The following is a 62,150-nucleotide window of genomic DNA, read 5'->3' as shown; positions in this document are numbered from 1 at the left end:
AGAACTGAAATATTTTTTTAACTATCCAGAGCTTGACAAATTAAGGAATGCGCATGTTATTGCACAGATTTGCCGAAATTATTTTGGGGAAGTTTTGTAAAGTCAGAACGGTGATTTGTGATATTTTCTGGTTGATTAATCTGGTAATAATTTTTTTAGGATCAACGTTTTATTTCACGTAATTTTTTAAGTTGAATGTGTGCGACATATCATCATAATTAACTTAAATAATTTAATTTAATTTTTCCATTTAAAAAAAATATTTTTATATCGTGTAATCGAAAGATATACAAAATTATTATTTGATGTCGGCTTCAAAATACGACATTTTTTCTAGAATTTTCTGATTTTTAAAAGTATTTCTTTTGTTTTCAGTAATTTTAAATATAAAAATAATGCAAAATGAACCTTATAATTTTAATTATCGCAAATAAAATATAACTGATAGTTTAAAAAAATTAGATGCTTAATATTTTATGAGAAACATCGCTACTGGGTTTAAAAAGTAGTTGTTGCATGCCCCCTCCGCTTTCCCAAGGGTGGGGGTAGAAAAATGTAAAAATTGGTATTTGCAGTTTAAATAGTGTTTTTATGGTAATTTCCCCTGTTGGAGCTCGGAGCGTGACTCGGGCCCATTGGCTGGCCCGGCCCCGCGGCCCGTGCGACTGCCGCCGCGCCACTGGCGCTGCTCCCGACTCGTATGAGGACTGTGGGAAACTCTGCCAGCATTGTTCATGGCAGGGTACATGTAGCACATATCACATTACCTAGGCACATACACACATACCAAACAAAGTCGCATATACAGGCTACCTACTAATATTACCTGCCAAAGTTTAAACCGTATGTATTTAGGTAAGCGTTCGATTTCATGAATACCTATATATTTGTTTTTTTTTATTCAGAAAATACAGATATAGACAATTATTACTAAAACATTACCTGGAAAATTCAACCACATCCTAATTAATTCTCGCAGATAAAATGGCAGCGGATAAATAAACATGTGTAAAAAAAACAAATTTTATTTTTTTTATTTTGTAAACCGAATTGGTAACAGATAAATGAATATTAACCTTTACAAATATTTTTTGTAAAAAATTAAGGGAGAAAATAAAATTGTTACACATAGAATTTAGAAATGAGGATAAATATACAATGTTTAAAGAAAGTGCATCAAAGTTGTTTATTTTGATAAGAAAACAGCTTTAATAATAATAATAATATTAATTGGATGACTTGTATGGCGCCGTTTTTGTGCAAAATCACCTCAAGGGCGCTGTACAAACTTATAATATATTTCTACAGTGATCTATGTTATTACTTAACTATTTATGGAGATAATATATAGTACAATACTTACCTGATAGGTCACTTGAGATTAACACTTAATTAACATTATCTAATTGTTTATTAGCGAAATTTAGATAAAGGATTTAGGACATAATTGGAAAATTGAATATAACGGGACTTTCTCTCAGGCTTTTTAAAAGTATTGCGTGTATCTATTAACCCTTCAGAATTTGATTTCAACGCATCCCCTAAATGTTTCATGAAATAATTCTAATACATACTAATTCTAATACTGGACTATGACGGCTGGCATAGTCCAGTGGTAACGCATTGGACTGCCATTCCGAAGGTCGCGGGTTCGAACCCGGAGTGAGCAAATAAATTTTATTTGATTAATTTGTGTTATTTCACAATTAATTAATTAATATAATATATAGTATATTTGCGGCACGTTCCAGAGTGGAAGATACTACCAGTATCGCCCTGGTGTAAGACCACCATTCAGAATTGAAACGTTGCTCCAAATGGCTTTAGCCGTGTTTAGTGACTAGATCTGAATAGCCAGGTACTTCCCCACCTTCCTCTTTCCCTTCCCCACTTACCTTCAGCCTCACAACATCCCCCAATTGGGGATGCCATAGTCTCACTGGCTCCAGACGGGAGCAGTTGGGACTCTTGTGAGGTATTCACTATAAAAAAAAGGTCACAAGGCTACATACAGCCAAACTTATATACATCTTATATAAACAACTCTCAACGTAGGTAGTGTGTATTTAGGTATGAACAGTATGATTGTTTGATATGATTTGAGATTTTCACGCCAGTAGTGTTAGTGCTATAGTGATTTATTTTTGGAGTATTATTTATTGTACCGTTCTGTGTTACACTTCACCACAATCTTTACACATCTGCCCTGATGATGGACACCGTAATACTGTCCGAAACGTTGGCTAAAGAAGGAGGCAACGCAACACGACATAATAGCTCAATATACCCCGATATTTTTCAATGCATGGTTTAAGGTAGGTACCTGCTTGTGGCACATATCACATTAGTTACACACAGACACACGTGCCACAGATACAAGAGTGTATTCTCTCTTACAAAAGCTGACGCTTGTGGTAAGGAGAGGACAACTTATTAATAAGTTTACCAAATATAACATATTAAAACAAGAGTGTATATTCTCTTACAAAAGCTGACGCTTGTGGTAAGGAGAGAACAACTTATTAATAAGTTTACAAAATATAACATATTAAAACAAGAGTGTATACTCTTTTACAAAAGCTGACGCTTGTGATAAGGAGAGGACAACTTATTAATAAGTTTACCAAATATAACATATTAAAACAAGAGTGTATTCTCTCTTACAAAAGCTGGCGCTTGTGGTAAGGGGAGGACAACTTATTAATAAGTTTACAAAATATAATATATTAAAACACATTTTATACACTCTCTTACAAAATCTGACGCTTGTGGTAAGGAGAAGACAACTTATTAATAAGTTTTAAAAAAACTTAAGAATTTTACATAATTAGAGATTTAGACATTATATTTTTCAAGATTATAAAGGTACTCGTAATATAAACGAGAAATGTTTATGGGACGTATATAAAACATTAGGATAACAAATTCATCAAGAATATATCATAAGAGGAAGTTAAAATTATATGTTGGTACTAGAAAAATCTGATTTAATTTTTTTTTCAATTTGTCGAATTTTTTTTCTGTTCGCATTTCAGCCGGTAATTGGTTAAATAATTTTATTCCTTTATATACATAGTTATTCTGTGCTGTTGTGGTTTGTATGGGTGGTACAGTCAGTCCACCAACAATATTTATGGTAAGAGGGGACTATGGAAGAGTGTTCCAAACTAGTTTTTGATATGATTGTTCTGACTGTACCTACCTAGTTCAATTGAAAATAATTTTATAAAAATATGAAAATATAAATTCCGTTAAAATAAAGTAAAACGCTCGTAAATATTGTTCAATAAATAAAAATTATTATCACGGTAGGTACATTCAGATACTGAGTGCTGAGATGATGGTTGTAAAATATATATGTTTTTCAATAGTCAAACGAAATAGCCAAGCGAACTGTAAACTGTTTGCAGAAAGAAAAATATGTCTTCAAAATCTATTTACTAGTCGTGTTTTTTAAAAAAAACACCTCCTTATACAGATAGCACATATTTACATGAATTCAAATTAAACACCTAATTAAAATAATGATTTTACCACCAGGTACCACATTGATTATAAGGGGAGAGGTATGTGACCTACTAATCTAAACCAGCGGAGATTATTTTTAACGATAATTAATAATTTTAACGTACATATGAGCATCGTCACCTCAGTTGGACGGGGTTCTAGCATCAATTTACATTGCTCTGAATTTTTTTTACGTAACAGACCCAACTGCTCCCAATTGTCTCGATCCACTGAGATTATAGCATCCAATGGGGGTATATAATGGGGGTATATTGTGAGGCTAGTGGTAGTGGGAGGGGAAGGAGATGAATGTGGGGAAGTACCGAGCTATACAAATCTAGTCACCAAACACGGCCAGAGCCATTTCAAGTAATGTTTCAATTCTGAATGGTGGTCTTACACCTGGGCTATACTGAGAGTATCTTCTACTCTGGAACTATTTTTAGTAAGTAAGTTTGAAATAACACAAATTCATCGAATAAAATTTAGAATTTAGAACAGGGATTTGAACCCGCGACCTCCATTGCTAGTCTTTAGAGAGCTTTACCCTTGGAACACGGAGGTTGATATATATGTGGTGTCAATTTAGCAAATACAATTTCTCGCTATCTATTTACCAATTTCTGATTTTGAAGTTGAAGCTTGTGTAAATTATTTTTTTCTAACATATTTTAAAGGAAAATCTTTTTAAAAAATACGTATGTTTACCATTTTAGAACATAATTAATCTTGCAGATATAACCATATTTAACCAGCTACGGCATTATAATTCATTGCGTAAAGTTCTAACTGCAATTCCCTAATGCCATTCTAGGAAAAGGCGACATTCTAGTTAAATAGTTTCCTTTAAAATATGTTATACTAAGAGATTTACACTAGGTTAAGCCTTAAAATCAGAATTTTTAATTAAATAGATTTCGAGAATTAGTCATTGCAAACTTTGACACCTCATTGTCAGGCAAAGTTAGAACCCTATCCAACTAAAGTGACAACCCAACATAAATAAACCACTCCTTAGATCGAATTCTTCGGCTTTTTTTGTATGACACAAATTGGTCCTGAAAAACCATAGATATGCCAATATATAGACAGTAAAATTCTCATTCAAAGCTTACTTATTATACTATACACCAATGAAAAACTCTAAATGTTTATTCCATAGACTTTCAGAGTTTTTCATTGGTGGATAAATTAGGCAATCATATGACGTAACAATATATCGGTTCCAATTTTTGATCGGAGTTATACCCCCCTGTGACCTACACTGAACCTCGTAACAGCGATCAACTGTCAGATACAACAAAATCGGTTTGATTAAAATCGATTGCAAAAGGTTCAAAGTGATGTTAAAACTCTGTAAAATAAATGGAATTTTTAAAAGCTTGATGTTAGACCTTTTTCATTCAAGTATCTATGTAAATTCAACATTATTGGCTATGAAAATTATTTTTGTTATAGAAATTATAATTTTGCATTCAAATGTCATTTTTGAAAAATTATCTGCTAGAACCTTGTGCTACTGAGGTGACCGTTAGTAAAGTAGTTCTTTAATAAGAAGGAAAATTTGTAGCTACATCTCATTATATGTTAACAAACACCTATTAAAATATTCTCATTACGTTTTATAGATGCAAGTGTGTAGTGGCTAATTACAATATTATATCAGCCATCGATTTCCCAACTTGCTTGTTGTTATAATAATATAACAAATCACATGTTATTACGTATAAAATTATCGTTAAAATTAATCTCAATGATTGGAAACGTTAACTCAATATTACATTAGCGCGGGTTTCAAAAACTGTGATAAAATTATGTAGGTGCCAAGAAGTATCTAGAAAAGTAAAACATATAATATTGTCATTTTTTGTTTTAAATAAATTTCTAAGATATGTTTTTTTTCTGACTTAACTTTTAAAATTATTAATATAATTATAGACAGCCCTGATTTACTTAGTCTAATCACATTCAACATACTAACTGATTCTGTGAGAGGATATTGTTTCAGCGCTTTGTTAGCAGCAGACAAACACCTGGACGGACGACGAACCTCGTGCTGGCACTCTTGGTAGACGCGGTGGACTCTTTCGGTGCAGCAGCTCGACCAGTTTCCTCACCACCTAGGTTTCTTGCTGCAGAGTCTCCATCTTCTATCTTCGTGTCACCTTTTTTTTTTTTTTTTTTTACAGTATTACCGCACAAGAGTCCCAACTGCTCCCGTCTGGAGCCAGTGAGACTATGGCATCCCCAATTGGGGTATGATGTGAGGCTGAGGGTATTGGGGAGGGGAGGGAGATGGGGAAGAGGAAGGTGGGGAAGTACCTGGCTATTCAGATCTGGTCACCAAACACGGCTAAAGCCATTTCAAGCAACGTTTCAATTCTGAATGGTGGTCTTACACCAGGGCGATACTGACAGTATCTTCCACTCTGGAACGTGCCGCAAATATACTATATATTATTTTTAATTAATTAATTGTGAAATAACACAAATTAATCAAATAAAATTTATTTGCGCACGCCGGGTTCGAACCCGCGACCTTCGGATCTGTAGTCAAAAGCGTATACCACTAGACCACGCCGGCCGTCAAACCTGTTCCTGTACTTCATTTTACATAACTTAACTTCACTTTACTTTTGTAATATTTATATTTTTTGTAATAACTTTATCAACTGTAAAGCGCCCCTGAGGTGATATCTCACAAAAGCGGCGCTATACAAATTATCCAATAAATAAATAAACTAGAACTACTCGATCAAAAATTATTTTTAACGAGAGTTTATTTTTATTTCAGACGAACGAAATTTAAACTAAAATTACACCTACTTAAATTACTAAAATTAAACACGTCAAAAAACCTTTTTATTTATATTTAAAATATTTAGCACACAATTCAAATTTTTAATTTTACACATACTATTATATTTTCTCCTAGTGCTCTATACCCATACCCATACATAAGTGATATTATTTTGGTGTTTTTGTATCTTTATTACGAAATAGTTGCCGCAACTAGTCTTTCGTGCGCGCACTGAATTTGACGACGGCGACTGCGACTAAATAGTTGCCGAAACTAAAGTCTCTCGTTTGCGGGCTGCCTCAAACACTCTATAATTTAAACTGAATTTAAAACAAAAAAAAAGCGGATTACGTTGATAAATTTTGATAGTTATAATATTTTAGCTACTATTATATTTTCGGAATGGTAAAATTTTTAATGTAGAAACTTAAGTCTATGTTCCAGAAGTTCAAGATAGAATTTATAATGCATTTGAAATGATATTGAGACATAAAATAAATAATATCATTTTTTTATCTATTAAAGAAATAGAAATAACTGTATTTTGAAGGTTTTATTTTTCCTAGTATTGAGTCCATTGCTCAATTTGCTTTAGTTCTCCATCGTAAATTGTACTAATGGTCCCAAGTGAGTTACTTTGAAAGTTATTCCGATAAACTTTCAGTAAAAATTCTAATCAAATTTAATGGAGGTTTTTGGCTCTGAATCCATATCATCAGAATAAATCTGAATCAGCTGAACTGAAAATTTGGCTGAAATTCTTGCACTTCCGATCTTCCTGTGGAAAAATACACAGAAAATCGATAAACTGCTAGGTAGGTATATAAAACTTTATAAAGCGTAATTGCTTACGAAGAATCTATACAACACAATATGCAGAGGATTAACATAAAACAATAAAGAAAAAACAAAAAATTAATACCAACCGTCCAATAAAGTATTCAACAAAAAGTTTTAAAAAAATAAACGAGACACAATAAAATTTTGGTTAAGTGAAGTCAATTAGTGAAAACAATTCGATTCGATGTGTTCTTTAATATATGGTTATTTTTTTAAGACTGATTAAAATAATGACGAAATCATCAAAAAAATTAACATCATGTTAATTAAACAACTCTATTCTAAAAAAATACTCCATTATATGAATGAATACGAAACACAAAAAAGAACAACTAACACACACTAGATCTTAGGGTAAAAAAACATATCCAACAAGCAACTACAAATACAACATTTTGTCAAAAAAGGTTCATATACTATGGTCAAACAGCTCTATACAAAGCTCTACAACAAAATCCCACTCTTATTCAAAATTAACAACAATATTATAACATTTATATTTCAAATAAGAAGCCGGATACAAAACAGGGAGATAAGAAATAGAAAATATACTGACACCAAATATAGATTACAAACGAAACCACTCAACTTCACTAAAAAACACAATGTAATATATTAATAATTATTTCACAAACTGAAACACTACATAATAAATGTATAATTACTTCATATTATCCATACTTACCATAATTCGGGAGGCGGGTTTGGGTACCGCTGCCCCGGGAACCGTTTATCGGATAACCTCCACCTCAAGTGGTTCGCTACGTTTGGTGGTTCAGCAGGGGTGCCCGGGTTCATCGAGTGAGGTGTGCTCAGGATGTGCCTGTCCACCAGCTGTAGCATGCCAGATCGAGAGAGGCTGGTTTGGGACGACACTTTGACCTCTCCAACAAGTCTCTCGACCCATCGTCTTGCTCCGCATTGCTTGCGTTTATACATCCGTCAAACATGTCCTGGACACACTGATCCTTAGATTCCTACCCACCCCTCATACCTTTTTTTCCTTCCCAGAACTTTTTATCCTTCCTTTGTTTAACACAGACCCCCACACAGCATCCTAAAAGATGACACAGGCCCCGAGGGATATTATTTTCCTCAGGGCCTCCTGAGTGGGGTTAATGTAAAAAAACAATGCATAATTTATTAATATGTAAATTAAATCCTGAACACGGGAGATCCAGGGGAGGATATCATTTTTCTATTGGTTATAACTATAGAAAAATGATATCCTTATAATTTGACGGCCGGCATAGTCCAGTGGTAACGCATTGGACTGCCATTCCGAAGGTCGCGGGTTCGAACCCGGCGTGCGCAAATAAATTTTATTTGATTAATTTGTGTTATTTCACAATTAATTAATTAAAATAATATATAGTATATTTGCGGCACGTTCCAGAGTGGAAGATACTACCAGTATCGCCCTGGTGTAAGACCACCATTCAGAATTGAAACGTTGCTCCAAATGGCTTTAGCCGTGTTTAGTGACTAGATCTGAATAGCCAGGTACTTCCCCACCTTCCTCTTTCCCTTCCCCACTTACCTTCAGCCTCACAACACCCCCCAATTGGGGATGCCATAGTCTCACTGGCTCCAGACGGGAGCAGTTGGGACTCTTGTGAGGTATTCACTATAAAAAATAAAAATAAAAAAAATAAGACTCTAAATTTTTTTTTATATTTTTCATGGTTATTTTAGAAAAATAATAGTTTTTTGTTCAATTTATCTAGCTTCTTTGCTTTATTCAATCTTGTATGTACTTTTCACCTCGTACGTTTTATTTATTTTTCCAACTGTCGCCTGACTGTTGCCTGATTGTTTACCTGACTCAAGTATTAGATTCGATAAGAATTTTTTTAGCGTACCATATATTCTAGTCATCCATTAATTTTTCTTCCACCAACTTGTCATATGTTTTCTCGATCACTATCCGTCCATCTTTCCAAATCTACAAACCACCTCAAAGAACCTTTCTTATTCGTATTGATTATATTACGATAAAATACTAGTCCTCCTCTGCACGTATCCAATACGTGGTGTTGATCTGTTAAACAATTAATTCTGCTCTCAATTTTAAAAGCTATAATAATGGAATGTGCGCCAGAAAAGGCGGCTCCGTTGCAGATAAACCGATAATTTCCCCGAGCAATTGCCTAAACCCGCAATTAAAACGTTAACCTTATTATCAAGTTTCGATGATGTCTAGTCGGCATATAAACTAAAAGCAGGTCTGTGAAATACTTACTTTTTCTCCCAACTGCTCCCAAGCGTCTGGAGACAGTGAGACCATGGTATCTCCGATTGGAGTATGTTATGAGGCTCAAGGTAGTGGGGAGGGGAAGGAGTTGGGGAAGAGGGAGGCAGGGAAGGAGATTGAGAAAATGGAGGTGGGGAAGTCTCTGACTATTCAGATTGGGTCACCAAACACGGCCATCGCCGTTTCAAGCAACGTTTCAACTATGAGTGGTGGTCTTATACCAGGACAATACTGAAAGTATCTTCCACGCTGGATCGTGTCGCAAATATACGTAATATATTTTGAATGAGTACTCTACCTCTACTACAGAAACCGTCTCTTATTGTTAATTATTTTTTCATTGGGATAAGATTTCAGTTGGTATTACTCGGAATATCAACAAAAAAGAGTAAAAGATCAGCCTCTTTACTATCCATTTTTTTAAAGGGACTTATTTAATATTGAAACATTCTTAAATAATAACTCTAAATAAGCCACGTGTGGGCCGCCATTGACAAGGTTAAAGGAACCAACATCGGGAATTTGCTAAGAATGTAAGAATAAAAGAGAAAAGGTTTCCAATATTACATTTATTCCTACAACTTATAGAACAAGAGAACTCTATTTAAACATTATTAATTATAACTCAGGAGCGTGTGCGTCAGATCGAAGATCTTGTGCACAGACGGAATTTAAATTATATTGAAGTGTGACATTGGTGTGATGACATAAAATTGTCTGACCTGATTTAACGTGTGAAGGGCGCGAAACTACGCATAAAGCGTTGTTAAATTTATAAAATGATGCGATCCGATGACCAAGGTAGAAATTCTACTAGCTGACGGCGTCATCGCTACACGTAAGATTTGTCGACTGAAGTACTCGCTCGTATCTCCCCTGTAGTCACAATGTCTTCAGCTGGGTGCCCGAAAAGTACTGAAGTTGCCGAAGTTGGAGCTTCCGCAATTCTGTCTCGAGCTCTCTCTAGAAGTTGCCATACAACATGCGTCACATAAACAAGTGATAGGTCTTGACAGTTGTTAGGAACTCGGTAGCGGGGCAAAATTGAACTGCTACAATATGTGATAACAAAGGATATTAAACAGAAAGAAGGTGTGTGGAGGGTGAAAGAGTTTTTTTTTATATTTATTGTTTCTTATTGGTATCTTATTGGTTCTTTAAAAAAAGTCTATTTAAGGAATTTTTGTAAATACGGAGAAATATTTAAGATATATTGATATAGAGCAACCAAGTCTTGAAAAGAACTAATTTGTGTTATTACAATATGTAAGAGGGAGGATGAAACAAAAATAAACGCTGATCCGGTTAGTGAATTTGTAGTAAGTGTTACATACCGCACCTGTTCATCGTTTCAAGTCCAGCATGACTGTTTTATTGCGAAAAATATTAAAATTAAAATAAAAAAAACACAACAAACTAAGGCTGTCAACTGTCAACCATGCAGATTGATGAGATTTTCATCTAATATCACCCAAATACTTGAAAATCGACCCTTGACTTAGTTTAGAAACAGGTGGTCCATTTGATAGATTCCCCCATCTCAAGAAACGGACTTTCGTGCACAGGCGTCAGGTGATGGATTCCCTCGGTTCCGGTACATACTGATATTCCTAACACTTAATTTTTTTCCATTCGCAAACCTACATCTAGGCAATATCTACCGTATTATTGTGACAACTAGAATACGGAATCATAACTGTATATTTGGGTATTGTGTAAATAAAGTGGCTTGTACGGATTTTTAATGATGCATAGTTTTTATTGTGTTTCAATATTCTAATTTACAAAATACTTTTTTAATACTCGTTAACAATGATAAAGCCGGCTGTACAAAAACATTAAGAATTTAATTTGTATGCACTTATTGATGACTGAACTGTTACTGCATGATTTTAACAAGCGCACAGATTGCATGGAGGAGATGGCAGATTGCATGGAGCGGGTTGCGGGTTGCATGGTGGTGGTGGTAGTGGAGGAGGATTGCATGGAGCGGGCTGCGGGTTGCATGGTGGTGGAATATTGCATGGAGCGGGCTCCGGGTTGCATGGTGGTGGTGGTGGTAGAGGATCGCGTGGAGCGGGCTGCGGGTTGCATGGTGGTGGAATATTGCATGGAGCGGGCTGTGGGTTGCATTTTGGTGGTGGAATATTGCATGGAGCGGGCTGCGGGTTGCATGTTGGTGGTGGTGGTGGTGGAGGATTGCATGGATCGGGCTGCAGGTTGCATGGTGGTGGTGGTGGTGGAGGAGGATTGCATGGAGCGGGCTGAGGGTTGCATGGTGGTGGTGGAATATTGCATGGAGCGGGCTGTGGGTTGCATGTTGGTGGTGGAATATTGCATGGAGCGGGCTGCGGGTTGATTGCATGGAGCGGGCTGAGGGTTGCATGATGGTGGTGGTGGTGGTGGTGGAGGATTTCATGGAGTGGGCTGCGGGTTGCATGGTGGTCGAATATTGCATGGAGCGGGCTGCAGGTTGCATGGTGGTGGTGGTGGAGGATTGCATGGAACGGGCTGCGGGTTGCATGGTTGTGGTGGTGGTGGTGGAGGATTGCATGGAGTGGGCTGCGGGTTGCATGGTGGTGGTGGAGGATTGCATGGAGCGGGCTGCGGGTTGCATGGTGGTGGTGGAATATTGCATGGAGCGGGCTGCGGGTTGCATGGTGGTGGAGGATTGCATGGAGTGGGATGCGGGTTGCATGGTGGTGGTGGAATATTGCATGAAGCTGGCTGCGGGTTGCATGGTGGTGGTGAAATATTGCATGGAGCGGGCTGCGGGTTGCATGGTGGTGGTGGTGGTGGTGGAGGATTGCATGGAGCGGGCTGCGGATTGCATGGTGGTGGTGGTGGAATATTGCATGGAGCGGGCTGCGGGTTTTATGGTGGTGGAGGATTGCATGGAGTGGGATGCGGGTTGCATGGTGGTGGTGGAATATTGCATGGAGCGGGCTAAGGGTTGCATGGTGGTGGAGGATTGCATGGAGTGGGCTGCGGGTTGCATGGTGGTGGTGGTGGTAGAGGATCGCGTGGAGCGGGCTGCGGGTTGCATGGTGGTGGAATATTGCATGGAGCGGGCTGTGGGTTGCATTTTGGTGGTGGAATATTGCATGGAGCGGGCTGCGGGTTGCATGTTGGTGGTGGTGGTGGTGGAGGATTGCATGGATCGGGCTGCAGGTTGCATGGTGGTGGTGGTGGTGGAGGAGGATTGCATGGAGCGGGCTGAGGGTTGCATGGTGGTGGTGGAATATTGCATGGAGCGGGCTGTGGGTTGCATGTTGGTGGTGGAATATTGCATGGAGCGGGCTGCGGGTTGATTGCATGGAGCGGGCTGAGGGTTGCATGATGGTGGTGGTGGTGGTGGTGGAGGATTTCATGGAGTGGGCTGCGGGTTGCATGGTGGTCGAATATTGCATGGAGCGGGCTGCAGGTTGCATGGTGGTGGTGGTGGAGGATTGCATGGAACGGGCTGCGGGTTGCATGGTTGTGGTGGTGGTGGTGGAGGATTGCATGGAGTGGGCTGCGGGTTGCATGGTGGTGGTGGAGGATTGCATGGAGCGGGCTGCGGGTTGCATGGTGGTGGTGGAATATTGCATGGAGCGGGCTGCGGGTTGCATGGTGGTGGAGGATTGCATGGAGTGGGATGCGGGTTGCATGGTGGTGGTGGAATATTGCATGAAGCTGGCTGCGGGTTGCATGGTGGTGGTGAAATATTGCATGGAGCGGGCTGCGGGTTGCATGGTGGTGGTGGTGGTGGTGGAGGATTGCATGGAGCGGGCTGCGGATTGCATGGTGGTGGTGGTGGAATATTGCATGGAGCGGGCTGCGGGTTTTATGGTGGTGGAGGATTGCATGGAGTGGGATGCGGGTTGCATGGTGGTGGTGGAATATTGCATGGAGCGGGCTAAGGGTTGCATGGTGGTGGAGGATTGCATGGAGTGGGCTGCGGGTTGCATGGTGGTGGTGGAATATTGCATGAAGCGGGCTGCGGGTTGCATGGTGGTGGAGGATTGCATGGAGTGGGCTGCGGGTTGCATGGTGGTGGTGGTGGTGGTGAAGGATTGCATGGAGCGGGCTGCGGGTTGCATGGTGGTGGTGATGGTGGTGGTGGTGGTGGAATATTGCATGGAGCCTGCTGCGGGTTGTATGGTGGTGGTAGAGGATTGCATGTAGTGGGCTACGGGTTGCATGGTGGTGGTGGAATATTGCATGAAGCGGGCTGCGGGTTGCATGGTGGTGGAGAATTGCATGGAGTGGGCTGCGGGTTGCATGGTGGTGGTGGTGGTGGTGAAGGATAGAATGGAGCGGGCTGCGGGTTGCATGGTGGTGGTGGTGGTGGTGGAGGATTGCATGGAGTGGGCTGCGGGTTGCATGGTGGTGGTGGAATATTGCATGGAGCGGGCTGCGGGTTGCATGGTGGTGGTGGTGGTGGTGGAGGATTGCATGGAGCGGGCTGCGGGTTTCATGGTGATGGTGGAGGATTGCATGGAGCGGGCTGTGGGTTGCATGTTGGTCGAATATTGCATGGAGCGGGCTGCGGGTTGCATGGTGGTGGTGGTGATGGAGGAGGATTGCATGGAGCGGGCTGAGGGTGTCATGGTGGTGGTGGAATATTACATGGAGCGGGCTGCGGGTGGCATGGTGGTGGTGGTGGTGGTGGTGGTGGTGGTGGTGGTGGAGGATTGCATGGAGCGGGCTGCGGGTTGCATGGTGGTGGTGGAATATTGCATGGAGCGGGTTGCGGGTTGCATGGTGGTGGTGGTGGTGGTGGAGGATTGCATGAAGCCGGCTGCGGGTTGCATGGTTGTGGTGGAATATTGCATGGAGCGGGCTGAGGGTTGCATGGTAGTGGTGGAGGATTGCATGGAGCGGGCTGCGGGTTGCATGGTGGTGGTGGTGGTGGTGGAATATTGCATGGAGCGGGCTGAGGGTTGCATGGTGGTGGTGGAGGATTGCATGGAGCGGGCTGCGGGTTGCATGGTGGTGGTGGTGGTGGTGGTGGTGGTGGTGGAATATTGCATGGAGCGGGCTGCGGGTTGCATTGTGGTTGTGGTGGTGTTGGAGGATTGCATGAAGCCGGATGCGGGTTGCATGGTGGTGGAATATTGCATGGAGTGGGCTGCTTGTTGCATGGTGGTGGAATATTGCATGGAGCGGGCTGCAGGTTGCATGGTGATGGTGGTAGTGGAGGAGGATTGCATGGAGCGGGCTGAGGGTTGCATGATGGTGGTGGAATATTGCATGAAGTGGGCTGCGGGTTGTATGGTGGTGGTGGTGGAGGATTGCATGGAGCGGGCTGCGGGTTGCATGGTGGTGGTGAATGCTTTGGATGAAAGATATTGTGTTAAATATTTCCATGTTAAGACATAGAATAGCAGGATAAATTCCAAGAGTTAATCTTGCAATTAACAGACATTATATTTTTTCACTTTTTTGTAAAACCCACATCATCAGCAAAAAACAGAATGTGTAGTTTCGATAACAGCTGCCTATATCTATTTTCTACAAAAGAAACAATAGAGGTCTAAGATGTGATCCTTGTGGAACATTACAAAAGATCCTGATGGTACATTATAAAATCATGTGGTGAAACCTTTAGCTCTAAGTGCATGATTTCAGTTCGTAACATATGATTTGAATCATTTTATATCACAATATTCTAAGGAAGATCTTCATTAATCTAAATTTTTCACAGCGTCTTCATGAACCGTTCGATAAATGTAATCAAAGGATTTTGAACAAGTCCGTGTAAACCATTCCATGAGTTCATTTGATTTTAATAGTTCACACAATTTAATATGAATTCTAGCAGGTTTGTCTCAAACTATCAAAAAGTTGATCAAGAACTATATTTTATAATAAAAACACATAAATTTGTTTTTGACCACGATAGTTTTATTTTCACTCTACCGGTTTCGGAAGATCCCTTCCTTCGTCAGGAGAATATTTAAAACTGATCTACTACACAAAATATTGACACATAAATACAAAAATGTTAAGTGTTTGAGGGAGATGTGGACAAAGTGGAAGGGGTAATTACGGGAATTCCAGGAAGAACAGATCGGTTAACTGGAAATATGTCAAGAATAGGACTATAAGACAGATTAATTTGGTTATTTATTATACTGGAGTTATTATTGAGGGATTTTCTGATTTCAAGTGCTTCTAAATTATCTAATTTTTTGCCTTTATTACTACGGTGAAGAATTTTAACCCCTGTATCTTTACTAAAAGTATGATCGGTGGAAATGAGATGATTGGCAAACTCCGAAAAATTATTGTTATTTAAACATCTTAAATGTTCCGTGATTCTAATATTTATATTTCTAGTTGTCTTACCTATCTAGAACTATGGACAATCATTGCAACATAGTTGGTAAATGCCTGAGTGGCTAAATTTGTGATCTTTTACATTTTTATTTGGTACACCTGAAACTAATAAAAATGGGTGTGTCAAGCCTACGCAAGACAGAAGTGAAACTTCTAGTATTCTTCTCTCTCTCTCTTTTCATTTCATTCTCTCTTTTTTTCTGTCTATTGACATATTTATAAGTAGCATGTGATAAAAAAAATTAAAAGTTATAAAAAAAGAAAAAAAAAATTAGTTAAAGCGGGGATCGAACCTCGGTTCTTCACGACCACAGTCGTGCGCTCTGCCTGTAGACAGCGAAGATGAGTTAGGAGAGTGAGTTAAACTAGGTATATAATATTTACACCTTGCTAATGTTTTCAGTATTATTAGGGCTTTTTTATACTAATTTTCATATATTTATTGGCAGGTAGAGTAGAAATTAATATTGTTTAGCGTTTGCCAACGACCATACCATGTTGAACACACCGGTTCTCGTCCGATCACCGAAGTTAAGCAACATTGGGCGCGGTCAGTACTTGGATGGGTGACCGCTTGGGAACACCGCGTGCCGTTGGCCTATTTTTTATTTTAATTTCATGTTTTTTTTATTTTTTTATCATTACTATAATTAATAATATCATAAAATTCTTTAACTTTTCAAGTATGCTACAGGCCTAAAATATTACTTAGTGGATTGATATTATGGTCAACCATTGAAAAAAAAAATTCCTACAAACTTATTAATGTAATTACGATCTTTTTCAAGCGCGTATGTAATGATTATTTTTATCAACCTCGCACACACCTTGCTAATTTTTTCAATATTATTAGGGCTTTTTTATACTAATTTTCATATATTTATTGGCAGGTAGAATAGAAATTAATATTGTTTAACTTTTGCCAACGACCATACCATTTTGAACACACCGGTTCTCGTCCGATCACCGAAGTTAAGCAACATTGGGCGCGGTCAGTACTTGGATGGGTGACCGCTTGGGAACACCGCGTGCCGTTGGCCCATTTTTTATTTTAATTTTATGTTTTTTTTCATTTTTTTATCGTTAACATCATAAAAAATTTTATATCATTCTTTAACTTTTCAATTATGCTACAGGCCTAAAATATTACTTAGTGGATTGATATTATGGTCAACCATTAAAAAAAAAAAATTCCTTAAAAACAAAAAAATAATATTCCATGGCCGAGAATCGAACTCGGATCAACTGCTTCGAAAGCAACTATGCTGACCATTACACCACCAACGCCAGTTGTCGAGATGAGCTAAGAAGCATTTATATTTTACTTCAAAACTTTTACTACATCAAATGAACTTTAATCGGTCCCGCATTTTCGTTTCGGTCATGAGTTGGTTTTACTCCTCGAAATTGCATGACGCGCGTAAAGAAGTTTCACTTCAATAAAATCATAAATCCCTTTCAATGGCGTAAAATCTTATACATATCTAATTTTTCTTCACTTAGTACAAAAAATTTGCCTACCCACATTAAACCCGCGTTCTATACTGATAACAACTTGGGAAAATTACTTAAAAATACTAAAGATAAAGATCACAAATTTAGCCACTCAGGCATTTACCAACTATGTTGCAATGATTGTCCATTGTTCTAGATAGGTAAGACAACTAGAAATATAAATATTAGAATCACGGAACATTTAAGATGTTTAAATAACAATAATTTTTCGGAGTTTGCCAATCATCTCATTTCCACCGATCATACTTTTAGTAAAGATACAGGGGTTAAAATTCTTCACCGTAGTAATAAAGGCAAAAAATTAGATAATTTAGAAGCACTTGAAATCAGAAAATACCTCTATAATAACTCCAGTATAATAAATAACCAAATTAATCTGTCTTATAGTCCTATTCTTGACATATTTCCAGTTAACCGCTCTGTTCTTCCTGGAATTCCCGTAATTACCCCTTCCACTTTGTCCACATCTCCCTCAAACATTTAACATTTTTGTATTTATGTGTCAATATTTTGTGTAGTAGATCAGTTTTAAATATTCTCCTGACGAAGGAAGGGATCTTCCGAAACCGTTAGAGTGAAAATAAAACTATCGTGGTCAAAAACAAATTTATGTGTTTTTATTATAAATTATGATGAGCCACAAAGTGAATGCTTTTTACAATTACGTAAGAACTATATTATTTTTGTACCCGCTTTTGTGGATTGGTGTAATGGGTGCTTGTTTCCATACGTCGGAAAAATTGCCTTCCTTGGATAACATTTTCAACAACAAGGAGAGAGGATAAGACAAAAAATGTTCCCGGCGCTTTTCATATAAAAAAATGTATGGAATTAAATTGGATCCCGTACTTTTTAATCAGGTTTTTTATACATAATTACTTGCAAAAAATTACCAGGGAAGACCTATTATTTGACCATAATAAAGTAGATAGGTGTTCCACATTTTAGAATGTTGAAGCCGAATAGTAATTTTATTATAAAATTGCAGAATTGTAGAAAAACGTTGGTAAACACGTTCGCTGATTTTTTCTTTTCCACGCGTCGGCACTTTTTTGCAAGGCAGATTGAACATGAAATATTAAAAAAAATAAGCCACGTTTAATTTTTATCACTGAATTATTACAACAAGTGAACGTGGTTATCTGAATGTGAATATAATTGCAGATTGGTAAAGAGGTATATAATGTGGGACAGAGAAGTCTGAAGGTATTCACAGCCATTCTACTCAGGAAGATGGTTTTCTCTAAGAAGACTAGGCTCTCTTGCCTAGCGGCAGTACTACTCTTGCAGGCAAGACCTCTATTTCATAAAATTTTTAGGAACAATTTATATGTTCTCATTATTACATTAACAAAATTTTTACACTGTATTTAATTAATGCCTGACTTATTCTACAGAGTGCTGTTAATTCATCTTGCATAAGATGTATTTACGAACAACAATATCCTGTTCAGCCACCATGCAATCCACCATCGCCACCTCCGTGCAACCAACCACCACCGCCTCCACCATGCAATCCACCATCGCCACCTCCGTGCAACCAACCACCACCGCCTCCACCATGCAATCCACCAACGCCGCCACCACTATTCAATATTCCGCCGCCTCCTCCGCGCAAACAACCACCACCACCACCAAAATGCAATAATCCACCACCCCTTCCGTGCAATCAACCAACACCCCCAGCGCCATGCAATAATCCGCCGACACCACCTTTCAACAAACCACCACCACCACCGCCATGCAATAATCCGCCGCCCCCTCCTTTCAACAAACCACCACCACCACTGCCATGCAACTTTGAATTGCCACCTCCTCCGTGCAACCAACCACCACCACCATCTCCATGCAATAAACCGCCGCCACCTACTTTCAAAAAACCACCACCACCACCGCCATGCAACCAATCACCTCCACCACCACCACCATGCCATATTCCACCACCTCCTCCTTGCAAAAAATCACCACCACCTCCAACTTGCAACATCCCATCGCCTCTTCCTTGTAACCAACCACCACCACCACCGCCATGCAACTTGGAACCACCTCCTCCGTGCAGCCAACCACCACCACCACCACCACCACCGCCATGCAATAATCCGCCACCCCTTCCATGCAACGAACCACCACCACCACCGCCATGCAATAATCTGCCGCCACCTCCTTTCAACAAACCATCACCACCGCCGCAATGCAACTTCGAATTGCTACCTCCTCCGTGCAACCAACCACCACCACCTCCATGCAACATCCCGTTACCTCATCCATGCAACAAACCACCACCACCACCACCATGCAACATCCCGTTGCCTCATCCATGCAACAAACCATCACCAACCCCATGCAATATCCCATCGCCTCTTCCATGTAACCAACCACCACCACCACCCCCATGCAATATTCTACCGCCTCCTCCCTGCAAATGCAACAAACCACCACCAGCATGCAACCAACCATCCGCACCACCACCAAAATTCAATCCGCTACCGCCAAAGCTGTGTAATTGCCCATCATGTAATCTTCCTCTACCACCTTCTTGTGTATAGTGCTGGTATTATTTTTTGTAAACATGTCAGTCCCTTCTTCTTGTTAAAAAACAATATTTTTTATTTGAGATTTCAATCATGCAAATCTAGCATTTTCTAGTGCTTGTTATTGAGGTATTATTCCAAAATGTTGGCAATGCGTTGGAAATTATCCTTTATATATAAATAATGTTTTGTTTTTTTCTGATTTATTAAATTAAATTGAACATATTTTTAAAACTACCAAACTGCAATTTTACTTTTTATTAATTTTGTTCACAATGTTAAGCAGGTACTCGAAACATGACTCAATTATTTTAGCTAATTAAGATGATATTTTTATAAATGCTGAAAAAACAATGAATCTTGATTTGATAGGGTTCTTCACAAAATATGGCTCAAGGTAAGCAATTTGATAAGATAACATATCACAAAAATTTCACACCACCAAGAGCAAGTAAGATTATCGCATCTCCAAAAGGCTAAAATTGTTAGGTAGGAGGATTTATTTATTTATTTATTTATTTAATATCAACGGTATAAATATACCATAAACAATGATAACATGTCACAGTTAAAATCGTAGAAATATTTAAAAAAAAAGAATTACAAATATATGTGGCATTTGATTGTGTAATGACATTAGAGAGTAAGTAAGTAAGTAAACAAGAGATACAAGTACATAAGTTTCTATAGTGCTAATAAGGTAGAATTAGATTGAATTAATATTGATTGAAAAGATTTGATAGCATAGCCCTCTTGTACCTACCTTGCGTGCAGTTAAATAGATCTGCCACATCTGCGTATCTATTACTAACTTCATGCAACCTAGGTACAAGCGAGTGTTTGGAATACTCAGTCCTGATATTGTTGCATTTAAACAAAATTTTAGAACGAGTAGCTCTCGTGGGTATATGAAATTCAATGAGGTTAATTAAATCAGGACTGTCTATACTACCATTTACAATTTTGAACATAAATATTAAGTCGGATATAATTCTTCGATCTGAGAGTTTTAATAAATTTAGATTTTTCATCAAGTAATTATAATTTATATTTTCAATGGGAATACCGAGTTTAAAATTAATGTGTCTTAGGAATTTATGTTGAATTTTTTCGATTGAATCTGAATGTAATTTGTAGTGGGGGGACCAGATCGAGGAGTTATATTCGACTTGACTACGAACCAGGGATGTATACAAAATTTTTAATGATGAAATATTCTTGAAACCTCTGGAATTTCGAAAAATGAAGCCTAGCATTTTCATTCCTTTATTATTAAAATTATTTATATGCGATATAAAGTTTAATTTAGAGTCGAAAGTTATCCCCAGGTCATTAATTTCTTCGACAGAGGAAAGGATTGAGTTATTGAGTTTATATGAATGAATAATTGGTTGATTTATTCTGTAAAATTTAATTGAATAACACTTATTTATGTTCAGATGAAGTTTGTTAAGAGAACACCAATTAATTAACCTGTTCAAATTATTTTGTAGACAGATATAATCTTCAGCGCTTTTGATTATTTTAAATATTTTTAAATCATCTGCGAAAAGTAACGTATTAATATCTTCATCAAATATATTTACAATATCATTTATGAACAGTAAAAATAATATTGGGCCTAAATGAGACCCCTGTGGTACACCACTGGTAGCTATAAATTGATTGGAAATGAACAAATTGATTTTCACAAGTAAAACTCTATCAGTTAGATAGCTAGCAAACCATTGTAAAAGTTTTCCGTCAATACCGAGCTTACGTAGTTTGATCAGGAGAATTTTATGGCATACTTTGTCAAAGGCCTTGATAAAGTCCGTATATATGGAATCGACTTGAGTTCTGTTAGCTAATGCGTTTGATATATAGTTTTCATATAACGAGAGATTTGTCAGAGTTGATCTACCCGACAAAAATCCGTGTTGATTCTGAACAATGAGATGGTTAATACATGGTGAAATTTTATCAAGTAATAGTTTTTCAAAAAGTTTAGGAATTACAGATAGCTTACATATTGGTCTATAGTTAGTAACATCACTTTTATTACCCTTTTTAAATATAGGAGTTAGATAACAACGTTTCCACATATCAGGGAAGCACCCTGTGTCAAGGGATTGATTAAACAATAGAGAAATCGGCTCAGCCAGTGAAGTAATGCAATTTATCAGGATATTGGGATGTACATTATCAGCTCCAGCCTTTTTGTTTTTGTCTAAGGATTTGATTTTACTTATAACGTCGTTTATGTTGATGTGTATGGCAGGGATATGTATGCTCTCGTTAAGCGACGAAGGTGGTATATAATTGTCTGGGATATCTTCGTCATAGACGCTTTTAAAATAATCAGCAAAATAGTTAACTTTTACATTCATGTCAGTACTACTCTTTTCTTTGAAGTGCATTGAAAGGGGTAAACCTTGTTTATTTTTTCTAAGAGAGTTAACGTGAGTGAAAAAGGTTTGAATATTAGAAGGTATAGAGTTTTCGATTCCATTTATATAATTTAAATATGAATTTCTTGATAGTTTTTTACATTGAGTTCTATAGTTGTGAAATATCTTGTAGTCGATAAGAGAGTTCGATTCTTTAAAGTTTTTGTGTGCAATTTTTTTACAGATAACTAGGTTAATTAGCTCGCCACTGAACCATTTTGGGAACTTCGCTTCCTTGAAGTGTGAAAGTGGTACAAAGCTTTCAATGGCCTTATTAATAATTTTGTAAAATAATTCAAGATTATAGTTAATGGTATTATTATGGTGAAGAAATGACCAGTCTTCATTTGCAAGATATTGATTCATGTTAGTATAGTCAGCTTTGGAGAAATTATAAGTTAGGTTAGGAAGAACAGTTGTGTCATCTGGTGAGTTATTAGTAGTGATGGTTATGCTTAGGGCGGGGTGATGGCAGTCTAGGGGGAGAAGCTCGTCAACTGATTTAGCAATATAGACTGAGGTATCACTGCAGAATACTAAATCCAGCAGCCGATTATTGGTATTGTAGACTTGATTGACTTGATGTAGAGAGAGTAAGTTCGTCATATCTATTATTTCGCGGGCATTTTCTGGTAGGCTTAAGTTATTATAAGAGTCCTTATTCATCCAATCAATGCAAGGGGTATTATAGTCACCAAATAAAATTGTTCTGGCATCAGGGTATTTATTTTTAAAGGTTTCGAGGTCATCTATGTGGTTTCTGTAGACTGTGATATTGGATCCAGGAGGAATGTAGACACATCCCAGTAGAATTTTGCCTGATTTAGTTTTTAGTAAAACGAATACCTGTTCCACGTCCAGATGTTTACAAATTAATCGAGTGGATGGCAGTAATTTTGTAACGGATATAAGAACTCCTCCTCCTCTGGTTTTAGTACTAGTGGCTGGATTTCTGTCAAGGCGGTAGGTGTTGTAAGATGAAAATCCAAGTTCCTCGGTGTGAATATCAGGATCAAGCCAAGTTTCGGTAAGAAGAAAAACTTCAATGTGTTGGAGTAGTGGAAGAGTAGTTTGTAGCTAGGATATAGATAAGGGGGATGAAAAAAGGATAAACATATATATATATATATATATATATTTTTATTTTTTATTTATTACTTGTAAATTATTTAACATTATAAATGATAACAATATACAGACAGATATATAATTTTTTCGTTTTTTATTCTACTACTCCATAAGTTGAGCTCCAGGAGCTCGTGTTTATGGGAGGAGTATTTACATTTAGTTCTAATGATTTTTTAAACAATAATCAAAAACATTTGATATAAATACAAACATAATATTAACATAGGTACCTATACAAATTAGAAAAGTGTCTTTTTAAAGATAATTAAAATAATATATCTTCTTACAGATTAAGAAAGCGTGAGGAAATTAAGAGTACAATATATCAGGTAAACAAATTAGAAAAATAGTTTTTTAAAGACAATTAAATTAATATATATTTTTGTACAATTAAATTAATATATAAATTGTACAAAGTGTAAGAAAATTAGGGGTAAAATATATCAGTATCCAATTTTAGGGACTTAATTAACTTTTTGAACTGTTCATAATTCACAGTTTCGGTTACACTAATTTTATTTTTGGACAGTAATATATTGTACCATCTTACACCTAAATACGAATAGTGGTGCTGAGCCGTGGTCGTTCTAAGCATAGGAATGGCTACTAAGCCATTAGTTTTGAATCTATTGCTTATGCTATCTGAGGGGTGAATTTTATAAATAAAATATTCTTTATAAATTTGATATAAGGCGATTCTCTTATACAATTCTGTGATAGATGGTACATTAAATTCCCGAAATATCTCTAAAGTAGGGGAGTCATATGGTTTCTTAAGGATGATTTTTATAATTATTCTTTGAATTGTAATTATGGGCTGTAAAAAAGCCTTAAAAGCCCCTCCCCACCCGTTAATCCCGTACTGCAATATGGACTGAATTAATGCATAATAGACGATTTTGATAGTTTTCTTATTTAAAATATTTCGTATATTATAGAAAATATAGATAAGTTTTCTTATTCTTTCAACAGTGAGATTAATGTGGTATTTCCATTTAACATTTTTATCTATTAAGATACCAAGATATTTTATATTACATTTATGATTTAGTTTCGCGCAGTCCGTATTACATGTACCGTTATTTACACAATTTTTAGAATGAATTGTTATGTTAATTTGGTTATTTGGCACATCTTCTTGTAGAGTGAAAGGAATACAATATGTTTTTTTCTGTGTTGAGTAATAATAAATTGCCATCGAACCAATTTTTTATAACCTTCATATCTTGATTGGCTGCATTGGTAATTTCGTTCCATGTCTTTTTTTCGATAATTATTGCAGTGTCGTCAGCAAAGGATATAAGTTTACCATTAAGTGATAATTTAAACATATGGTTAACGTAAATTATAAATAAAATTGGTCCAATAACAGTCCCTTGGGGAATTCCAAATTCTAAAGTTTCATCCACGCTTAGTGAGTTATTTAATTTTACTTTTTGGTTTCTTTGAGTTAGATAGCTTTGCAGCCAATACCTTACCTTACCAATATTACCGATATCATTTAATTTATTTATTAGTTTTGTATGGGAGATACTATCAAAAGCCTTACGTAAATCAATGAAAATGCCAAGGCATTTATTTTTTTATCTAATGCACGGTATATAGTTGAAGTTAGTTCTGCAATGGCATCATGAGTGCCTAGTTTCTCTCTTAATCCAAATTGGCTAGGACTAATTATTTTATTATTTTCAATATAGTACAAAAGTTGCTTTTTTACGATCTTTTCGAAAATTTTTGCAATGTTTGAGACAAGAGATATTGGTCGATAATTTGATATTTCTTCAGGGTTGCCAGATTTAAAAACAGGTGTTACAATAGATTTATTATAAACGGAGGGGAATATTCCACTATTTAAACTAATATTTACAATGTGTGTAATTGGAATGCTTAATAATTCATTATAATTTTTCAATATTTCTACTGTGACTCCATTAAAGGCTCCATATATGCAAAGGTTCGGAAGAATATCAATTTCCCGGTCTCTTGATTGAATAAAAGATGAAATCATGGACGTTTGAAGAAGACTAAGCACTTTTCTGACCAAAATGCAATCACATCATGTTCGATGGCACTATAAAAATAAGCTACAGCATGCTAGAGGTGTATGGACATAAATTTCCTGGAACAAATTCAGAAAAAACTCCGAAACCTACATCTAAATTCGGATGCTTGCAACTTATCTGAGCTTCAAACACCTTATGAACTTATTTGATGAAACAGTTAGATTTATCCTAGAAACCTGACGTTCTACAAATCTTTCAATATAAGTTTTAATATACTCATATTATAACTGTTGTTTGCCCATTCCTCTTTAAATGCTATGGCTTATGCGTTTCTGAAAACTTCAGACGTAGTCGTTGCCACGAGTTGTTCAAAATACCCTACGGCAGGACAGATGTTCTAGCACAGCGTAGCGTGACTAGATGAATCGTGCTATTGAATGAATTACTTAGTAGATATATTTAATTACTCTTTAAATATACTTTTTTATATTTGTACTTACCCACTTTACCAAATGTTAAGAATGTAAAAAAAATTAATTTTAAACTATAATAGCCTTACTAAAAGTGTGCCTTACTTACGTACGGTCAGAACAGTGAAAAACTATTACCATGGCGTTTGTTTAAAACGTTCATAAAACAGGCTCAAGGACGGCTTTACCACACCAACGTTGAACGGGGGGTAATCTGATTAATAATACGGATAATGGATAATTCATCTGTTGTAGGTACAGTAAAAATAAACTTAAAAAGACATCTTGTTGATTAACTTAATCAATTATTACTTGAGTCATGTCCTGTAAAACGTTTAAATAACAGAAGAGTATGTTGGAATTCGATTGAAGCAAGGATTATGGATCCTGTATCTCTATAGCACATACTACGAATAAAATAATGTGTACTTTAATTTAACAATAACAGTTAAAAAGAATCATTTCGATCCCAAACTATAGCGCATCAGAATGTAATATTAATTTTTTTCATTCCATTTTTTAATCATTAAAGAAGAAGGTAAAAAAAAGTCAAGTCGAAACTGAGAATCGAACCCAGGACCTCTGTCTTACCCTAACCACTAGGCCATTGGGACCAAATTATTTTACGTAATTTTTCAAATAATTTTCCAAATATTTTTGGCTGCTATTTTTTTGGATGATTAAAAAGTTCTAACGAATTCATTTGTAACCTAGATAGTGTCTCGGATAAACATATCAGATTTTTTATAGTGATTTGTTTTTGTGGTATTTTCTCTGATTAAACATCTGCCCTGATGATGGACACTGCAATGCTGTCCGAAACGTCGGCTAAATAAGGAGGCAGCGCAACACGGCATAATACCCCAAAAACAAATCTCAAATCATACATATCCAATTTTTATTTATATGGAACATCTATCGACTTTTTCTAAAAGTCTAAATGAATATTCAATTTTGTTGGAATAACTTTTGGTTATACTCAACAATGTAAAATCTTTTTTTCCATGATATATTGCATAACCTTCAAAAATTATTAAAAAGAACCCAAAAAAAATAAAAAAATTAATCTTAAATATTGAAATTCTATTGTAACGTAACTAACATATATTTAAATCACAGGTTTTTCCACGAAGTTCTTCTCGCTCCCATGTTTTATATACTGTAAAAAGTGTGTATTTTTGAACCGCCATATCACCTAAGGCAGTAAGTAGCAAGAGAAAAACAATTTATTCAATTATTTCTCAATCAATCCGGGATATTAGAGCAGCGGCTGCAGAGTGCACAAGATCTGTCATGTAATGCCGACGAATTCCTCCGTCGATACATGCGTTCAAATCTCTTTTGGGTCCTACGGATAAAGGCAGGAGTACAAAACAGAAAAGTCATTAATAAGACGAATATAATCATAATAATAAATCAAAACAATTTTTTCTCTGAAATCATAAGATTTGAAATTAATTATTTAAAAATTATTTCAAATAATGAATTACATAATGTATCTAAATAAATACAACTTCATCAATGACAATTATTTTTTCAAACATTCTTCAGGCAGGTAGTTACCATTATATTGAAAAGCTCAGTCGAAATTAGCAACCTAGTCAAAGTTAGATATCTAGTCAAAGCGAGGCTTGCTTGAATAATAAAGTGGTTGTAGCAGATTTTCGCTACCGGAAATATACTTAATCCAATTATATTAAAAGAGGTTAACTTACATACGCCATACGAGTATGTATTTTAATTTTTTTATTTGGTACAATATTTTTTACATTTCAAAGTTTTTCAGTAATGTTGGCCTCACTGGGTGGCTTGCCCGTGCTAAGGCCTTCATTTTATAATATGAAAATAAAATCTACACAATACATTTAAAGAGAAAATAACACATTTAAAATATAATCTTGTGTGTTTGTGAGTGATGTGTGTTTATGTTGGTTTTGTGTGTTACGTGTAGGTTTTATTTTTATTTTATGCTATGACATTTTGGTAATATTGTTTTTTTTTGTTCTTTAATCCATTTTGTAATTTTGTGTGTGAATTTATTTTTATTTTCCTCAATTTTAATTTCAAGTTTTACACTGTTGAAAGCTTTTATAGCATGGTATTGGTAGTGTCTTTGTCCAAAGCTTGAATTTACTGTCGGAGTTTTTATTTTTTCTTTGTACGCTTGTCAAACTGGTCTGTTAGTGTTATTTTGTGTATGTTGAAATTTTTTTTTTGTCAAAAATGTAGTTTAGTAGTGTTTTAACGTATAATTGGCGTATATCTAGTACGTCACAGCTGTTGAATATTTGGTCTGTATCAGTCAGTCTATGTTTTTTTAGTATTACCTTTAAGATCGTTTTCTATGCAGTTTCTAAGTAATTGATAGCCGAGTTTGTTGCTCCTCCCCAAGCAATAATTCCATATTCTATTATTGATTGTCAAAGTGCAAAATATATTGTTTTCAATTATTTTATTTTATATATGTTTCTAATGTTTAGAATACTCGTGGGAGATCCCGTACACTTTTTCATACTCCGAAAGCGAGAATTTCTGCCATTCAAAATGCGCTAATCCACACAGCGACTTGATTGCTTAACTATTCTGCATTGATCATCATTTTTTAACGTGACTTACAGACATTTCAGCAACTACTTTTTGACGTACATCAAAAAATAGTAAAACTGCCTCCATGATCTTTTTTATACTTACATGTACCTCAAGTTTTTAATCTTCTTCGTTTTATATTGTTGCATAACCGTTTTACTGAAAACATGAATAAATAATTATTTTTATAAGCAATAATTATTAGCCTGAAACACTCATCCACATTGAAAAATCTCCTGATAAAAGATACATGACGTCAACGGGACTTGAACCCGTGTCCTTTCGATTTCCGGTCGACAGCTCTGACCACTGAGCTATGGCGGCTTATCTCTTATTCGCGAAATAATTCAATATATACTAGTGTTTCATTCAACAATTACTGCTTATTACATTTTTTCACCTGAAAACAACCAACTTTATTTTATATGTTGTATGGTCGATTTAAAACAGGATTTAAAGGAATAGTTTATTAATTATCAATAATATTATTCAGAACCATTCCATAAACCAGCAGTGCTCCACCCCTGCAGTGTACTCTACTAAAATGCGTTGTACGTGAAACGATATAAAAAACGTAATTTGTTCACTGTGAAGGTATCGGAACCAAACAGCGCGTCCAATTCCCGATGTTAAAGGAATTCGGGATCGATGTCGGATGGGCCTTCACAAAACGTACATTTTTGGAGAAAAAACAACCACAATTTGTTCACAGAATCTAAGCAAGTGTCCAAGAATTCTGGACAGAAAGGAGTTTGAACGTGTGGCGTAATGCAATTATGAAATTCCTTTGGAACGGAAATTGGATGCAGTTATATTTTTTTGTGAGTTTTGATGTGTAGAAAATAGCAAGTAAATTAATTAATTACATAAGATTAAGGAAATAATTATAAGTAAATAAACTTATTTGAAACATTGTAACGAGAAATGAGTGTTTCTAGAAGTTAAGAATATTTCTCCCGTGGTTTTTCACGGATATACCCAATACACCCAAATCTTCAAATTTTAATGATTTAATTATTGAAGACAATATTAGCGATTTCTAAACGAAAATCTGTGTCCCGGCAAGACAAGGGTCCTGGGTTCGAGTCCTAGATGTGACCGTATCCTTTTCGGATTTAACGTTTCAGATTTTCGTTTAGAAATCGCTAATATTGTCTTCAATAATTAAATATTACAATTTTAGGTTTTACTCAATAAATTATTCCGAAAAATAAATTTTAATGATTTACTGAATGCTGCCTTATTTAGGAAAAATGTGCAAACGTTGTCCATAGATGTTATGAGCTGATGTCTTGACAAAAATTGTCTAATTTTAATTCTAATTTGTCCTGAAACGAAAAAATTACCCAGTTGGACAGTCAAAAATTCATTATTCTGTAATTGTATTTTTTAGTATCTAATAAATTAATAATAAATTCGAGTGGATGAGAGCAGCTAAAAACATGGCAAAAATTAATACCTGTCTAAAGCTAGACCCCAAAAAGCTGCTACTGAAGAAAAACAAGCATATTTTTAGTCCCTCTCAATGTTTAAAATACTATTATTTCTCAATGTTTAAAATACCATATCACCTCGTGATATGGTATTTTAAATGACAATAAAATAAAAATTCTCAAAGGGTTTTCAAGTCAGCTATCAGCACTATTATTACACTCGTTAGCTTAAAGTTTATAAGTTCTTTTGTAATTATGCCAATATAACAGAAATATGATTTGAGATTTTCGTTGCCACAAGTATTTATTAATTTAAACGCCCTGACGGAAATATATCAATCATGCATTTTCGTAAATGCATACAGTCGTTTATATGTGTGTTAAAAACAAAATAAAACTAGAAAAGGAGTATGCAATGTACGCGTAGGAAGGTATAGAGACAAGATTTAAAAAATACTAGAAATGAAAAAAAACGAACAAATAGGTCTGAAATCAGTTGCCTTTTGAAACCCACAAAATTATTAACACAAAACAAATCAATAAGTTAACAGCGTTTGTTTCAAGGTGATGAATTAATGGAATTGGTGAATAAATAGAGTAGTTAGTATTAAGGTTATTGTTACATTTTACATTTAAAAGTTAGTCTGGCAGGTACATTTATAAAAAGATATTGCCAATAATTCAGGGCTGTCGGGGTTGTAATTAAAATAATAAATCAGTTAAAATTCTTCTATCTGATAGTTTGAGAAATCTGGTTTCGGTATGTCAATCATAATAATTTATAAATTCGATGGAAATATTAATTTTTAAATTGATATACCGAAAGAATAGTATTATGCTTAGCTTATTTATCAGTTATTACGTATTGTATTAAATTATTGTATTTTTATTTATTGTATCAAACTCCAACAGCTCGGAAGGCTTTGAAGCACAGATTGAACGGTTTCTTCGAAGGCAGTTTCCACTTTTGGTAAGAATAACCTATTCGATTTTATTAATGTTTCAAATAGACAATTAAGTCTGTTTGCATCCAAAAGGGGTTGATATGACAATCTAGTATACGTTAATGTAAGCAATTCTTCAAAAACTTAATCATGATGTATTCCATTGATTTGCTTGTTGTACCTCCAAGCGACCAGCTCAGGCACGTGGGCTCCGTCGAAACCATAGTCAAGTTAGCCTCTCAGTAGCTGGGCGTACTAAACAGGGTCCGCAGATACTATAGCAGTTGTGTACTAATGGTACACAACCGTTGACCCTGTATAAATCGCAAGTAAGCCCCACTGCTGAATTTGGCCACCACCTCTGTTCTGGAGCCCTACAAAACCCTTGACTCTGTGCAGAAACGGTCGGTCCGTTTAATATATTTCCTCGTCAACAAATAAACAAACGGACAACAATCGACTGCTATCGACAATTCGACTACCATAATACGGACATGTGTCTTGTGTGGTAGTCGAAAAGCATGTAAAAAACTGAATAGAAATATATTTTACGAATAAAGGAAAGAAAAAAATCTTTAATGCACGGGCGTCAGGTAGGTATGCACTCCCTGTTCTACCAGTATTGCATACTTCCTAATGAAAGATGCACTGAGAAACTAGCGTCATTGATCCCTTCGGATAGTTTCTCCGAAATCTTCTTAGGGCCAATTTTTTGGTATATTTGGTATATACCAAAATATTTTGCTATATATATACATATAAATTAATGGGGTTTTTTCAGCGTTTAGTTTTTGTAAAGCCATCAAGTATCTGATATCAAATACTTCTAAGCTTAGATTACGGCATGATAACCCAACAATTAATCACCATAATTTTAATATAACTAACTAACCATCATGTCGTTTCTCCGCAGGGGTAGGCAAAGAGGACGGACCTCCAAACATATCGGTCTCGGCACACACTCCTTGTCCCATTCATATTCATACACTGTCTCATACATTATCTTCTATTATTCCGACTTGAACGTGCCATGTCTTGCTCGGGCGTCCCCGACATGTTCTACGCATATATTCATATATTCTCCTTACTCCTTAATACTTACTCCTTAATATATATTTCCATTAAAGTACCGTGTCCGGAATTTATTAAGATCTGATCGACAAACCTTATTTAATTAAATACCTCAAAGCTTAATCTAAGATGAGGTGTGAACGTTATTACTTAATTACACGTTGGAAGCAACCTGTTCCACTCTCCAAGGTGACCGCAAGGTCGTGGTTGTATATCTAACGGATCCGTTCCAAAAAAACCTTTCGGTTGGTGGGGAAGCACGTACGGTGTTTAATTTACGTTAATTTAATTTCCAGTGATTTACGTGATTCGATTATTTTGTTAATTCATTTAAGGCAGCCTTAGAAAACCGACAGAATCAAATAATAGTCCATAATGTAACTATCAGTGTTGCTAAAACACAATGATTAAATAAAATTTTAAATTCGTTATTTATAATACCTTTTATATTTATTTTGAATAAAATATTTTAATGGTGAGCCAAGTCAGCTAGTTTTGAACACAGTCTTGCATGTAATACCATAATAAATACCTCCTTGAATGAATAGTCAGCTCCTTCATAGTGGTGTGCAAAGATAGGTAGTTATAGACACAGTCTTGCATGCAATACTATAACAAATACCTCCTTGAATGAAGAGTCAGCTCCTTCATAGTGGTGTGCCAAGATAGGTAGTTTTAGACACAGTCTTGCATGCAATACTATAACAAATACCTCCTTGAATGAAGAGTCAGTCTTGCATGCAATACAATTTCGATTTTGTTTTCCCGAATGAATGAATAAATAAATTAATAAAATTTAATTTGAAATAAACGCACTTCCTAAAAACAGATTGAGCTGAAACTCGGCAGATAGACTCGCACTCACACACACACACACACACGCATTTCTCTAAAATTGAATGACGTCATGAAAATTTACATAAAAAAATCCTCAATCGTCAAAAAAAAAACAAATATATATTTTTAAATACTTCTATTAAAAAAATATATTATTAGGGTTAAAGAAAAAAAATTAGCCTTCATTTGTGTACCTGCCTAATTTTTTTATTAAACTTAAAATAGATCTAATACATTTTAATTTACACTATTTATTGCTATTATTTTCAATATTTATTAAACGCATTATTTTTACACTTGTCTTTATATGTTTTCTTTATATTTTACGCTTAATCTAAGCACGTGTTTTTATATTTTGCTGGGAACTAAGATGTACATTTGAATCTCTTTATGCAGTGAACATTTCTGTGTTATTGATTTTTTCAATATTTTTAGCCTAATCTTTTATTTCTGTTCTGTATGGTGTGTAACATATATATGTATACCATATAAATTAATTAGTACCATTCTTCAATTAATATGAAAAATATAAAAGTGATTGAACTGCGTTTTAAATCCAATGAATCCACCTATATTTCACCGTTTATCTTATATTTTTAGATTCTATAAATTTGGCACATTAAGGCAATCGATCGCTCAAAACGTTTTTGCAAACTTTGCATAATATGCCAAAACTCGAGAGGGTAGATTCAAATTAAAGCGTAATTGAAAATGAATTGTTTAATAACACAGATTATGTCTAATTCCTTGAGTATTTTCTGTGTTGACACGTATTTGTTACACCTCGAAATTTAACTCATCGCTCTATTATGGATTATTTCTAGTTTATAAAGCTATAATTCCTATGAAAGAGAATTCTAGAACGGTATTCCATATGTGGTGAAACAACTGTCAATCTTAAATTAGTAAAAAAAAATATTTATACTTAGGTAAGACACTTAGCCATTTAATATTAATAATAATAATAGCGAATTTATTCCGGAATGTGGGGGGGTTTGTTGCTATCCCACACATCCCACAAAATATATACAATAATATTACAATAATAAGAACAACACCAAGAAAAGACGTTGAGCATTAGATTTACGGGGCTAACAAAATTCTCCAGTGCGCTGCGATGCTTGAATCTGGACTTTGTCGGGATTCCATGATGAGGACATTTTCACGGTAGTTTGTCCTCCCTTAAACGTTATTTTTTTAGAGCGGTTCGAGGGGTTTTTAATTATGGGGGGCAAACATCTTTCTCCAGCGCTCCTCGATGCTCGATCCTGGAGTCATACTGGATTCAATGATAAGGACATTTCTGGAGTTGTTTATCCTTCCCCTCAGTCCTGCCACCCTGGTTTTTATTAGAGCCGCAAATCTATTTAAATTTTTCGCAACAAAGAAACAAATTATACAAAAAATTGCTTTTATATTTTATAATTTAAAATTCTTTAAGTAAAATAATTCAAATAATGATCATTTTGTTAGAAACTGGTATTTTTACAATACTGGCGCATAATAAAATTTACCAAATTTTGGGTAATGTACATTCTAATGTAGACACAGTTTCTCATTTACTAACAACCTTACTGGGATTACCAGGAAAACTAACACTAATGCTGGCCGAACCCTCCTAATATACATTACCTATTTTATGACTATGAAGAACGTATTAGCTCTCAAAAGGTTTTTTTAAGTACTTGTCCCAGAGAGAGGTTGTGTGTGACGTCATCGTTCTAGTACTTTCTGTCTTCTTTCATACAAGAGGTGCGAGATGGAACAGGACCATTGTCAATGACATTTATATGAGCTCTCACTGGAACTACTATGTAAATACTGTCTACGTTTCATAAGAAGGGTTTTTTTCATATTTGTTCGTGTTATTTTCACGTTATTCGCGTGTTGTTGGAGTACGTGCTACTTTTAAATAACTTATCGAAACGAGTTTCTGGAAATGTGCATTTTGGCCCATGTTTTACAAACTCATAAAACTTTATGTCAAACTAGCGCAGAACATATCATCAGTCAATACAAAACACAAATCCCCGAAACCGTTGACAAAACAGGCAGTAGATATACATCAGAGCATCCAGTTCCCACGCAGTATAAATACTCCAATTGGCATCTCGTGCAGTGTGCCCGGCTGCGGCTGCCTTATGAAAAGTGGCCGCTAAAAAGGCGCTCACGTGACCCGAGAGGTGCTTTGGGAACGGGTTTGCGGTACATCTCTTACGCCCCTTTTTCGGAGTCAAAGTAGGACGCGCCTAGCGCTCGCGACTGCTTTCAAACTGCTAAGCTGGACACTAATACACTGGATGCAGCCGACTTGGAAGCTGTCAGTATCGCCCTGGAATCTGGAGGCCAGTTGTTTCATGGATGAAAAATGTATCAAATATTTAAATTAATATTCAAGTTCTCTTGAAGTTCCGTTATCATCAAAGCATTGTGAAAAACTAACCCTTTATGAAATAGTAACCGAACTTGAATAGAACATCAACATTAACTTTTAAATTTGATAAATTTTAGTTCTTTGAAACAACTGACCCTCACAATAAAAAATGAAGTTTTTATTAATTTGCTTTAGATTTTCAAAACCGTCAGTTTTCCAACATACCCCAAATTCGAGACGCTAGAGTTCTTATTTTTTGGAAGGATAAAAATATGGGGGAAGAGTTAGGTTTCAAAATACTTGACTATTCAATATAATTATAAATTTATATCATTTTAAAAAATACTTGTTTCCATTTTGAATTCTGATTTTTTAATGTTTTGGGAATACCGCACAAAAGTCCCCACTGTCCGGATGCAGTGGGATTATGGCATCCCAATTGGTATATGCTGTGAGGCTGAAGTGAGTGGGGAAGGAAAGTGGGTGGTGTATGGGAAAGTCAAGGAATATCTGGATATTCAGACCTAGTCAACAAACAAGGTGTAAGTCGTCTTGAGCAACTTTTAGATTCGGAATTGGATACTTGGAGTATCTACAACTCCGGTTATCATCCAGAATAGCGGAAACCATATTAAAATACACAATTTTCACTCCATAGAATCTTTCTGATTTATTTGCCATTTGTATCATTTCTCACAGCAAGAGTCGAAATTAAACCGGTTAAAGGTACTTTTTGTCCATCATCATAAAAAACACTAACTTCGGTTGTATGTCTGTGATTATATCTCTAGTACAATGGACAGGTTTCACTGCCAAGGTCATTTTCAGAATTGGTACTGATTGTATCAAGAATTCCTACAAGCCATATATAATATTTACCTAATTATTTTTACATAATAATTTTTTTTTTTTCTACGAGAAAATTATTTTTATGCTTTATTGAAATGTGTATTTTTTTCGTTATTTCATATCGGTATAAATAATTATAGCGTGTTTATTTCAGAATGTGAGGAGGTTTCTCACACGTACAATAATATATAAACACATAAAAAGTAAGAACGTTCAAGGAAAGAAATAATATGGATTGTGATTGTAATTAATTATGAGATTTGATTATAAGGACAAACTTGAAGTGTTTTATCCTTTCCCTTAAGCCTGCTACTCGAGTTCTTAAGGGGGCTGCAAAACTTAGCTCTCTCCCTTCCGTGAGCATGTTGGAAGCACTGCAGTATCTCGGAAAGCCAAGAATTTTATACGGTAGGCGTTGTTATACTGCAAGCTTAGCCTTATTATGATTTTTTTTTCTTAAGTGACGTACAATACTTAAAGAATTTATGATTTACGTACATAGGTAATACACAATAATGCTATTCCATTTTTTTCAATCCTCACATAATAATCGTAGGTAATAGTCAAAGAAACAATCGATGTAAAAAAGTAATGGTTATTCCAGATTATAGTGGATCCATCCTCCCACTTCTTGTCTCTCATTAGTTGATGGCCTGCTCTGATTCCCAGAGAAGATCTCAAAAGGAAAATCTCTGATTTATTGTATTTACGAGCATACTGTAATCGGCTATGTTGATATATTCTGTAAACGCTTAGTTCTTACTAACCATAAGGAAGATTTTCTCTGTAACTGAGCTGATAATCCGTGTTCTGCAGCATAAACTCTCGAACATCGTGAACTTTGCATAGATTTTTCTGTATAATAACGTATATTAACTATTTTTTCATCACATGGTCATTATATTCAAATGATTAAATAAAAAAATATTAGATATTTAGTATAGAAGTTTACATGTTAAAATTCTCTTTTCAATATTCGATATACCCACAATAGTCAAAACATATTAAAAAATCAAGTTCTACAATTTTTTTAAGAAATTTAGTTAAATTGCTTCCAATTCAATATATCAGCAAGATATTAGAATAATATTAAAATCCTAAAATTTAATACCAAGCAATAAAAATGTTCATAAATTTCAGTTTAAATTAAAATAAAGTCCATACCGTTATCATTATTTTTTAAACCTTAAAATTTATTATTCTGAAATCTTGTTTTTTTCTTTCAAATCTTTTTGTTATTATTTACAATCTTTTATTAATACTTACTCACACGATTTTATGTAATTGAGCTGGAATTCTCTCACTAAACACAAGAGCCTCTTTATGGTGAAGAAACGCTATATTTATTTTCCTTTATTATTACACTATATAATATGTAAAAAATGAATAGTTTTTGTTAAAAATGCAAATATTTCTCTCAACCACCATACTAGACTCGTACCCTCTTCGTGGTAGTGGTACGTATTTAGGTAGGTTATATTATAATATCATAACAAAAATAATAATATTTTCTAGAAAAAACTATAAAATAAATTTTAAAAATACGTATACATACTCAATAATGTTGACAAACAATTGTAAGTGTAAATGCACTGCTGTGTAACACAGCAAACTCTCAGTCACTCTCTGAAAACAAACACTTCACATATTTGACATATTGCATACCTATGTTGCATGCATAAATCAGTTAACTTTCCATATAAAATGGTTCCATGATAACTCAACACAGTGACAATTCAACACACTTTTAAAAAGTGATATAAAGTCATTAGAAACGATGAACAAAAAGTTTTTCTAACCTAACCTACTTAACCCAGTTAATAAAGTTTTTTTTCATACTTTCCATGATATATAACTTTTTAAAGATGTGATGAATTATCATTGTGATGATTTATCCGGTCACCGTATAAAATATGTAATATTCATTTTCCTCCATATTCTAAACATAGTTCGCACTTAAAGTGAAATGACGCTAAAACGCGCTATATAAATGCCATATTATTATTATAGTTGGTTCAAAATAAATATTCTTGGCACAGGTCCCCAAAATAAAGTAATTTTTAATAGTCAATTATTACTATAGCATGTAATTTAGTCAGTGTGGGAGAGTTGCTAATATCTCTCTCTGCTCGTGTTATGGCCCAATAAAGGCTTTGTTTTGTTATTTGCATCCTCCGACCCTTCGAGGTGTTTTCCCCAAGGGGGGACCCTTGCGTGCACCAAACTGTAAACCAATATGAAGTAACCGCCTGTGTTCTGGTGTATAATTTGTATGCGAATTCCTAAGTAAGCTGCCGGCCTGCTACTGTATTACTGTATTTCTCATATATCGTGAGAAGGTTCGGATGCGAGGATCCCAAGGACTTAAAAACACATCGTTACCAATTATACTCTGTCAGCAATCACGCAATCTTCTATTTTGGATACTTCTATTGAACCTGGTAAATATATATGCATTAAAAACTTATTTTGGTTTTTGCATGTAGAGCAAATGAGCGAAGAAAGGAGTGTAAGGAGAACATACGATGCAAATGTGAATGATGGCAGAAGTTGGGGACGCCCGAGGAAGACATGGCATGACCAAGTGAATCAGATACTTGAGTCGGGTCATGTCAAGAGTCAGAACAATAGAAGAGTATGTATGAGACGATATATGAATGTGAATGAGGCAAGAAGTGTGTGCCAAGACCGAGTTGTTTGGCGGTCCGTCCTCTCTAGCTACCCCTGCGGGGAAACGGTGTGATGGTTAGTTAATTAGTTAGTTAGTTAAAAACTTTTCTTTATTAATTCATACATATCTATGTTCATAACAATAAAATTACTTTTAATAATAATAATTTAATTTAATTTAATTTAATTTAGGCACAATCAAGTTTTAAAAATAATTCACCAAGATTTGGTAATTAAACATAACTTGATTGACTGCCGTAATGTAGTACCATATTATGAATACGAACCAAATTCATTTTTAGAAAACGAATTTTATAAAATATATTATGATAAAACTATACTAACAGACCGAGCGATTAGTCATAATAGACCCGATATAGTTTTACATGACAAAATTAAAAAAATAACTTATATCATTGATGTCGCTATTCCAAATTCCTGTAATATTCAAAAATCTGTTAGTGAAAAAATAAGAAAATACACAGATTTAGGAAATGAAATAAAAAGAATTTGGCATTCTCAGACTATAAAAATATTACCATTCGATATTTCGGCTACTGGCATTATACCTAGCTCTCTAATTAAAAATTTAGGCGTATTAGATCTATCAAAAAAATTATATATAAAGATGCAAAAGTCGGTCATTTTGAATACATGTAGGATAACAAAAGATTTTTTAAATATTTATGTTGAGGGATCAGTAGGATTTATAGGCCCTGTTAGAAGTTCTACCGAGCCGAACCCTCTGATATGAAAATATCTGGAGTCGGTGAATTATTTTCCCATTTGATCTCTGGTGAGTTGACGTGTTGTTCTTGTATTGTTTTGTATTTATTTTCCTTATATAATGCACTTACATAATGTTGATTGACTAGATGATCATTTGTGGAAAAGTGAGTGGAAGGGTTAAGTTTTTCCTTTGGGGAAGATTTAACCCGGACAACTAAATCGGAAGTTTAAAAAAAAAAATAATAATAATAATTGGATGACTTGTATAGCGCCGTTTTTGTGCAAAATCACCTCAAGGGCAATTTTAAACATAGTTAACGCCTTTTTGTATTGGTTTCTACGTATAATGTTTTTTTCTTAGTATTACACACAACAGAATGGCCTCTGTAACAATCTTTTGTATTTATTTCGCGAAAATATCAAGTTTGTGGGAAGAAAATTATAAATATACTTATTTATTAAATTTCTGTATCTTTCGTTTACATAAAATTCGACAGACAAATTTCAAGAATCGGATAATAATTCCTATATAACTACAAATATTTTTTAGGGGATCGTCTGGAAGAGACAAGCGTTGTAAGATGGAGGAAACACAGAGCTTCGGTCCACAACTGAGCTGCTGAACACAAGAACGTGTCGAAGAAAAAAACAGTTCTCGTTTGACTAATGTCAATGTACAATTATTGGGGGCACATTTGGCATATTTCCCGACAGTGCACAGGTGCCGAAGGGTTCAATTACGCTAGCATCTTCCAATGAAATACTTGTAAAACAAGGACAGCATTCCCACCCAACACGTGTGCTCTAAAGATAAAAGAAGAAAAATATGAGAAAAGTGCTTTCCACGAGACACATTATTTTGATATCGTACAACATTTTCTCTTACCGCGTTACAGCAACTGGTTGAATACAAGCAGATTAACTCAAGCGTTTGTATGTCATAAAGAAGTTTATTAAAATACATGATCAATACTCAATACTACTATTTTATCTTCATTTTGTATGAATCGGATATTGTTGAACTAAACTTTTCCCATCAATAGTGAATAATAACAATATTTGGAATATCTTAAGGGCGCCATATACAAAATAAATACTTTTAAAGACGTACGTTCCATGTATGTAACAATAACTACATAAAGTATACGCTATTGTGTACTTATCCGTTATGACTAATGCATCTTCTAAAACAGTCTCGTACAAACTGTCAGGATTGCGTTGTAGGTATTACAACTAAACAAATAATATATTAACTACAACGATATAGGTGTGTACGAGTAATTATGTAATTATAAATGTTATAGCCATGATAAGTGTTACTCTTAAAATTGTTAATAATATCTGCAGGTGTCTAACATAGGAACTTGAATTTACATAAAAAGTGTTAGTATGTACATTTAATTGTGGTGACTGAAGTGTTTGTTTCACAAAGGTGCCAAAAACAGACTTAACAATGTTATTTATTATCAATCTAAAACCATTTTTAGTCTGCGGCCTCCTTGGAATAATAGCGATTATAATCTGAATCAATTATCCAAATTCAATATGTCCGATAACAGGAATTAAACAATTTACAGGCTAATAAACATTACCTGACGCATTGACTTAGTATTTGTGAGAGATGCTATTGCACAGCGAAATGACCAAAAATTTAGATCTCTGGGTAATGTTATCTTTTGGGGTTGGAAGTGTGCCGATCAGATATTTTTCAGATATCTTGTAATTTAATGTTTTATTTCTTCTTGTATTTGTTTTTTTATTAACTTTTGTTTCTATTTTAATAAATTATTTGTTATTTTGCTGATCCATGTCTTCTGAATATTTTTTTAAAAGCACACTTTGGTGTCGAATCATGATGATTTTCAGTTCCTTTTCTTTTACAAAAAAAAATAAGGAAGCTTCGGTCACAAGCTGTATATTGTTCAGTTCTAACAATTTAATAGAGAAAATATATCGAAAAACAAAAGAACTATGATTACTACGGTAAAAAGGGAATCTACTTATATCGCTCTGGTGACAATTAAAAAATACTATTTAGTATGGTAATATTTATGGCAATATTATTTATGTGGCAACATTGATATTATAATTATTATTTTCTTCAAACCTTTGAAATTAAACATCGTTTGTTAATTTAAATTTTTATTGAACTTGAATAAATTTACGTATTTTGAATATTTCACGTCAGGCATACATGTACTGACAACCGAAATAAGCATGCTTAATTGGTTGATACTTTATCGCTTGTCTGAATTCTTGACACAATCAGTTCCAATTTCTAAAATGACCTTTAAATTCAAGACAAATACGAGTTTATTGAACCAGAGTTACAGTCATTCACAAACAGACCCATAACTAAAATTAAGAACTGATTCCGTATTCTACTACATTCACTATATATTTTAATTCAATTACATCCAATTTCTGGCTATTGGGGGGGCTCATCTAGTCTTTTCTATATCTCTGGCGTGGACCAACGAAATTATGTGGGTACCGACGTAATATGAAAAGGAAGGTAATAGCGAATTGATCGACATATAAATTTAATGACCGATAAACTTGTTACCAATAAATCAAACATTGTTTGATTTGTTATACTATTATGTATTTGTCAGTCTTTTTTATTGAATGGCGAGAGATAAGTTACAAGAAGGATACGGGATGAAGATGAAAACGTTGATTGACAACGTTCAGTCAAAAATTTTGGCGAAATTAACTAAAAATCAAAGTTAAATTGCTACTATATGGTATTCTGGATGCTATGTGGAGGGTTTTTTTTAAGGAAAGGAAGTAGAGAAAGTTCTGGGAAGGTAAAAGGAAGTGAAGGGTTGCGTAGGAATCTAGGGATCAGTGTGTCCAGGAATGACGGACATGTGAATATATCCCTCCCACAGCGGCGCAAGGCGATGGGTCGAGAGACCAGTTAGAGAGGTCAAAGGGCCCCCCAAACTAGCCTCTCCCGATCTGGCACGCCACGCAGCTGGTGGACACGTGCATCCTGAACAAACCTCACCCCATGAACCCGGATACCCCTGATAAGTCACCAAACGTAGCGAACCACCTGTGGTGACCTATGGCAGAAGTGTTGGTTATCCAATGGTTGCAGGGGCGACGGTATTCAAACCCGTCTCCCAAATTGAAATAATAAAACAAATAACTTATGTAGTTGTGCAAACAGTACTCGAATTTTAATGTTGTGAATTTGTGATGATGTAGGAACTTTACTTTAACTTAATCCCTGTACTCCTCAGAGTACAAGGGGTAAATTACTAATCGCCCACCGTATTGAAGCTCGGCTGACACTATTTTCTTATTTACTTATTTGGTTTTGCAAAATGAAATCGAATCGTCTGACCAGAAATTTTCTAATAATAAAAAAATTGCACCTGTGTTATTTATTTTTCCCAGGATAGCTACATATATTCAGAGAAATAATGTTTTTTGCTCATTATTGTTATAAAAAAAAATACAATAAATAATTACGAAATATTCTTGGGTTTTATTACATTTTCTACATAATTCCGCAAAATAAGTGAACTTCACAATAAAAAATAAATTCTCCCAGACTTTCCTGTAAATAAATACAGTACTATATGTCTTTGAAAATTGGCAATATTTTTCACTTTCACAAATTTAAAATTTCTTAGTTAATGTATATATTTCTTCAATAATTGCAAAATCGCTTTGTGGCGTAATTTTTATTCAAATAAAATAAATAACTTGGTAAATACCACCATTTAATCAAAAAAGGTTGACATAATTAATCGGCAAGTAAGTGAAGTACTTGCGAACCCACGGTGGATTCGTCAGCAATCTACGGGTACAAACGTCGAAAAATCCACGGTGGATTTCTCGGGGATTCTTAGTACCCTGCCATGCGTTGCTGTGGCTCAGTCTGTGTGTGCAGATAGAAAAACAATAGCGCTTTTTGCTTTATGTCCAACAATTTTTTATTAAAAGCATTTTTGTCCAACTGGTTATGCTGTTATTCAAAAAGCATGTTTTTACCTCTCATAGGTAACATCTACATAATATAGGTATTTCAAAACAATTTGTTAAGTACTTTCGGAGATTTAAGATTTTGAACAAACTAAAATTAAAATTTTGATTTATATAGTGTCATATAACAGATTTTAGGCGCAAAGACCCTACAGTTGCCAACTTGAGTAGCGGGAATTATCAGGCTAGTTGCTGGGTCAAACGTAACGCGCAAAAGATCCGCTACAGTTCCCCCCACCCCCGGCGACCGAGCTCCTCGTTCCCCCTTCTTACGCGCCGACCTCTGACCTAGCTGGACGTGTGTTCGTTTCGGCGCCCGCGTTCCAATTCGCACCGCTCGGTCGAGAAGCCAAATGTACGACAATGTCGCGCTTTGAACATCGACAGGCTGGCACCGTTTGTTTGAAACACGGCGCACAGTCCTGCAATCAACAGGATACCCCGACAACATCATGCTGTGAGTCTCTTACATTTCCTATTACCCTTGAATGTGTCCGCTAATAACCTAAATTCGTCCACGCTGCCTGTCGGTCTAGAGAGAGCTGTTAATTATTTCCCAGAGAGAGATTAGGGAACCCTTTGATGATAATTCTAGTTAGGATGTAACAACCTGTATTCTATTGTCATTCACCCATGTAATGTCCATTTTGCCGCTCAAATACAATGTTGATTTATAAAAACCTAACCTCTTTCATTTGGGGATAGCGGTTGTATGGGAGTGTTTTGTGTAGACGGTGGGATATGGATTCTTGAGCCTCGCGCTGACCCCGAACCCTGACTATGAGAGAGACGTCTCATGCCCCGCTTCTGAGCTGGCCGAGGGAAAGTCAGGGCCCCCCCCCAGGTCCGACGCGCGACACTGGCGACCAACTTAGGGCAGAATTTTTTTTAAACATATCCTTCCCGACTGCACAAAATTGCCTTTACGATTGCCCCCAATTTGAAAACATGTACTATGCAATTTTGTTGCCAAGCGCATTTTCGCCGCGAGAACTTTTGTTTGTTGTCAAGCGCATTTTGCCGCGAAAAAATAACGGTAGGAATCCTCTCGAACGAATAAAAGAGACGCACGAAATTCCCGCCAAAACGCTGTGATAACGAAAGTTTGAACATAATGTTTCTTCAATAACATAGATTCTGTGTTCTTTGTTTAAACAAAACAAACCCACTGTTTTAATTTCGGCATAAATTGCACCGTAATAATAACAGTCAGGATTTAGAACTGTGAAGCCAATTTTTACACCGGAAGTGATTTTTTTTTTTTTTTTTTTAAAAGCACAATACACCCAACGGCCCATCGAAGCTGATTTCTAAAAGTATATCAGCTACAACCTGTAAAACACAAATAATTCTTTATCCCGATTAATTATATAGGTACGGTGTTCGTCCATTTTCTTGTTTTTTTTCAGCATTTGACTGTTATAAAAGTGATTTTAAGTAATTGTTTCAAATTAACTTCAGAAGTGCAGTGTTTTTTTGCAAAGAAGTGCTTTCTCGACGCAATAATAAGAACGTGTGTTCAATCTCACGATTTAGTGCCAGTAAATGAAGCAAATATAAAATCTTTCCATCAAAAGTGTTTTTTCGCTTCTAAAGTGCTGTTTTTTGTGCCTTTTTCGTGCCTTTCCTCGAGTGCAGTGAATATAAGTGCGAATAGTGCCCACAAAATTAAATAATGCAAATCCTAAAGTGTCCCCCTGGCCAAATTTTCTTCAAAAAGACTTAGAAAAATTTCGGAGTTTTTTTTTTTTTCCTTTTTTAAACCATTCTTTAACAATGAATTCCAATCAAATGGCTACATCTTTGGACATGGGTGTCATTCCCAATGTACACAACTTATCCAAAGTACACCTACAAGCCGTCTTAAAAGATAGAGGAATATCACCACTAAACAAATCAAAGTCAGCATTGAAAGCATACGCTTTGTTATTCAACAAGAAGTTCATCAGGAAAATAAACCTATCCGTTGCAAGTGAAGACAAGGCACCCAATACCCCAGTTTTGGAAATCCCCGTTTCTAACAAAGAAACCAGGACACATGTTACAGTAAAACAAGACAATGCACCCATCACGGCACAAGAAAAAACATACGATCTCACTCCTTGGAAGATCAAATATAACGGTGTTTCTGATGTACTGGATTTCATTGACCGAATCGAAGAAACGGCCTCAATTAAAAATGTTCCATTTGACGTGCTGCAGAAAAACTTTATAGAACTAATATCTCCAGAATTAATCCCGTGGCACCGAATACAAAAATCAAAATGCAAGGACTGGAATAAACTCAGATCAGCCCTGATCACTAGCTTCGGCAAATCAGAGGCCCAACACAGAATTAAATTATCGTTACTATCCATTAAACAATTAGTAAACGAAACTGTGGCAACATTCATAGAGAGGGCCGAATCCATCAACATCAAACTTTCCCACCCTGTCTCGGAAGCCGAATTATTACCAGTTATAACTGATGGCCTCCTACAAAGATATGAAAACATTATCACCTCACAGAAAATTGTGTCGTTGGCCCATTTAAACGAAGTTTGCCTCATTTTGGAATCCCACCAAGACAGGAAAAACAACAAAACCACCACGGACAATATCACTGTACCAAGCCGTCCTTCTGGATTAAAACCAGAATTTGACAACAAAAAAGTTTGCTCCTTTTGCAAAAAAGTAGGTCACCTAGCAACCACTTGTTTCAAGCAGGCCAAATTTCTGGAAGCTAAAGAACCCAGAACCTTAAAGAGACATCGCTCCAGGGATCGTTCTCCTCCACGCGACGAACTGCGTGAAATTTTCAAAAAATCAAGAAATAACATGGAAAGGTTGCAAGACCCTCACTTTGTTAAACCTCAAGTGGATTTCTCTAAACCCCCACCGAATTTTCATGCAAGAAAACCAAAAAACTAAATAATAACCTCTCAGGTATTCATTCTGTACCAAGGTCTAAGGAATGGACTGATTGGTTATCACACATTAAATATTTTAACCAGACCTTAAATGTTTCTTCGGTTTGTTGCAAACAAGCTAAAGATGGAAGACCTTATGCCCTTTTCTCCGTTAACAATGTCCCCTTCTCTGGACTACTAGATAGTGGTGCATCTGTTAGTTGCCTTGGCAACAATGCCCACCTGCCTTTTGTTAACAACGGTTTTAAAGTTTTTTCCAAACCTACACTCGTGACAACTGCGGACAATACTCCCCAGACAGTCATCGGTACTCTGCAATTACCAATTAAATGTAACAATAACACAGTTACAATTAACTTTCTAATAGTACCCTCTATATCCCAGAATTTCATCCTTGGCGTTGACTTCTGGAAGGCTTTTAACGTTGCTCCACAAGTATTTAATACTCTTGGCCAAAAACCTCCGGTCGCTCAAGTTGGTGAGATTCGCACTATAATTCCTCACGAAAACCTAAGCACTGACCAGGCTCTCCAATTAAAGGAAATGATCAACAAATTTGAATCAATATCTTTCGAAAAATGCGGACTGGGTTTAACTAATTTGGTAAAACACCACATCAAAACCAACGGCCCACCAATCAAGCAACGCTACTACAATTTAGCCCCCCAAAAATTGAAACTTTTAGAAAATGAACTTGATGAAATGTTGAAAATGGGAGTGGTAGTTCCCAGCAGAAGTGCTTGGACCAACCCAACCCTTTTGGTTTCAAAAAAAGACGGCTCTGCACGCTTTTGCCTCGACAGTAGACGATTGAACTCTTGTACTGAAGCCGACGCGTACCCACTGCCTTTCGTTCACGCAACTTTAGACAAATTACGCAATGCCAAATTCATTTCTTCCATTGACCTAAGCAAAGCTTTCTGGCAAATACCTTTAGATGCGGAATCCTGCGAAAAAACTGCTTTTGTTGTACCTGGTAGGGGAATGTTCCACTTTAAAAGGCTACCTTTTGGTCTAAAAAATAGCCCCGCCGAACTACAGAGGCTGATGGACAAACTATTCGGCCCTGAAGTTGACAACAACCTATTCTGCTACCTTGATGATCTCATCATCGTTAGTAACACCTTCGAAAAACACCTGTTAATGCTGGAAAAAGTTTTTCAACAACTTAAATTTGCTGGTTTAACCATCAATTTAAAGAAGTCTGAATTTTGTAAGTCTCGCCTGCGTTATTTGGGATTCATTGTCGACGAAAAAGGTCTGAGAACAGATCCTACTAAGGTGGAAGCAATGGCAAATTTCCCCCGACCCAAAAACGCGAAAGAAGTCAAAGGTTTCCTTGGACTTACAGGTTACTATAGGAGATTCATTAAAGACTTTTCCACTATTTCGGCCCCATTAAACAAAATTACTGGTATCCGTAAAGGTATCAGCAACTTTCGTTGGTCTACTGAAGCCGAAGAAGCTTTTACGACTTTAAAAAATGCTCTTCAAACAGCCCCTGTCCTGAATTGTCCTAATTTTGAACTACCTTTTACCCTCCACACGGATGCTTCTAACGTAGGGATCGGTGGAGTCCTAACTCAGGAATTCCCCGATGGCGAACACCCGGTAGCCTATTTTTCCCGCACCTTGAATAAACACGAGAAAAATTACGGAATCACCGAAAAAGAGTTACTGGCAGTATTGGATTCTGTTCACCATTTTCGCGGTTACATAGACGGTAGCAAATTTACTGTAGTCACAGACCATAGTAGTTTGAAATGGTTGATCTCTCTAAGTAATCCCTCCGGCAGACTCGCTCGCTGGGCTTCTCGCTTGTCCCAATACACTTTCGATGTCATCCACCGTAAAGGTGCGGACAATATTGTCCCAGATGCCCTGTCAAGAATTGAACTTGCCACATTAAACATCGATACAATTGCCTCTACCCCATCCACAAAAGATGAATGGTATCTCAAAATCTATGAAGGATGCAAAAACAATCAACAAAAGTTTCCCAATTTTATTATAAAAGAAGGACAACTATATCGCAATTGTAAGGCCCCACTGTCCATCCTTGAAGATTACTCTTGGAAACTCGTTGTGCCCCTCGAAAAGAGAAAACAAGTAATCACCAACAATCATAGTGCCCCCGACTCTATACACCCAGGAACCTTCAAGACGTATAAAAAGATTTCCTTGAAGTATTACTGGCCTGGTCTTTTCAAGCAAGTTCGCAACTACATCTCCAAATGTGAAACATGTAAAGCTTACAAACATAGTACGGCACCCCCTGCCGGCCTAATGGGAAAACCCAAACGTGCTGATAGACCCCTCCAATCGTTATCTATGGACCTCGTCGGACCTTTTCCCAGGAGTTATTCTGGACACATGCATATACTCAGCATTGTGGATATCTTTACCAAATTTTGTTGGATCTTCCCCTTAAAAAGAGCCAACGCCGCCGCCATTGTCAAACTTGTGGAAAAACACATTTTCATACCCTACGGAACACCCAAAACCGTAATAGTTGACAACGGAAAACAGTTTATAGCACAAGAATTTAAAGATTTCCTTGCTAAATACGGGATTAAAGATATTTATTATAATACCTTGTACACTCCCCAAAATAACACTGTCGAAAGGTATAACCAGACTATTAACACAGCTCTGGCCATTTTGGTTGACAAAGACCAACGTAATTGGTGTAAGAATTTAGATAAAATTCAAGCTGCCATGAATAACACTGTTAACCTATCCACTGGTTACACCCCCTTCTTTTTAAAACACGGTATGGAACAGGTGGTACATGGTTCATTGCACTGGAACACGAATTTCCCCACGTCAACCACCTCCACAAGCAATCCTGCCGTTGATTACGCTCATCGTTTGGAAGAACTTACTGCCATTTATAGTGAAGTTACTGATGCCCTATTGCTGGCCCACCAAAAAAGTGCGGACAGATATAACCTACGTAGGAAACACATCACTTTTAATGTAGGCGATGTTGTCTGGAGAAGGAATAACACCCTCTCTCAAGGAGCCCTGTACTTCTCTGCCAAGCTGGCACCCCGTTTTGTCAAGGCCAAGGTTGTAAGAAAAATATCGGACTTAGTTTACTACCTGTCCGACTCCTCTGGCAAACATACTGGTAATTACCATATTAAGGACATTGTAAAGTCTGGAAGTGAGGAGACAGTTGAAACTGCCCCACCACCCCAGCAACTTTAAACTAACCCATTGTGTATTATCACAAACTATTGTAAGCTTATGAAGTCTTACCATAATTAGGCGTGTAAAGTGTCAACTACATGTCAACCTATTCGTCAAAAACGAGTTTAACCTACCTTTGTAAATAAATGTATATTAACATATTATGACCATGAAGTATTATTCCTGTAATAACGTTCTTTCCCTCACGACAATCGTTTTCTCTCTTTTTACGTTTTATTTTCTCACCTGTTCTGAAACTGATCATTTTAGAATAGAGACACGTTTTCGAGTTACAATCGCCGGGAAGCCGCGAACCCGCTTTTGCTTCTCAACTTCTACACTATGCAATGTTTATGTCATGTCACCCCATTTTCGTTTCATTTTGTTCCCTCCGTCGTGTTAGAAAGAACCACCCCACTTTTGTTTTTGTTCCTTGTAAAATAACGATTGGTAATCACTCATAAGAGTGCCATCCAAAAGAGTTCGGATTTTGTAAATTCCAAAGTGTTAAATACCGACCCCTTTTTTAAAAAAAAGAAAACCTGTCAAGTACAGCCATTAATTCTTTCTTGTCCAATTCAACGTTACCTTGAGTATGTAAAACCCTATAGTGGTCTCAAAGGCAAGAACCAAGTAGCAATTAATCACATAATTGTCTTCTTTGTATGTATATAATTTTTTTCATTTTTTTCAATTTTTTCCTTTCAAAAATTGATGGCGTCCTACCCAAGCTCACATTTACCAAAAATCGGATTTTGACACATCCATTTTGGGAAATTGTATTTATAAAAGAAAACCAAATGTCGGTCCTATAAAACCACATACCATAACTGGATTCGCTTCAACTAAAAGTATGTAAAACCCATTAAGGTCTTTTATTGTATGACGAGATCTCGATTTCTTTTCTCTACTGTTACGTCACGTATGTCTCGTACCTCACGTTTCAACCCTACGGGACAGGTTAGTAAAACCTTACGGTTATCCTGATTTTCGAACGCAAATAATTCTCACCATTTAACCAAGTGTTTGCAACCCAATTGCACGCTACAATGAACAGTATGTAAAGCCATTATGGGCCTGTTCTCACCCATCGCACGATGTAAGTAGAAATACCTCCTACCATCATCTTGCACCTTGTAACAAATGAAGTAACATTGAAATTGTTTATCTTCTCTATTGTTCCATCGTACGCCTCTCCAGGCTACGGAGTTAGTCAATCTAACAAATCTTTGCAAACAGTATCAAATGATACTGCTAGCTTTTGTTGAATTATATTTAAATGTAAAAATTGTCACGCGATAGGAGAGATCCTTAAAAAATCCACCACTACACGAGAAGTTCGTTACAATTACTTAATACTTATAACCATGTGTTATAATTTGGTCGTGTGACATTAATTTGCCATGAGTACCGCCTTTATGTATAATTTGGTCGTGTGACATTAACTTGCCATGAGTACCGCCTTTGTGTATAATTTGGTCGTGTGACATTAACTTGCCATGAGTACCGCCTTTGTGTATAATTTGGTCGTGTGACATTAACTTGCCATGAGTACCGCCCTTGTGTATAATCTGGTCGTGTGTCATTAACATGTCATGAGAACCGCCTTTGTGTATAATTGTGTACAACCCTGTACACGAGACGTGGAGACGTAATAATAATACTTACCGTGATTCGTGTGAACGACATAATATCGACATCGTCATCTCCTTTAAGGAACTGTTTTTACACTCTTTGACTTCTGTCTATAATTGAGTTGTACCTTGCATATACTGCATACTCGTACACTATACGTGAAGACGTTATAATACTCACCATGAATCGTGCGAACGAAATAATATCAAACCTTTATATGTGAACTACGTAAGTATTTCACAGAAACCTCTTTGTTCAACGCCAATGCCCGTGGACTTCCTGTTTTTGCTGCTTTCCAAAAAGAAAAGAAGCCCAGGAATATCTACTATCCCAAAAGGACTAGTTTTCAGCTTCACTGTCAATTATGGGGCATAGTGCCGCAGGAGTTAATCGATGGGCACAAAACCACTAAACTCGTCGTCTGGGAAACGAATAAGAAGAATCCCAGGTTTGTGAAATTGGAACTAGGGTCTGTCTTTTCTCACAATCATGTAGAAGTTTAAAACGACCCCTAATCTTTTGCCAAATACACGCAAAAGATTAGCCTCTTTAGTACAATGTGTATTCAAATACTGTTTAAAATTAATCCACTTTATTAAAATGTAAAGAGTCAGGAAATCTGCTGGTTGAATATGTTTCACTCTCACATAGAGGTTGAATTGGAAATTAGTCCAGTCTCTAGCAAATTTCGTAACTCAATTCCCGTCCTTTTTCCTCCCACTCCCTACCCCCATGCCCTCAGGCATATATATGAAGTGGAAAATCTGTTGTCGACCATATTTCGCCCTCACTTCGAGTTCGAATCGGTAATTGTTCCGGTCACCAACAGGCTTCCTACCTCACCTTTCACGTATGTTGTCATTTTTTTTCTCTCCTCAACAAAACACATTCATGAATTTTGAATATGTATGATACGCACTTGGCGCATCGTCTGTCTTTTCTGACAACCTTTATTCATGAATTAGTTTCCCTGCTGTTGCCGTGACTCGTTCACGAATTTTTTGTCTTGTTCTTTGAAATCCTACGAAAATGTTACCACCTGTATGTTAACATAGGCCAAAGAAGGCCGGTTGTTTTTTCAACCAAGACAGTTTGTCATTCGGCAAACGCCAAGTCATCCTAATAAAGGATAATGTTTATGTAATCAAAACTAGTTAGGAACCTCTCTCTACCTCTCTCTCACACTCTTCGTCACTCTCTGGACCGGCAGTTAAACCTCGTTTGTTTATTTTTTCTGGACACATTTTGTTTCTCTCCAAACTTTTCTTCATTGGTCCCTAGGCAGGTAAACTTCAAGAAATTTGCTTTAATAATAATTCCCCCCGGATTTAAAAAGAAGCCCAGGCGGATGCCATCTCCAGCAGCCAAGCTGAGCCTCACCTCCTAGCAGCCTGCGCTGTGGTTACAAAGGCCCCTCGACTACTACTCGCTACACACTTGTTCCATCTTGTTCCATCTTGTTCCTGAAAGCACAGACCATACCACTCATATGTATGACGTTTGTCGCACCACTGCAAGCCGAGTTGTCCCACTATACTTTATGACACTCTGAACTACCTTTCGGACACGCTAGTCCCGGAGTTCAAATTTCTTGCCCTCAATGCCAATGCCAGTTATACCGTCTCTTGCTCTGTCATGCAGTGACACATACCAGGTCATGGGTGAAACATAATTACCCTTTGCCCCTCCAGTAAACACAAACTGCGCATCTCTAAAAAGTTATCCTGAGCTACATTATGCTCCGATAACCAACACATACGATCCGTGCCCACCATAATAGCACATAGGACTCGTACTGGCATAACTACGGAACCTGGACTACTCTCTCCAATGACCACTGTAACCATAGCCGCAGCCCCGCAAACCACAGCCCCACTTCGCAAACATCAACGCCCACAACGAAGCAAGGTGTTCTTTCCAAGGCCTAAGTGTACTCCTGAGTGTTATCTCAATGGGTCAGATTACAGTGATAATGTAATCTTTTAGAGTCAGTGAAATCTCGTTTCCTTCGCAACTCTTCGAAACCAAAAAACCAACGCAACGCAAACTTAGCTTCCAGACCAATGAAACCCTAGAATCACACCTTAACATTCCGTCTCTTGTTTTTCAATTGTATAATGTTGTCTATTGTTTTTTCAATTGCATAACCATGCCCTTTTGTCTTTCAATTGTATAATGTTGTCTATTGTTTTTCAATTGCATAACCATGCCCTTTTGTTTTTCAATTGTATAATGTTGTCTATTGTTTTTTTTCAATTGCATAACCATGCCCTTTTGTCTTTCAATTGCATAATTTTGTCTTTTGTCTTTCAATTGCATAACCATGTCTATTGTTTTCTAATTGCATAATTTTACTTGTTGTTTCCACACCTGCTCTCTCCCCAAAATTATTTGCTCCAAACATGCTATGTATCCTTCCTCATTTCTCCCCACAAATATTGTTACCTAGCCTATGGCATAAGCTAGTCATTATGTTTTAGCTAGGCATCTCTCTGGCCATCCAAGTCTCTCAAACTAAGGACAACTCTTGTTTTGTCAAAAAAACCCCAAGGGAGGCACATAGAGGATCTTTTAACCCTGATGCTCCATTACCACGTCGCCCTTTTTACGAGCGCGGGGGGAGGTGTCATATAACAGATTTTAGGCGCAAAGACCCTACAGTTGCCAACTTGAGTAGCGGGAATTATCAGGCTAGTTGCTGGGTCAAACGTAACGCGCAAAAGATCCGCTACAGTTCCCCCCACCCCCGGCGACCGAGCTCCTCGTTCCCCCTTCTTACGCGCCGACCTCTGACCTAGCTGGACGTGTGTTCGTTTCGGCGCCCGCGTTCCAATTCGCACCGCTCGGTCGAGAAGCCAAATGTACGACAATGTCGCGCTTTGAACATCGACAGGCTGGCACCGTTTGTTTGAAACACGGCGCACAGTCCTGCAATCAACAGGATACCCCGACAACATCATGCTGTGAGTCTCTTACATTTCCTATTACCCTTGAATGTGTCCGCTAATAACCTAAATTCGTCCACGCTGCCTGTCGGTCTAGAGAGAGCTGTTAATTATTTCCCAGAGAGAGATTAGGGAACCCTTTGATGATAATTCTAGTTAGGATGTAACAACCTGTATTCTATTGTCATTCACCCATGTAATGTCCATTTTGCCGCTCAAATACAATGTTGATTTATAAAAACCTAACCTCTTTCATTTGGGGATAGCGGTTGTATGGGAGTGTTTTGTGTAGACGGTGGGATATGGATTCTTGAGCCTCGCGCTGACCCCGAACCCTGACTATGAGAGAGACGTCTCATGCCCCGCTTCTGAGCTGGCCGAGGGAAAGTCAGGGCCCCCCCCCAGGTCCGACGCGCGACAATAGATATTATATAAAATTCACATTGGTTTTAAAAACTCTTTTTTTCATTATCGACAGCAATCAATTCAGCAAGTCCTCTCTAACTTTACGCAAATAATTAATCACATATTGATGGCAATGAGGTAATGGTTAATGTATCGAAGACAACTTTTTCAATCCCAATAAATTTGTGTAGTTTTTCATTCGTATATTTAATTGTACACAGACCATAGTCGGAATGATATTTTTCGTAAAAATTTTATTTAATTTAGTATTATTGTTTGCTTAGTGATTACTGCGAGTAGTAAAATTAAATACATTATCCTTGAACGTTTTAATGTCAGGTTAGACCACTTAAATCATAGTTTTAATTTTATTGCGATTTAGTTTTTCTGGTGGTTCCTTTTGGGGTATATTTTAACATAATGAAAAATAACAATCAGTAATCAAATAATCATTTATATCAACCAAAGTTTCATTATTTAAGTACCCCTAGAAATCCAAAAAAACTTTTCAAGGTGGTTGTCATTGCTACTTATCTGAAACATGTGATGGCTGCTGTAAAATAAATTTGTCGGGAGCCCAAAATAATCTATTTTAAAGGATGTAAGATTTTTTATGAATTGCCGACAAATGTTAAAGAAGCTAAAAGCCTTACTGATTTTTGTGGGTTATGTATGAATACTATAAAGATTAAGTTTTAGACGTACTGTAAAGTGTCCTTAATGTCATAGAAATAAGTTGTTAAAAGGTTGATTCTAAAAATGTAATTTTTTTATAACTAAATAAAAACATACAAAAAAACAAATATTTCACGGTCTTGTGAATTTATCACACATTTGTAACTGAACCTCTTGACCTTCACCTTCCTGATCTCCTTTAATAATGCTTAGATCATTTCTATAGCCCCGTTTTCATGAGAAAATTACCTCAAGAGTTTTTAGTTTTGCTCTGAACTCAGATGAGCTGTCGATCTCTCGCAAATGTGGGAGTTTTTTCTAAGCTCTGGTGACTCTGATGAAATTGATAGTGGGATTACGCATAAGTACTGCGAGTCTATTTGCAGCTGTTTAAGATGCTGTTTGAATGGTTGCTTGCCTAGTATTAATAATAATAATATTAAAATTAACTACAAATTAAGGAATGTAATTGGCTGTATATGTAAACTGTTTTTCACAATAAAAATAAAAATAAAATAAAAATTTGGCTAATTTCAATCAATCTGTGAAAATCACCTCAAAGGCACTGGAATATCTTTTGGGATGCACAGTTCCGACAAGTAGGGTAGCGCCATGTCATGTCAATACATAATCAATAAGCAATTTTTAAAAACCCTCCAGTAGAGCTTGAAATGGATTCTCTCATGACACTTAAGCCAATGAAGGTTCCGCAGATGTTGTCATATGTGGGAATATTTGGAAACGCCGGTTATAACCTTCGCTGCAGAATTGAAACTATCTGAAGTCTGTTAGTGTATATTTTAGGGAGATTTGCACGTAGTGTGTTATTGCAATAGTCGAGTAGTGATACAACGAAGAGTTTACCAACATCTTTGTGGCATTAGCCGGAATATTTCTCTTTGTGGATTTGATTTGACGCAGGTGAAAGAAGCCTCCGCTTACTGTTTTGATTGAAAGATCTTCGTCTAGAAACACACCCTAGAGTTAAACGCCGTTTTAGGGATAGTTTTACATTCAGAAATAATGAGAGGAGATTCGTTTAATTTTGACTGGTTTTCCCTTCCTTCATCAGCCTCACCCCATATTTTTTTATATTTATGACCTCATGACATAGCTCATTTGATCAATAAAATGTATTTATAATGATTTAATACTTGGCCGGAGAGTGTATTCACATTAGGTTGCACAGATCACAGACTCTCAAAAAGATTTGATTTTTTTTATAATTTAGGTATTAGTCTGAAAACATTTCATAAAGTAATTTTCCTTTGATGTTCGCCTGCCGCCTTAGAAAGTCCTATAAACAATCCCAACATCCTCTACTTCCTGTAAGTCTCATATGACACACTTATGGAAGAACAAAACACATCATAAAATAATACGTGATTTAACATCAAATCAAAAGGTACCGATTCTTTATAAATGCTGTAACACCGCCATCCAATGATGTAATAATTATGAGGACTGTGTTACCATGTTAAATAGTGTAAAATATACAATGATATGATATAATGTCTATTAAGCTTTTCAAAAGTGGAAATATCAATAGGAGCAATCACCAAATGTATCTTTCAATATTTCATTAATTACTTATATGATTTTATACAATTGAGCTAGAATTCTTTCACCAAACACAAGAGCCTTGTCTCTTAGGAGGAAAGGTTATTTTGTTTAACTAGATAATTCTGTATTTGATGTTTAAATTGTATGTTTTTTTATTTAAAAAAATTAAAATTATAAATATACATAAAATTTAGGTATTGGAGTGGGGGGTCAACAATATGGCAGGGTGCCAATTGAAGAGCCTTTGAGGTTATTTATTCACGAAAATTGCGCTATTGAAACGATTTTTTTTATAAAAAAGCAAAGATTCCTGGGTTACGAATAACCTGACAACATTTGAAAATCTCCCACTACTACCACAGTAAGCGGAAATTGTTATTTGTGATGTGATGAAGGACTTAGCCAGCCGAGGAGTTGAACACACTACGCCGACTATTAATTAAATTTATTATCAGTCCATCATCGCTGTATTTGACATTCCTCACTCAAATTTAAGCGGGGTAAATCTGCCGTAAATCTGTACAAGCCTTGATAAGGGATGGAATATTTCCGTATTTAGACACCCAGGCGCTAGCAGTAATATATGCCTATTGTCTAATCTGACATTTGTGTCTAACCGAAATTAACTTTATCTGTGTGGACTATTATATTCATAGAGCAATGGGGAATGTTGATTCGTTGGCATTTTGAAAGTTCGCCATATCGCGATAACATTAGGGAGCATAGACATACCACTCACGTAGACATTAGTTTCGTTTTACAAAGAACATGAAACGCGTTGCTCTCGTATACACCTCGTATGCCGGGACCGCATATGCGCGGCCCATACAACTTTAAAAAAAAAAAAAAAAATTATATGCGATTTTAACCCTTATGTACAAAGAATTTGTATGGAGAACAAGGTCTCAATCGCTTGAACTATTCTCGTTCTTTACGCATCATATTTCAGAAAGACTTGTAGCTCCTTCGACATCTTAATTTTAAATTTTCTGTGGGATGCCAACAGAAAAAATCAAACTGTCAAAGTGTCACAGCGCGGTTCAATTTTAAAGTGCCAAAACGAAGTAATTGATCAATAAAACGTAAGTAATGTTTTTTTTATACATAGTTTATTGTTCACGGCATGTGTTTCGGTAAATTTAAAATACGAAAACTCAAAATAACCGACAAAATATTACGTCAAAGTATACGCCATGTTTTCGTGATAAAAATTTTCGTTTTATTTCTAGCTATGTCGAATCATATATTGTGTGATTTGCTTTGTTTCGTATCTCATTTTGCAGATAAATCAATTGAGAACACATACCACAGCCTTCGGTTTGTCCATATTTAGTTAATATTTTACTAAAAATGATATTCCGATGTCTCCGACCGTTAAAAATCTGCCAAGAAATATTTTGACGTTTCTCTATCGATATTTACGTAAATATTGACTAATCTAATAAGGATTGTACATTATTATGTAAAGAAAACTATTGAGATTGTGTATAAAAGCCCTAGTTTCGTCAATATTTAGTTAATATTTTTTAATTAAATAAATTCCAAACATCGGAAACCTGCACAAATATATGTGTACTGTTTATATGTATGTGTGAGAGGCCATCTTGAAATGACATTTGCGCCTGCGCGGGCAGATATCAACGTTTTTTACAAATTCAAATTTTGTATGGGCGGTACTGGGTTCTTACAAAATACATTATTTATTAGAAATATTTATTTCTAATAATATTTATTAGAAATATTATTTTTTATTTATAAAAATGGTAATAAATATCACAAAATTAGATCAGTTATATAGGGTGTGCAAAAAAGTACTAACAAACTTTTTTTTTGTTTAGGTATAAAATATTTATACGCGTATTGATTTTTTTTCTTTTCTTTCTGTCTATAGGAAACCGACCACGTCGTTGCGGAGTTCTACGGATTCACTGATAGCGAGGATGAATCCCTCGCCGGTGATGTAGAACTTCCGTCAATGGTGGAAATGGATGTTATGGATGGAGGATGAGTTGGAGCCTTTGGAGGAGGGGGAGGAGGAGAATCCAGAGGAGCAGACCTTCACCTGGTCCGAGGATTTCTCCACCTTCACGGGTCAGCGTGAGCATTTTGCCGTCCTACAGCCTGGCCCATCACCCGACGTGTTCCCTCCGACAGTCGCTACATCTCCATATGACGTCTTCTTATGTTTTGTTGTTTATGGTTTTGGTTATTTGTTGAATGTGTGTTATCATTTGTTACTTGGATTTTGTTATCTGTGATTGTAATTTGGTACTGGTTGTTGTTATTTATGGTTTTAACTATTTATTGAATGGGTGTATTTGTGCATTATTTGAATAAAAATGTTTACTGAAACAAGTGCATTGTGCATCTTTGCATTGTTTGAATTTTCGTTTCCATTCATTGTATCTTCCACTTTTGAGGAGGACAGAAACAGTGTCTAAAAATTTGAATATTATAATAATAAATTTATGTATGTGAAAAATGATTTTTTTCGCAGTCTCTCGACCAAAGATTAAAAAAACGTGTTTCATGTACCTGTTCTAAAACTGAAATAAATATGATGAAATTTTTTTCTTATTTATTTTTGAACCACACAGTATTTGAATTTAAAAAACGTATTTAAATAAATAAATAAATATTAATAAAAAAATATTTAAAAAAAATTATTTTTATTCCCCGAGTCATGATTTTTTTGTCACCCTGTTCTTTCGAACACACGCAGTCGGCGGCCATTTGTCAAGGACGCCAGTGCAAAAACATCGCGAATTCTCAAGGTAACCTCTTACTTCTTTCATTATTTTTGATATAAATTGATTGTGGAAATAATAGATTTGAGGTATCATCAGAAAGATAGTTTTATCTACATTATTTTGATGTAATTTTTATAATATTTCACCCAAGAAAAGTGATGAAAATTTACTTCGTAAGAAATGTCAAAATTTTTACGTCCTAATGAATAATTTTATTATTAGCATTATTTATTTACAGGTTTCTTGTACAAAATAATATTATTAGTAACAACAGTTGTATAAACTACCGAAATCTGGAAGAATTGTTATCATATACTTATAAAATACGACACAAAAAAATTTTAAGTGGACACTTGACGTTTGATTTTTTTTTTGAATAAATGAAAATATTTTACATTTTCAAAGAAGTGTCAATGGCATTACTTCTTCGAAAAAACCTTTGGATTATTTTTTTTCACGAGGGGTGTCTATTCAGGTTTGTGTAGAAATAAAAAAATCAGTTAATTTTCTTATGAATATATTTTTTTTACATTTGTTTGCCGAATGGGAAAATTTTTACACATTTTTTTTTGTTAAAGTTAGCTATTCTGGGAAAACTTGTAACAATATTATCATGTAATATATATGAATAATAAGATACATTATCTGATAAACAGAAAACAATCGCAAAATAAACAATTTCTTTGTTTTTAAACGGATGTTTGACCAAAAGGCAGGAGAGTAATTTGCGCGCGGTTTTTTTCAAAAAAGCTTGGAATTTCCGGGCATTCAACAGGTTAAAATCATAGAGAATACGTGTAATTTTAGGCTTACGACCTATATACGCATTATGTTCCAAGCCGTGCTAAGCTCAGCATTCCAACCAAGCCATTCTTAAAATCAAGTGATATACCGGATTTTTCTAGACATATTTACAAATAACCAAATCCCCCTATTCCCCTTGTTGACCTCTAGCTTTAACATCTTAATATTTACCCCTTCCCCTTGTTGACCTCTCGCTTCCACATCTAAATAATTACCCCTTCCCCTTGTTGACCTCTCGCTTCAACATCTAAATTTTTTTGTTTATCTGTCGCTATGTCAGTATTCTATATCTTATGTTAGTTTTAATATTCTCGTTACGAAGGAATGGAGCTGGTAGAACAATTAAAGTAATGTGGTTTGAAACAAATATGTAATGAATGTGTTTATATAAATATTCTATTATATTATAACTATAACTAAATACTCTTTATTTTATTTTAAATTGAATACTTTTTTTACTTATTTTAATTTCTTCTTTATTTCATATTCGATTTATTATTTTTTTGTAATGTATATTTAATCAACATGTGCCTAGCTTGTTGGTTTTAACACACCTAAAAACTGTAAAAACCAATAAAAACACTGAATAAAGAAAAATAAATAAAAAAATAAAAAAATATTGAAAAATGTTTTGTTAGAAGATGTGACTAACGTTGTTCAAATAATATCCAGCATGAAAGCTGATGGGTCATGTTTACGACCAGTGTTGCCAACTCAACGACTTCAAAATATGCTAGAGTGATGGGAAAAATATGCCAGAAATATGCTAAATTCCTTTAAGAAATGCCAAAAAAGCCAACATAAATTTAACTTAGTATTTGTTGAGAAATAGAGTGATGAGAAAAATATGCAAGAAAAATGCTAAATTACTTTAAAAAATGCTAACATAAATTAATTTAGAAATAAAATCAGTGAAATAAAATATCAATATCTTCATCTTCTTCTTCTTCATTAACAGCAGCTGATGTGGAAGGCTGAGAGACGGAGTCGTAACTCTCTTTGGTCCCAATGCAGCGTAGTACTTTGTCAGGAACAGTGTAAGAATAACAGCACTTTCCTGCTCTCTTTAGGCCAAATCTCACGTACAAAATGGCATTCAGGGTTCTCACCGCCAAACGATTTCGGAGTTTTGTTTTGACCAGACTCATTTGGCTAAATACACGTTCAATGTCCGCATTTGAATGCGGCAATGTTAAAATAGACATTGCAAACTGACATAAATCACCGAAGGGGTTATTATTAGCTGCATCTTTATATTGCATGACTTCATTCCAAAACTCTACAGTGGAAGTCAAGGATTCCCATTTAATGTGAACTATGTTTCTCCATTCAGACACCAGTTTTTCAATCGATATCATTTTCGTTAGTTAAAAAATTGGTTTTTATCATTTTCATGTTTCTGTAAAAAAGCCAAATAAATATGCTATATGCTAAAAGCATAAAAGTTATGCTAAACATGGAGTAATTATGCCAAATTTAGCATATAATATGCTAACTTGGCAACACTGTTTACGACAGCGGGTACGTACATATTCGAACCGCTTCCTGTCGATATTTTGACGAACACGAAGGAGTTCGCAGTTCACAGGACGACGTCGTGTGTGTTTCATTGTATTATTTGTGCTCGCAAAACTCCAGACCTTTTTTTGCTTTCAGCTTGGTATCTATTATTATTAATAACAAAAAAATATTACGATATGTATTTCATCACGTGGCTGCCTTCTTAACAATCAAAAACTCTCAACTTATCTCTACTGATAAGTAAATCTATTATTTTCCCCGCTATTTTTGATATGCAGGGAGGTCCACAGATAGGACCCCTAAGGCTTGTGACATGAATTAACAAGGCAATTTAACTACCTATTATTACACAATGGTAAAGGGAGCCGACTGAAATACTCCTTTATAATAATGCAGGTAATGTTCAGACTATGAAACGAGTCATTATCAGTTTTGGGGGCATTGTAGGAAGGACA

The 62,150-nt window shown here is 35.9% G+C and overlaps 2 non-coding genes across 2 annotated transcripts; both read left to right on the top strand.

Moving 5' to 3' along the window:
• Window positions 1-16,205: 16,205 nt before the first annotated feature.
• LOC149417701 (5S ribosomal RNA) lies at window positions 16,206-16,324 on the top strand. Its single transcript, XR_016303364.1, has one exon. It is a non-coding gene; the product is annotated as a 5S ribosomal RNA (ribosomal RNA).
• A 322-nt stretch (window positions 16,325-16,646) lies between these two features.
• Window positions 16,647-16,765, top strand: LOC149417700 (5S ribosomal RNA). Its single transcript, XR_016303372.1, has one exon. It is a non-coding gene; the product is annotated as a 5S ribosomal RNA (ribosomal RNA).
• Window positions 16,766-62,150: the final 45,385 nt, after the last annotated feature.

The sequence above is a fragment of the Hesperophylax consimilis genome, chromosome 15 (genome assembly GCF_061612785.1).
Source record: "Hesperophylax consimilis isolate HC1 chromosome 15, BYU_Hcon_1.0, whole genome shotgun sequence".
NCBI lineage: Eukaryota > Metazoa > Arthropoda > Insecta > Trichoptera > Limnephilidae > Hesperophylax > Hesperophylax consimilis.
The sequence above is the reverse complement of the archived record's forward strand: the minus strand, read 5'-3'. Positions and strand labels throughout refer to the sequence as shown.